Source organism: Pelodiscus sinensis, chromosome 1, assembly GCF_049634645.1.
Source record: "Pelodiscus sinensis isolate JC-2024 chromosome 1, ASM4963464v1, whole genome shotgun sequence".
Taxonomy (NCBI): domain Eukaryota; kingdom Metazoa; phylum Chordata; order Testudines; family Trionychidae; genus Pelodiscus; species Pelodiscus sinensis.
In genome coordinates, this window is record NC_134711.1 from 328,653,147 (window position 1) to 328,724,694 (window position 71,548).

Sequence of the window (71,548 nt, forward strand, 5' to 3'; positions counted from 1 at the left end):
AAAATCATGAGTGGTGTGGAAAGGGCATGTGAAGGAGCTGGCCTGCCCCGCACTGAACAGGGGGGCAGAAAGCCCACCTATTGGGTGGAATATGCTCCTCCCCCGCAGCCCTGCTGGGCATGCTCGCAGTGCAGCCCCGGTATCAAAGGCTGCTGGGCTGCTCAGTTGGGGCTGGCCTCCGGGGAGGGAGGAGCTCCTGCCCAACCTCCAGAGCCACAGCCGGACCTGCTGCGGGAGCAAGAGCTGACGGGACCGCCGCCGTTGCTGCTTCCATCCCCAGGTTGAGCACGCCTGCAACGCCGACTCCAGGGAGCCACCCGCCCCACCACAGTGGACAATTCCTTTGCTGCTGCCCCAGACACCGGACCTGCCAATGTCACAGGCACCGCCAGTCCAGCATCTGCAGCTGGGGTCTCTGTCGGCCACTGGGCAGGGGTAGGAAGCAACCCAGGGCAAGGGGCAGGGAACACCCCAATGGGCTCGGTGCGTTTCGGGGAGAACCCCCCACCGAGCCAGTGGTGGGAACCACCCACCACTAATAGGGCCCTGGGTTGTGGTCTGGTGTACAGGGAGGGCCTGGACCCCCTACCCCATCCACCCAGAGAATGGACTAGGCCACAGGGCCTGCATTGAAAGGGACCAGAACTTGGGGAGAAGAGGGAGGGACTGAGGATCCCGCCGCATGGCAGATAAAGAAAAGTTATTTATTAGTTCCCATTATAGAAGGACTAGAGGACACCAAATGAAATTAATGGGTAGCAGGTTTAAAACGAATAAAAGAAAGTTCTTCTTCATACAGCGTGTAGTCAACCTGTGGAACTCCTTGCCAGAGGAGGCTGTGAAGGCTAGGACTATAACAGAGTTTAAAGAGAAGCTAGATAATTTCATGGAGGCTAGGTCCATAAAAGGCTATTATCCAGGGGATAGAAAAGGTGTCCCTGGCCTCTGTTTGTCAGAGGCTGGAGAAGGATGGCAGGAGACAAATCGCTTGATCATTGTCTTCGGTCCACCCTCTCTGGGGCACCTGGTGTTGGCCACTGTTGGCAGACGGGCTACTGGGCTAGATGGACCCATGGTCTGACCCAGTACGACCGTTCTTATGTTCTAGGGGAATTCTCATGGGGAAAGACCACTTCCAGAGGAGGCATGCATCATTTTGCAGAGAGAGGTCCCTGCCCTGAGTCCGTACAGTTAACCTGGAACTTACTAAAACGTTTGAGGAGCTCAAGTTCTCTGCTCCAATGGCCATACATATTGCAGTTTCTCACACTGAGATCCATCTGTCATCATGGTGAAGAGTCACTTGGTGTGGTTAGAACCTTCTGAGGACTTCCCCGGGCTTGAACAAATGTAAATAATCCAGTGTTACCTGGGAATGTTTCCACCTCACTGTTCAGCCCTCTTTCTAGGTTGTTCATAACTATACATTGTTTACCATGCTCTTTGTTATGATTTGTGCCACCTACTTGATTGAACTTGTCTCCCTTCCCAGGCACCTTGAGCATTTCTGAGACTGATCCTCACTCTGACGACTGCATGGCAGCTCTCAACTTTACCGCCTTTGACTCTTCCACATTCCTCCTAATGGGCATCCCTGGCCTGGAAGCTTCTCACATCTGGATTTCCATTCCTTTCTTTATGTGCTATGTTATCAGCTTGTTGGGAAATCTAATGGTTCTTTTGATGATAGGCAAAGAGCAGACCCTGCACAAGCCGATGTACCTGCTGCTTTGCATGCTGGCATTGGCAGACATTGCCACTTCTACGTTCATCGTGCCGAAGGCCCTGAGCATATTTTGGTTCAGTTGGAAAGGCATTACTATGGCTGGATGCCTCACCCAGATGTTTTTCCTAAACACGGTTTTGGTTACACAATCGGCTGTCCTCGTGGCAATGGCCTTTGATCGCTACGTGGCCATATGTATCCCTCTGAGATACACCATCATCCTCACCAATGCACAAATAGGGAAGGTGGGACTAGTGGGTTTGATAAGAGCTGTTCTCTTCATTCTGCCCATGCCCCTGCTCCTGGGTGGGCAGCCGTTCTGTGCCAGCCACCTTATCCCCCACACCTACTGTGAGAACATGGCTGTGGCAAAACTCTCTTGTGGTGACATCACAGTTATCAGGATACACACTTTGGTGGTAACAATTGTAATCATGGGGTTAGACCTGACACTCATTGCTCTGTCCTATGGTCTGATCCTCAGGGCTGTCTTCAGAATCTCCTCCAAAGAAGCCCACCTAAAATCCCTCAACACCTGTACAGCCCACCTCTGTGTGCTGCTGTTATATTGTACCCCCAGCCTCTTTTCCAACATGGCACACCGGTTTGGTCAGGGCATCGCTCCTCACATTCACATAGTGTTGGCCAATCTCTATCTCCTTGTTCCCTCCATGCTCAATCCCATCATCTATGGGGTAAAAACCAAAGAACTTCGAGACAAAGTCATCAAATACATTTGCAGTCTGTGATCCTATAGGGCCAATGACTTATAACCTCTGTGACAGAAAGGAAAAGCGTAGCTCTTTAATAATCAAGACAAAATACAGGACTATGTAGCACTTTTAAGACTAACAAGATGGTTTATTAGATGGTGAGCCCAAAGGTCATACCACACTAATACCAACCCTGGTACCTTCTCTTGCAACAAACCCCGTTGCCAGCTTTGTCCACATATTCATTCTGCTGATACCATTATTGGACCCAACCAAGTGAGTTATAAGATCAAGAACACATATTCCTGCGCATCCAGAAAGATAATTTATGCTATCCTGTGCCGAAAGTGTCCGTCTGCTTTGTACATTGGACAAACGCCTCAGACACTTCGCCAAAGTATCAATGCCCACAAAACAGATATTAGACAGGACCACAAAGAAAAAACAGTTTCTTGCCATTTCAACCAGAAAGGGCATTGTCTCAACGACTTAATCACCTGCATCCTGCTCCAAAAGCCTTTCAAATCCGCACTTGAAAGGGAATCCTCTGAACTGTCATTCATGCTAAAATTTGACACTCTACGCGTGAGTCTCAACAAAGACCCTGGGTATCTTACCCATTACAAAGATAGCTTCCCCAATTATCACCTCTAATACCATTAGCTCACAGACATTTACCTTCCCCCCACCACACACATCCCCCTTCTGTTCTGAAATTTGATTTGTCCTTTTCATATGTGTTCATTTTTTTAACTGTATCCTTTGGTATATATGGTTGTGACAATTTTCTTCCACTATTTGATCTGAGGAAGTGGGTCTGGCCCACGAAAGCTCATCATCTAATAAACCATCTTGTTAGTCTTTAAAGTGCTACATAGTCCTGTATTTTGTCTCAGCTACAACAGACTAACACGGCTACATTTCTATCACTATTTAATAATCAAGGTTTCTCTGTCACAGCGTGGTTGACCTCAGCATTGTGTGGGCTTAGAGTCTCCTGACAACCTCACTGATCTCTCCGTGGTTGAAATTCTGCTGTGCGCTCGACTTCTTTAACGGTCAGCTGCCAATCCTGCAAACGTAGGCCGTTCTACAGCTCCGAGGCTACCAGAACTTAGTGCTTAACTCAAGGTGTCTTTGCACTGGGCCATGTGCAAACAGCATTTTGGATCCATTTAACAAACCCAACTACACTTTCTGACTAACAAATAGAAAAGAAAGAAACTACAATGATGAACTCCTCATATGTACAGTAATCCAGTGAGCAATATTTACCTAATTTTCTTGTGTCCAATCCTTTAGGACACTTGAAAGATAAAGTATGCCCTGATTCACAATAATTCTGCACACGAAGTCAACAATGGTTACATATATCATCATGAGCTTTCGTGGGCAAATCTCACTTCTTCAGTCGAGTGCTATATAAAAATATGATTGTTGTTTCCCAATTCCTATGTTTTGGTCTACTTTAGGGTATGTTAATGCCTAATATGCCATTTTTTGTTTGAAATAACTTCCCACCCTTAATCAGAAGAGAAACACAAGCATGCACGTTATGATTTTGACCTTGATAGTCATCTCCTAAGTTGGCTGCTGATGTGCATTAGCTCCCTGCTGGGACTTGTAGCTTGTTTGTTTTGTAATGAGATCTGCATTAGGTACAGAAAGAACTTTGTCATTTATGTGAGGTACAGATCAATGTGTGAATAAAAATACTTTCTTTCAAAAAACAGAGTGGACTACTTTTAGGTGAGAGGTAAATGATTTTAGCATTATAAGGACTTGCTAAAGGATAACTTCAAGTGCAACATTGACATTGACAGATGGGAGACACTTGATCAGTATTGCTCAAACTGGAAAGAAGTTTTACATCCACTGAACAGCTGAAGAGGAGAAGAGGCACAGTACAGCGGCCTCACTAGGGAGCCAAGGCTGAACCAATAGGTTCAGAGCCAGGACACTTGACATCAGCCTTACCACAAATAACACAGCAGCCATCTACAATGAGTAGCTGAGGAGAGCAAGGTGAGGACATGGGCTGAGGGCCTAGCACAGGGAGACATCACCAGGGGAGACAGTCACAATGGCTGAACTCAGAAGGGGGGACATGAGTCTAATGAGTGGGCATATGCTAGGGAGAAGAGTCCTGAGACTTAGAACTGTAAGATATACAACAGGTCCCTTAGCTGTGGTATCACCTGAGCTCAGCCAGGGCCTTGGCAGGATGGCTGGGATGTGTGAGGAAAACAAAACAATGTAGAATCATAGAACAATAGAAATGGAAGGGACCTTAAGAGATCATTAAGTCCAGGCTCCTGCCCTTATGGCAGGACCAAGCACCATCTAGACCTCTAAAATATGGAAATTCCACAACCTCCGTAGGCAACTTATTCCAGAGTTTAACCACCCTGACAGATAGGAAGTTTTTCCTAATGTCCAACCTAACCCTCCCTTGCTGCAGTTTAAGCCCATTGCCTCTTGTTCTATCCTCAGAGGTCAGGGAGAACAATTTTTCTCCCTCCTCCTTCTAGCACCTTTTTAGGTACTTGAAAGCTGCTATCATGTCCCCTTTTCTTATCTAAACTAAACAAACAAACAACAACAAAAACCCAATTCTTTCAGTCTTCCCTCATAGGTCATGTTTTCTAGACCTTTCATCCTTTTTGTTGCTTTTCCTTACATCCTACACTCAAATATATTTATGTTGTCACTGTGCCCGCAGAGCTGGGTTCCTTGTTACCTTAATTTTCCCTTTTTTCCCATTTTTTTTCTTATAGGGTGTGTCTAGACTACAGTTTTGTCGACAAAAGTGGACTTTTGTCGACAAAACTATACCTGCGTCTACACTACTGCTGAGTTCTGTCGACATAACGTCGACAGAACTCAGCAGTTTTGTCGACGCTGGTAAACCTCATTTTACGAGGCATAACGCCTTCTGTCGACAGAGTTCTGTCGACAGAAGGTGTTATTGCATGTAAACTGTCCTTTGCGTCTACACTACCATGTCGACAAAGCAGCTTGCTTTGTCAACAGAACAGAATGTAGTCTAGACGCTCTTTGTCGACTGAAGCTTTGTCGACTGTATCTGTCGACAAACCTTCTGTCGACTAAAGCCTGTAGTCTAGACGTACCCATAGTTGCCATGTAAGAAATTATTCCTGGTTTGAAATGAATGTCGTGATTACTGAGTCAGGGAAGTCTCTGATGCGTAGAGAGTATTCCAGAGTATTCCAGAGTGGAGACACACACATCTCTGTCCTAAGCGACCATGTTGAGACTGGATGTTTTGCCACCCAGGAATTATGGACCCACTTGTGTCCACTGTGATGGGGTGAAGTCACAGGAGACCCCTTGGAGGTACTTCCCAGAGTGTTGACATGACCACTGCCACCTGCCTTCCTGCTCTCTGGAGCTTCTCATTGCTCGGTCCTGCTGGGCCTGAATCTCTTCGGGTCCATGGGGAATGCAGTTTAGAGCCCAGCTTCCCAGGATACAACTCCCCAGATGGGATCGGAACCCCACATGGATTATTGAGGTAAACCCCCTTTAGAAAAAGGGGGGATGTGCACACTGATTCCCACCCCAACGTCCCAGACAACAGTTGTTTGCACGGGGGTTGATAGTAAATAAAAGTTCAAGCAGTACGATTTAAGTGGTTATACATGAGAACAGGCAGAGCAGAGTAGGTTCCAAATTCAAAATAACAGAAAACGCTGAGCTAATTCTACACTGAAACCTCAGTACAAACTTATTACAGACTCATTACAAACTCACCCTAAAACTGTTTCTTTTCCAGTTAAGCTTCCAAACCAGAGCTGTTCCTCGCCCTGGAAACTTTGGTTCCTTCCCTATTGTGGGCCAGCCAAAGACCAAATGCCCCTCCTATCCTATTGTTTTTAAAGATTCCCTTATTGCTTGGGAAGTCACCTACCCCGTCCCTACCAACGACTGCTAAGACTTAACGACAAAAGGCTATTTGCATATGATTGCGCAGACATTGAGGCCTCCCAGCAGTGGAATCACCCTTGGTGGCTTTCCATTTACACATTTAAAAACGGAAAGCATTCTAACTGTACACACAAGAACGATACATACATCAAAATAAGACAAGTAGATCCACTGGATTGTGACATGAGGACTGATAGCAATACTCCAGATGTGGCCTCGCCAGTGCCGAATAAAGGGGAATAATCACTTCCCTAGCTCTGCTGGAAATGCTCCTCCTAATGTAACCAATATCATAGAATCCTAGAATCCTAGGGCTGAAAGAAATCTCAGAAGGTCATCGAGTCCAGCCCCCTAACCAAAGCAGGACCAATCGCAACTCAATCATCCCAGACAGGGCTTTGTCAACCAAGACTTAAAAACCTCTAAGGATGGAGATTCCACCACCTCTCTAGGAAACCCGTCCCAGTACTTTACCACTATCCTAGGGAAATAGTTTTTCTTAATATCCAACCTAGACCTCCCCAACTGCAACTTGAGAGCATTACTCTTTTTTCTGCCATCCATCACTACTGAGAACAACCTTTCTCCATCCTCTTTGGAACCTCCTTTCAGGAAGTTGAAGGCTGCTATCAAATCCCCCCTCACTCTTCTCTTCTGCAGACTAAATAAGCCCAAATCCCTCAACCTCTCCTCACAGGTCATGTGCCCCAGTCCCCTAATCATTGTCGTTGCCCTTTGCTATACCCTTTCCAGTGGGTCCACATCCTTTGTATAATAGGGGGCCCAGAACTAGACACAATACTCCAGAAGTGGCCTCACCAATGGCGAATAAAGGGGAATAATCACTTCTCTAGATCTACTGGAAATGCTTCTCCTAATGCACCCCAATATGACATTAGCCTTCTTGGCTACAAGGGCACACTATTGACTCCTATCCAGCTTCTCCTCCACTGTCATCCCCAGGTACTTTTCCGCCAAACTGCTTCTTAGCCAGTCAGTCCCTATCCTGTAACAGTGCTTGGGATTCTTCCGTCTCAAGTGCAGGACTCTACATTTGTCCTTGTAGAACATCATCAGAATTCTTTTGGCCAAATCTCCTATTTGTCTACTTTACTTTGGATCCCATCCCTGTACTCCAATGTATGTACTTCTCCCCCTAGCTTAGTGTCATCTGCAAACTTGATGAGGGTTCGATCCCTCCCTTCACACAAGACATTAATAAAAATGTTAAACAAAGAACGGCCCTAGAAGTGATCCTTGGGGAACTCCACTTGAAACTGACTGCCAACCCGACATCAACTGCCAACCGTTGATCACTACCCATTGGGCCTGATAATTTAGCCAGCTTTCTATCCACCTTACAGTCCATTTATCCAATCCATATTTCCTTCGCTTGCTGGCGATAATATTGTGAGAGACCTTATCAAAAGCTTTGCTAACGTCAAGATATATCACATCCACTGACTTCCCCATGTCCACAGAGCCAGTTACCTCTTCATAGAAGGCAATCTGATTGGTCATATGCCATTAGTGTTCTTGGATAATTGGTCAGCTGCAAGAAGATGGCAACTCAGAGGAGCCAGCAAGACAACACCTGTTGCGGTATACCACCTCATTTCCTCGACCTCCCAATTGTACACCCACTACAGTACATTACACACACACAAACACACACAAAGCCATTGTTAATGGCTAACGTAAACTGTGTGGAAGACTCAAGTTGCCCTGACAATCTCATCCCCTGGTATTGGCGAATCATTTCTTCACTCCCAGGGGAGGCTCTCCAGCGGTTGTTCCCCAGGGTTGGTTTTCTGACCTTCCCGATGCTCGTGGGGCGTTGCCTAGCAGTGCTGCCCGTCTCAGACTACGCAGGGACTTCACAGATCATTTATAAAGCTCGCTTGCCGCAGGAAGGTGTTTTCTTCTCCCTGCAGGTCAGGATTTCAGTGAGTGCCCCTTTCTGCCTTAACGTTATGGTGATCAGATGTTTCAAGGCGCAGTCCTGTATTTAAGCCTTGCTGCAGGTTTCTCTATTTTTTTCTTAAAAATGGACAAATTGTCCCATTTTCTTTCTTTCCCCTGCCCCCAGGACTGGTGGGTTCTCCCGCTGGCCTGATCCATGCTCACCAGCAGCACCCCAGCAATGCCTGGTGGGACCCAGCGGCTGATGTTGGAGGTGAGTGTGCTTGTCCGGTGGGTAGGCAAAGCTGTAATGTGTGGGGACAGACGTTCTCCCTGCTGATCCATCAGTGCAGCCTCCTCTTGGCCAGACGGCTTCCCTCCCTACCCTGTTTCCAGCCGACACCGGGTCTGGATACTGTCACCTCTTCTGCCCACTCATTCGACCTTTACACTCTCCCCCTGACTCTCCTCTCTCTGCTGTGCCCCTTCAGCCCTGCTGGTGCTTCATCTCTCCCCATCAACAAGGTGCGTCCTGCTCCCAGCACTGAGTGGAGACTCAGCCCCAATCCGATCACTCAGCTCCCCAACAGCCTGGCTGGCAGGACGTTTCCTCCCCCGCCACGTCCGGCTGGGCTGGCACCCAGGGGAAGCACAAGACCTTCTGGCCTGGGGCTCTGGCCAAGAGGAGACAAGCCCTGCATGTGTCAAAGCCCTGCTCAGACCTGTCCTGTGGAAGCTTCTCCTCCCACCGGCTGAGCTCTGGAGGGGTGGGAAGAAGCAGTTTCCAGCCTGTTGGTGGCGTACCCCTTCAGGCTCTGCAGCAGGGCTTAGCACCCTCTTCACACATGGCCCCTGTGCTAGGCGCTGCTCCCAGGCAATGCAGAGATGCTCTGCCCCCTAGGCACCCTTCCCTGCAAGGCCATCTCCCTGGCCAACCCCTGGAGTCAGGGTCCCTAGGCTTTGGCACATTGCGTATCCTTCAGCCATAACCTCTTCTTGCCTGTACTAAAGCCCGGGGACAGGAGGTGGCTGGGTTCCATCGGTGGTCAGAAGCACCCTGGAGCCGCCTTTCAATGGACCATTAGGAACAAGTGGCATCTAGTCACAGGGGAGCCTGTGGGAGAGGAGAGGATGGACATAGTGTGCTGTGGCAGTCAAAAAGGCAAATAGGATGCTAGGAATTATTAAGAAAGGGATAGAAAATAAGACCCAGAATATCTTACTGCCCCTGTATAAAACTATGCTACGCCCACATCTTGAGTACTGTGTACAGATGTGGTCTCCTCACCTCAAAAAAAGATATTTTGGCCTTGGAAAGGGTTCAGAAAAGGGCAGCCACAATGATTAGGGGTTTGGAACGGGTCCCACACGAGAAGAGGCTAAAGCGATTAGGACTTTTCAGCTTAGAAAAGAGGAGAATGAGGGGGGATATGATAAAGGTCTATAAAATCATGAGTGGTGCGGAGAGGGTGAATAAAGAAAAGTGATTCATTAGTTCCCATAATATAAGGACTAGAGGACACCAAATGAAATTAATAGGTAGCAGGTTTAAAACTATTAAAAGAAAGTTCTTCTTCAAACAGTGCATAGTCAATCTATGGAACTTCTTGCCAGAGGAGGCCATGAAGGCTGGAACTATAACAGAGTTTAAGGAGAAGCTAGGAGATTAGGTCCATAAAAGGCTATTAGCCAGGGGGAGGAATGGTGTCCTTAGCGTCTGTTTGTGAGAGGCTGGAGATGGATGACTGTCAGCCGACGGTCAGGGCAGTGTGTGTGTTTCCGAGAAAAGGTTTAACGTCCGTGTCTTTACTGCTAGGACCGGGGTCGCAGAGGGTGGCCAGCAGGCCAACAGACGCCCCGTTATATAGGAAGAGCTTATTACACCTTAGATTTTAGCTGCTAGAACACAGGGGTTCCTTCGCAGCGGGCAGCCTAGGAAAGGCTGAAAAGGTGCCCCAACGGATCTTGTCACCTGGGAGTGACACATCCAAATGCCCAAGCTCTTCCTATGTCTGTCCCTTTATGACCGGCTGAAGTTCTTTTAAATTGTGCTTGGTTCTATTACAGCAACTGGAGGAGTCAGGTTAAAGCTTAAACAGTTACAGGTTTATTAAAGAAGCTTATAAATCATATGGTTACAATGGCTATTGCTCTATTTCTTAAATGCTAGCAAATATATATATATATATATATATATATATAGGTCTTAAAAATGATCACAGGAAAAAGGTAAAGATAAAAAATAGAAATAATGGTACCAAGTGACGGCTTAATCTTTAAAGAGCTCTAACACTATGTATATATATACTTAAACAAAGGACCACATCAAGGTACAATTTTTACCCCTTTCTGTGCCTGTCGACTCCAGCGTGTCAGGCCAGGGCCAGTCTCTCAATTCCTAGGAAAGACGAATACGAGGTGGGCGTCCCCTCTGGAACCTCGGGAGATCAAACACCTAACCCGACCAGCAGATAGATGGTAGATGGACACTCAAAGCAAGTGTGCTGCTGGACTCATCTTTATACCTCTGGGGCCCCGTATTCTCTTTCTTATCTTAAGAGGCCAAATTTTACTGGTCTGTTTTGTGCTGCCAGTTCTTACAAGCAGGTTACAAGTTAATTTACACTTGTAAGAGAGGAAGATAGCTAAATTAGGACTGCCAGATGTTCTTGTTGGGCGGGAGATTCCTCCCCCCACCGACAGTTGTGTGTTCGTATCAATATGGGTTAAGTCAAGGGCACGATGTACAGCCTCTTAGTTTGACCACCCTCTTATCTCTGCTTACTGTTGGTCATGGTCACTGAGCCAGCATAAGCATAACTCTGCCCACATATATACACCAGCAACACCATCACAGGACCTAACCAGATCAGCCATACTGTCACTGGTACATTCTCCTGCACATCCACCAATGTAATATATGCCATCATGTGCCAACAATGCCCCACTGCTATATACATCGGCCAAACAGGACAGTCCCTACGTAAAAGAATCAATGGACACAAATCTGATATTAGGAATGGCAACATACAAAAACCTGTAGGGGAACACTTCAATCTTCCTGGACACACAATTGCAGATCTAAAAGTAGCCATCCTGCAGCAAAAAAACTTCAGGACCAGACTTCAAAGAGAAACTGCTGAGCTACAGTTCATCTTTAAGTTTGACACAATCAACTCTGGATTAAACAAAGACTGTGAATGGCTTGCTAACTACAAAAGCAGCTTCTATTCTCTTGGAATTCACACCTCCAGATCAGCTGCTAGAAGTGGGCCTCATCCTCCTTGATTGGATCCACCTGGTCATCTCCAGCCTGATCCTGGCCTGCATATTTATTCCTGCCTCTGGAAATTTCCACTACATGCATCTGACGAAGTGGGTCTTTGCCCACGAAAGCTTATGCTCCTACACTTCAGTTAGTCTATAAGGTGCCACAGGACTCCTCGTCGCTTTTAATGATTCAGAAGCAACTTAGCGAGATTGCCAGTATTTGGGCACATCATACACACTCCAGGATGGTGCTGACCGAATTCTAACCCAACTGAGGGAGGCAAAGCAGTGGTTTTGGTGCTGCCCAGTACGTTAGACTGTGCTGCAGTGGGGAGGACACACGTGGGGCTCTGGAATATTGTAGCAATTGGTGCATTGTTAAATAAACTTGTGCTACGTTGCAGATGGAAACAATCCAGAGGGGCATAACCCTTTAACGAATAGACACTAATTACAATGTAAAAGTAAGCCCTCCTCCACAGTGTACTAGACAACCAAGCCAGAGCCGTGTCTTATATGCAAGAACCTGGTCTTGAATGTCTTTGGTGCCTGAACCAAAGTTAGCAAGGGTTATATGAGGAGGAACAGACAGGCCTTGAAAAAAGCTGATCTTTGCCTGCCAATCAGTGTCTCTGAGTACTACAACCGCTAGCCCTGCTAAAAGCACGTGAAATATGGAAATACATCCCACCGGGACAGCACAATAGCATCCCAACATAGGGCCTGATAAAATAGTTTGAAATAACAAGACCTGAAAGCATAAGATCTGAATTACCACAATGGCTGGTGTGTTGTTAAGTACACTTGTGTTGCATCACATATGGAAACAATTGAGAGGGGCACAATCCTCTAAAGAAGAGACACTCGTTATAAGGCAAAAGTAAAGTAGTACACCTCCCCCCACAGTGAACTAGACAACCAAGACACAACCTTCTCAGGCCCACTCAAATGAAAAGTATGGAACACTACTTGGAATAGCTGTGTAGGGCCCTGTCTAACACAAGGGACAGTGGGACAGATGAAGGATTGATACATTCCACCTCCAGGCCTGGCCCTATCAGGGAATGTGTGCCTTAGGTTCTCTGCTTTGTAGGAGCAGCGAGGAGTCCTGTGGCACCTTATAGACTAACAAAAGTGTAGGAGCATAAGCTTTTGTGGGCAAAGACCCACTTCGTCAGATGCATGGGTTACCTGAGAAGGACAATCCCTCCCGCAAAAAAAAAAGAAATGGGTGGAAAGTTAGGATACAGATATTCAGGCCTGCTTGTGAAGCCCTATTGTTCTTCCCCATGTAGATTCTTATAGACTGTAATCAAGTCACTATTTAACCATCTTTGTTCAACTAAGTTGATGGAGCTCTTTGTGTCTACTAGTGTAAGGCCGATTTCTACTCTTTTACTAATTCTTGTCACTGAGACCTCTTCAATGTATACACATCCATCATGGATCATGACAGCTGAACTGCATTTCAGGAGCAGTCACACCAGTGCCAAACACAGAGTTAAAATAACTTCTTTACCTTTCCTTGAGATTTCCCCGGTTGCCATCCCAGGATCACATGGGCTCTTTTGGGCCACCAGGCCACACTGTGAGCCCATGTTCAGCTAATTATCCTTTTATGTCCCATATTCTGCTCAAAGTTATGCTTCCCATCATGGCTATATTAGAGCGCAAATTGTTTGCCTGGAGTAAGCCAATATAGATTGTGCCGACTCAGTGATCTGTCCTATTTATTAACAATCCCACAATTGTGTCTTCTATACACTTCAGGAGTGACAAAGGTTAGCAGCTGAACTGGTGACACCTCTCTGCTTACACGTATTGGTTAACACCAGTAATCTACATCTCAGAAGAGTAGACGCGTTCCTTGGACCTCTAGTATCTCAGAAAAACTCTGCAGTCTAGACATACTCTGAGAGTGTACTTCCAAAAGAAACAAGGAAATTAACACGGGTGCAGGTCTGTAGACCTGAATATCAGGAGCTGAGTACCTTTCATGTCTATCCTGTGGTTCATAAAGTTATAGATAACCCAACATGATAACGTCTGTTTCCATAGTGAAAACTTGCCCTCTTTGTAATATCGTAATTGTTTTGTGGTTCACTGCTATGATCCATCTTTATGATCTGGACACATGGCCAAGAAACACTGGAGATATTCCACAGAGATTTCAACAACCTACACCCCACCATCAACCTCAGCCTGGACCATTCTACACGAGAGATCCACTTCCTGGACACCACCGTACAAATCAACAATGGAAAATTAGACACCACTCTCTACAGAAAACCCACCGACTCATACAGTTACCTACATGCATCCAGCTCCCATCCAGAACACACCACACGATCCATCGTCTATAGCCAAGCCCTTCGATACAACCGCATCTGCTCTAACCCCATTGACAGAGACCAGAAGCTTCAGGATCTCTACCAAGCATTTATAAATCTCAACTACCCACCCAGAGAAATAAAAAAGCAAATTGAAAGAGCCAGACGAATACCTAGAAACCATCTACTTCAAGACAGACCCAAGAAAACCAACAATAGAACACCACTTGTCATCACCTACAACCCCCAACTTAAACCTGTCCAACACATTATCAATAAACTACAGCCTATATTGGAACAGGATACCATACTCAAAGAGGCTCTGGGAGACAGACCCATAGTCTCCTATAGACAACCACCTAACCTCAAGATGATTCTTACCAACCACCACAGGACATACCACACTAATACCAACCCTGGTACCTTCCCTTGCAACAAACCCCATTGCCAGCTTTGTCCACATATTCATTCTGCTGATACCATTATTGGACCTAACCAAGTGAGTTATAAGATCAAGAACACATATTCCTGCGCATCCAGAAATATAATCTATGCTATCATGTGCCGAAAGTGTCCGTCTGCTATGTACATTGGACAAACATCTCAGACACTTCGCCAAAGGATCAATGCCCATAAAACAGATATCAGACAAGATCACAAAGAGAAAACAGTTTCTTGCCACTTTAACCAGAAAGGACACTCTCTAAATGACTTAGCCACCTGCATTCTGCTACAAAGACCTTTTACATCTGCACTTGAAAGGGAATCCTCTGAACTGTCATTCATGTTAAAATTCGACACTTACCAACAAGGACTTAACAAGTCTTTGAACTTTCTCACCCATTACCAAGACAGTTTCCCCAATTATCACCTGTAATACCATTAACTCACAAACATCCCACTCTCCCTACCTTTAATATCAGCAATTCACAGACACTTACCTTCCTTCCTCCCCCTTCCCACCCCCCCGCATTCCTCTTCTGTTCTGCAATGTGATTTGTTCTTTTCATATTTGTTCACTTTTTTTTAATTGTATCCTTTGGTATATATGGTTGTGACTACTTTCTTCCACTATTTGATCTGAGGAAGTGGGTCTGGCCCACGAAAGCTCATCATCTAATAAACCATCTTGTTAGTCTTTAAAGTGCTACATTGTCCTGCATCTTGTTGACAGTCTTCTCTTTGACAGTGACAGCCTCATATGCTACACAAGAAGGCGTAGGACTCTTTCATTACATCTTTTGGAAAGGAGTTTCTTGGTCTGATGAAGCACTCCTCTCACAAGAGGTGTTCCAGAACTAGTGGGCTTAAGGGAAGGGGAACAAGAATGATCAAGGATCTGGGAATGCCTCTTTTGTCTCATTGCTGCTGCTCTGCCTCTGGCCAAGTTCGGCTTTGAGGGCTGCTTCTCTGGGCTTTGTGGTTCTGTCTGCTGCTGCTCTGCTTCTGTCTTAGCTTGAGCTTCTTAATGTTTCTGCCTCCAGCTCAAACTGAGGTGCTGAGTAAGGTTTTCCAGATTTTTAATGCCCTTATAGGCCAGCGTCACTTAAAACACCTGAAATAGTCCGGTCTGTTTCTCAAGAAACAGTATTTGTATTCACATTCATCTATACATCCAGTAGCAAATGAATGGGTTCTTTCAATAGCTAATGCATATTTCCTTAAAAATGTATAAAGCTACACGCCCTAGCATGAGTTGGATGACCTCAGCAATGAAGCTTTAAGATGACAACTATATTCAAAACCAAGGGCGCATCTACACTGCACTGTTATTTTGGAATAAATAGTGTTATTCCGAAATAACAATAGGAGCATCTACACAGCGATTCCGTTATTTTGAAATAATATTGAACTCACGGGAGGCTTATTCTGACTTCTGTACACCTCATTCCACAAGGAATAATGCCTCTTCCAAAACAGCTACTTCAAAATAGCGGTATTGTGGACGCTCCACTGCTACTATTTGCAAATAGCTCCTCACCAGGGCTATTTTACATAATTTCTCCCCAGTGCTTCCAGGGGCTTTAAATTGCATCCACATTAGGGGAGCCTGTCTCGGGCTAATTTTGAGGCTTCCCTGTAGTGTGGATACTGTATTTCGATATATCGGAGGGGTAGCCAAGTTAGTCTGAATCTGCATAAACAACGAGAAGTCCTGTGGCACCTTGTAGACTAACAGATTTATTGCAGCATAAACTTTCGTGGGCAAAGAACCATGTATCTGATGAAAGCTTATGCTGTAATAAATCTGTCCAACTATAAAGTGCCACAGGACTTCTTGTTGTTCATTTAGAAATAAGCCATTTTGGACTATATCTTCTGGAATAGCTTATTCCAAAATAAGCATTCAGTGTAGACATAATCCACAACTCCCATTCTTGTTCTATTATTCTGATTGAAAATTAGCAGATAGTTGATAGCAAAAATCACAAATGCGTACTTTAAAAATTGCCTAAAAACTGTCCAAAACATATGAAAGGACGCTGACATTTCTAATAAATTATTTCTGATATTTGTAAGCAAAACTCGTGAAGTCATTCTGCCGCTCTACTCTGTGCTAGGTAGGCCTCAGCTGGAGTACTGTGTCCAGTTGTGGGCGCCACATTTTAAGAAAGATGTGGAGAAATTGGAAAGGGTACAGAGAAGAGTGACAAGAATGATTAAAGGTCTAGAGAACATTACCTATGAAGCCAGGCTTCATGAACTGGGCTTGTTTAGTTTGGAAAAAAGAAGATTAAGGGGGGACATGATAGCGGTTTTCAAATATCTAAAAGGGTATCACAAGGAGGAAGGCGAAAATTTGTTCCTCTTGGTTTCTGAGGACAGGACAAGGAGTAATGTGCTTAAAGTGCAGCAGGGGAGGTTTAGATTGGACATTAGGAAAAAATTCCTAACTGTCAGGGTGGTCAAATATTGGAATAAATTGCCAAGGGAGGTGGTGGAATCTCCCTCTCTGGAGATATTTAAGAACAGGTTGGATAGACATCTGTCAGGGATGGTGTAGACGGAGCTTGTTCCTGCTTTGAGGGCGGGGGGCTGGACTCGATGACCTCTTGAGGTCCCTTCCAGTCCTATTATTCTATGATTCTATGATTCTATGATTTCATTCCATGATAAAATACACTGTCCATATTTTGTGTTGAAGTAATTTGTCATTAATTGGCTTATTCCCCCAGCTTCCTGAATGATTGGACATAAGAAAATCAGGCAAATTTTGCTTGCTGGACAACGGTACATATGATAATGATGTTGATCATTGCTGTTTTTCTACTCTTTGGCTATTGAAGGTTTAGATTTCATTCAACAAACTGCTCAAGAATCCTGTTCACAGACGCCACATATAAACTACACGGAAAATTGATGTTGCTGCAGTCCATCAGCTGGTATTCGAATGATCGGGTCTAGTGAAGGCACCTCCATGAGTATCACTAGTCCTGCTCTTCATGAGGAGTAAGCATTTGACAGGAGCATTTGCTCCCATTGACCTCCCGCTGAATGGATAGCCTGAAAACACGATTTAAGATACATCGACTACAACTACATGATTAACATAGCTGGAATTGCATGTCTAAGTTGTCTTTCTCCTTTAGTGTAGACCATACCAGAGAGATTAATGGAAAGCTCCCTTACATCAGGAATTTGTACTTTCTTCAGTTGTTTAGGAGCTACGGAGAGGATGAACGGAAGCATGTAGTAGGCTGGCAGCTCACAGATGACATGACAGCAGTCAGGTGAAAAACAGAAAGAGAGAGCAGTCTTTGGTGATGAAGTATTTAGATATTAGGCACAAGGAATTTGTGGGACTCTGATCTTTCACGAAGAACAGCTCAGTTAAGCTTTAACAGACCACACTCTGCACATGTACCTGCCCAATTTCTCACGAAGCTCTTTGGTTAGGACCCCATAAATGATGGGGTTGAGCATGGGAGGAACAAGGAGATAGATGTTGGCCAGGATGATGTGAACGTGAGGAGCAATGCCCTGACCAAACCGCTGTGTCATCACAGAGAAGAGGCTGGGAATACAATATAACAGCATCACACAGAGATGGGCTGTGCAGGTGCTGAGGGCTTTCTCGTGGGCTTTCTTGGAAGATATTCTGAGGACGGCCCTGATGATCAGACCATAGGAAAGGGCGATGAGACTCTGGTCCAATCCCATATTTATGATCATTATCACCAAACCGTACATCCTGATGACTGTGATGTCCCCACAAGAAAGCTTTGCAACAGCAATGCTCTCACAGTATATTTGGGGGATGAGGCGGTTGGTACAGAACGGCAGCCTGCTCACGAGCAAGGGTAGGGGTAGAATGATAAGAGCAGCTCTAACCAAACCCACTAGCCCTAGCTTCATTATTCGTACATTAGTGAGGATGGTGGGGTATCTCAGAGGCTTACATATGGCAACATAGCGATCGAAGGCCATTGTCACGAGGACAGATGATTGTGTAACCAAAACCATGTTCAGGAAGAACGACTGGGTGAGGCAGCCACTCAGAGTAATGTCTTTCAAATTGAACCAAAATATGCACAGAGCCTTCGGCACCACTAGAGTAGACGTGGCAATGTCCGTGAGCCCCAACATGCAGAGCAGCAGGTACATCGGCTTGTGCAGAGTCTGCTCTTTGCATACAAGAAACAGAATCATGACATTTCCCAGCAGGCTGATAATGTAACACATAGAGAACGGGATGGAGATCCAGAGGTGGGCCGCTTCCAGACCATAAATGCCCATTAGAATGAACACCGAAGGATCAGAGGGGGTGAGGTTGAAATCCCCCATTAAGTTGTCATAGCATGAATCACTCTTCGAAATGTGCAAGGTACCTGCAAAGGACGAGAGGAATGGAGAAGGGGGGATTACATGCTTTCTAACACATTGTATGGTGAATAATGTATAATTATGAACAATACAAAACGGGGGTTGAGCAGTGAGGTGGCAACATTCACAGGTGATGCTTGATTAAGAAGACTATAGTCAACTCCAGAGAAAACCTCAGAGGGAGCTAGAGAAACTGAATGGTCAGAAGGATGGCAGATGAACTTCAAAGTCAGATACTGCAGGAAATTATACTCATTGGAGCAGAAATCTTGAACTCTTCAAACACCGAACTCATTTAACTACACTGAGGACACTGACTTGGGCGTTATGATACCAGCTCTGTGAAACCATGCTCAAAGCGCACAGAAACTCTGCTACAGAAATATGGTGCCATCCAGGAGGGAGAGCGGGGTTGAGAAATCAGACAGAAAATATAATGTAATGTGGCCAGTCAGTGAGACTGTCTCTCTACACTGCACGATTATTTCAAAATAGTTCTTCCAAAATAGCTTATTTTGAAATAGTACGTCTACACTGCAGGAAAGCCTCAACATTAGTCTGAGGCGGCCTTCCCTAATGTAGACATGCTATCTCGATTTAGAGCCTGGTGAGGGGCTATTTCAAAATAGCAGCAGTGGAGTGTCTCCACATGCCTAATTTCGAAATAGCTATTATTCCTGATAGCCTCAAATAAATCATTCCGGCAAAGTCCCTTGAGCAATGAAAGGAGGATGTACACACTGATTGCACCTTTGGGTAACAATTATTTACACTGGGATTGATAATAAATAAAAGTGATTTTATTAAGTACAAGGAACAGGATTTCATAGAATCTCAGAAGACTAGAATGGGAATGACCTCGAGAGATCATTGAATCCAGTCCCCTGCCCTTACATCAGGACCAAGCACCATCTAGACCATCCATGAGAGATGTCTATCCAACCTGATCTTAAATATCTCCAGTGATGGAGATTCCACAACCTCCATAGGCAACTTATTCTAGTCTTCAACCACCCCAACAGTTAGAAAGTTTTTCCTAATGTCCAGCCTAAACCTCTCTTGCTGCAATTGAAGTCCATTGCTTTTTGTCTTTCATCACATGCCAAGGAGAACAATTTTTCTCCCTCCTCCTTGTGGCACCCCTTTAGGTACTTGAAAATTGCTATCGTGTCCCCTCTCAGTTTTCTCTTTTCTAAACTAAACAAGCACAATTATTTTAGTCTTCTCTCATAGGTATTTTCTAGACCTTTAATCATTTTTGTTGCTCTTCTTTGGACCTTCTCCAATTTCTCCACATCTTTCTTGAAATGTGGTGCCCAGAACTGGACACGATCCTCTAACTGAGGCCTAACCAGCGCTGAGTAGAGTGGAAGAATGACTTCTCATGTCTTGCTTACAACACTCCTGTTAATGCACCCCAGAATCATGTTTGCTTTTTTGCAACAGTGTCACACTGTTGATTCATATTTAGCTTGTGGTCCACTATGACCCTTAGATCCCTTTCAGTAGTACTCCTCCCTAGGGCTGTGTCTAGACTGACAAGTTTTTCCGCAAAAGCAGATGATTTTGCAGAACAACTTGCCAGCTGTCTACACTGGCCGCTTAAATTTCCGCAAGAACACTGACGATCTCATGTAAGATCGTCAGTGTTCTTGCGGAAATACTGTGCTGCTCCCATTTGGGCAAAAGCCCTTTTGCACAAATCATTTGCGCAAGAGGGCCAGTATAGACAGCACAGTACTGTTTTGCGCAAAAAAGCCCTGATGGCTAAAATGCGATCAGGGCTTTTTTGCGCAAAAGCGCATCTAGATTGGCACAGATGCTTTTCTGCAAAAAGTGCTTTTGTGGAAAAGCGTCCATGCCAATCTAGATGCTCTTTTCTGAAAATGCTTTTAGCGGAAAACTTTTCCGTTAAAAGCATTTGCAGAAAATCATGCCAGTGTAGACGTAGCCTGTATGTGTGAAACTGATTGTTCCTTCCTAAGCAGAGTACTTTGCATTTGTCCTTATTAAACTTCATCCTATTTACTTCGGACCATTTCTCCAGATCGTTTTGAATTATGTCCCTATCCTCCAAAGCACTTGAAACCCCTTCTAGCTTGGTATCATCTACAAACTTAATATGCGTACTCACTATGCCGTCATCTAAATAGTTGATGAAGATGTTGAAGAGAACCAGTTCTAAAACAGACCCTTGTGGAACCCTGCTTGTTATGCCCTTCCAGCATAACTGTGAGACATTAATAACTATTCTCTGAGAACAATTATCCAGCCAGTTATGCACCCACGTTATAATAGCCCCATCTTGGTTGTGTTTCCCTAGTTTATTGATAAGAAGATCACACAAGACTGTATCAAATGCTTTAGTAAAGGCTTAGGACACTTGGTAGATTTGGTAGATTTAAGTGGTTGCAAGTGAAAATAAGCAGAAGAAAGTAGATTACAAATTTAAAATAACAAATCACATAGCTAATTCTAACACTTATTACAAACTTACCTTAAAACTATTCTTATTCCAGCTAAGCCTGCAAACGAGAGAAAATCTTTCTACCTGGATTCCCTTTTGGCACCAAATTTCGGAAAAGTCTCTTTCAACAGTAAAGCGGAAAAAGGTATGCTATTCACGGACCGCAAATTGCGTATCATTTTCCAATTTAACTCTGCAGTCTAGACATAGCCAAAGAGACTAAAAACTTTGCATTTTAAATTGCCTCCCTTTCAGTCTGGGGTTCTCTGTTTTACATTTTCCCCTTCCTTGGAAAATTACCTGGTCAGCTCCTCCCTGTTAGGGAGGTCGAAGCCACATGACTTCATAAGTCCAACCACTACTAAGACTTAAAGGACCAAAGGAGCCTTTCACAGGTTATCACCCGGATATTGGGGGAAGCACCCTGGATAGCTTTCCTGTGAACATGGAAAACTATAAACCATTCCATTCTCCATTTCTCTAAGTTTACACCCAAGAGCGATACACACTCCAAGACAACATCTACAGATCCAGCAGACTGAGACATTACAATCGATAGGTGACATGAGGCATTTTCTCCTAAGCATCTTTGAGTTATGCATATTGGAGTCCATAAGTCAATTTCTTCAAGCAATAGCACGGAGGGGGGTGGGGTTTGAAACCGTCAGAGCCTCACTGAGACTGAAGAACTCATTGATAAAAGAGGCAATTGAGGCCATGAGCTAAGCATGACACAAGAAGGGTTTGGACAGGTCCATAGAGAGCCTAAAAATACTGTGGAGAGACTAAAAACATATTGGATAGCCTGTGTACTCACATGTCTCAGAGCACAAGATGACCGCTATCTGTTTGCAATAGGGAGACACCTTTCTGAAGCTCAAGTTATACCTCCATCCCCATAATATTGGGTTTCTTTCAGTTTCTTTTGACCACAAAGAGAGGATGCTGGATTAGATGGCTCATACATCTGATCCATGTTGCAATTACTATATTGCCAAGAAGGCAAGTTTCCTCCATGGAAAGACATTCTCAGGCTGGATTCTCCATTCCTTGGAGCTCCACAGAATGGGAATGAAGAACACAAGCCTCTCAGTATTTTGGGGGACAGGCTTGCTCCATTCTTTTAATGAGACACTGACTTGCAGTCACCCAGATTTATCTGAGATGTAAGTCACAGGTCTTACCTAACGGTCTTAAGCAGAGATGCATGTCACCGAGTCAACTCTTCACCCTTCTCATGGCTCGAGTTTGCAGAAAGCACAATATCGGGGGACAGTAAAAAATGGAGAGGACAGGTGACTGATTCAAAGCCATCAGGGTTGTTGATAAAGTGATCTGAAGCCAACAATAGGTGTTCTAGAACAGCCCTAGAGGTATCTGTGTCAAGGAATGAAGAACTCAGGCTGTGCTTAACGTTGGGGGAAACTCATTGGAAGCATAATATTTCTGTAAACAACTTTGGGCCAAGAAGAGATCATTAGCTAACCGTGGGGTCCCAGAGTCACCCTCTGCCAAAAATAGTTAATGTGATTCTGGGGAAATTATTAGGGGAATTTCAAGGAGAGGCAGAAAACGTATTTTATCTTTTTATTTGGCACTGGTGCAGCTGCTCCTGGAATCATTTGCCTAGTTCTAGAACATAAGAACATAAGAACGGCCGTACTGGGTCAGACCAAAGGTCCTTCTAGCCCAGTATCCTGTCTACCGACAGTGGCCAGCACCAGGTGCCCCAGAGAGGGTGGACCGAAGACAATGATCAAGCGATTTGTCTCCTGCCATCCTTCTCCAGCCTCTGACAAACAGAGGCCAGAGACATCAATTCTATCCCCTGGCTAATAGCCTTTTATGGACCTAACCGCCATGAAATTATCTAGCTTCTTTTTAAACTCTGCCAGAGGAGGCTGTGAAGGCTAGAACTATAACAAAGAGTTCCACAGGTTGATTACACACTGTGTGAAGAAGAACTTTCTTTTATTAGCTTTAAAGCTGCTCCCCATTAATTTCATTTGGGCAGTTCTGCTGTCCATAAGGTAAGATGGATGTTTAAACATTGAAGATGCTTCAGAGGAGAGTCACAAGAGTTACTAAAAGATTAGAAAACCTGCCTTAAACTGATGCCTTGGAAGCACCTACAGGTGAAACACTATTTAACAGTAGGCTTTTAGGACTTCCTCACAGAGGTGTAATGGGACCCAAAGGGTGGAAGATGAAATAAAAGAAATTCTGACTGGAAATACCACCAAGAATAATTAATCATTGGGACAATTTATCCAGGGATCTTTGCAGATTCTTCATCACGGAGAATTTTCAAATCCAGGTTCCATGGTCACATAAAAGATCAACTCTCTGGATAATAACTCTTAGGCTGAGAAATTGCACAGGACAGCAGCTATCTAGTGAGAGAGACTAGATAATCACAGTGCTCCCTTCTGTCCTTAGAGTCAACCTCTGAGTTCTGAGGAGTCAGCTAGAAGCATTTTGCCTGCAGTCTCAGATATTTTTTTTTTAATTCATGACTTAGTATAACATTGGCCAGACACCAGAGTAGCATGAGAATTTCTTCCCGGAGGGTCCAAGTTAACTAAGTGTATTTCACACGGTGCAAGGATCTTGCATGGCCGAACATTTTAGGAGAGTTAATTCATTCTTCGAGCCCATTAAATCTCTGCACTGGCTCCATGGCTATCACATCTGACTTGGAAATGGTACCAGAGCATCCTGGGTTTAACGTCTGTGTCACTATCCCCCATTGTTGCAGTGCCTGATGCTCCAAGAGGTGGCAGCTGGACTCAGATCAGCCCTGACATGTCCCACAGGTGCCAGCTACGTAATGTTGAAAACTCTCAGCCTGGAAGTAATTCCTCTCATGGCAGTTCTTGAAGCACAAAACACAGTGGCTACGTCTACACTGGCATGATTTTCCGGAAATGCTTTTAACGGAAAAGTTTTCCGTTAAAAGCATTTTCGGAAAAGCACGTCTAGATTGGCAGGACGCTTTTCCACAAAAGCACTTTTTGCGGAAAAGCGTCCATGGCCAATCTACATGCTTTTTTCTGCAAAAAAGCCCCGATCGCCATTTTTGTGGAAAACAGAACTATGCTGTCTACACTGGCCCTTTCGGGCAAAAGTCTTTCAGAAAAAGAATTTTGCCCGAACGGGAGCAGCATAGTATTTCTGGAAAAGCACTGATTATTTTACATTAGATCGTCAGTGCTTTTCCGGAAAGTCAAGTGGCCAGTGTAGACAGCTGGCAAGTTTTTCCAGAAAATCAGATGATTTTCCAGAAAAACTTGCCAGTGTAGGCACAGCCAGTGTGTACCAGTGCAACGGGAGTGCCAGCCTTTACATTTGTCACTCGGGTGAGAGCTTTCTTACTGGAAAGACACAGTCACTGCTCTCCTTGCCAATGGAGCACACGGGACAGGAGGCACCTTGCCCCCGCCCCCTGCAGAAGAAGAGGAGGGAGCACCGGGGGGAAGTTTAGAGATTGTGAGAGGCAGGAGATTGATGGAGGACCACAGAGAGGGGACCAGCAGACAGTGCGGTGTTAGAGTCAGGAGAGCTGGGGATGGGGAAGAAGGGTACAGAGTATGGTGGCAGATTGAAGCAGCTGAGGACCAAAGTTTGATGGTCCCTCTAGAGTAACACGTGGAACTGGGGTTCCAATGAGTCCTCAGACTCTCTAGGCCGGGCTCCCTCTCTCTCGTGGCCACAGGAGGGCTCCTGAAGAAGTCACTGGGGTGTCATGGCAAGTATATATCAGGCCATATATTGAAGGCCCTGTTGGGAGTTATGAAAGATTTCGGGGATTGGGGTTTGGTCTCCCTTGGATGAAAAGCAGGTCCCATGAATTTTCAGAGTCAATCTGGAGGTCACCCCATGAAGGCCCAATACGAGAGCAAAATCTGGCTACTAGGTGGCCCATTCCTGTTGGGAGCCTACAGCAAATGTAGATACCCAGTGCAGAGGTTTGGGCTGTTTCTCCCAACCATGAAGTGAAGCTGATGGATTTGAAAGCTGGGGAGTCACAGAGGAAAAATGGCATCACCCCAAAATAGGAAGCTACATAGACATGGAGAAGGACACAGTAGCTACGTCAAGACTACAAGCCTCTTTCGAAAGAGAGCGTCTAGACTGCAACTATTTCTTTCGAAAAAACCCTGGAGTCTAGATACACCCAGTAAGAGACAAGGATCACATCTTAAACGATAATTTCCCTAAGCTTTTTCCAGTACATTTAAAGTTCTAATTTGACAAAGCAAATCCCTTAGTGGTGAATTCCTGCCCAAGGTAGCCCTTGGCTTGCATCCTTCAGCCCACTCTGACATCTTAAACTCTAATGCAGAAAGAGGCACTCACCAAAATCCTGCCCAGCGGAGAAAAGGAATTGCTTTATTATGACAGAGCCCTGAGGATCCGTGTATGATCACACGTCTGACACACACTGCATTGGGCAACGACCTTTATACTTCCTCCATGCAGTCCCTGTGCACTCTGAGTTTGGCAGCGTTCCCAGACAATTCCCTCGGCTCCATGAGCAATGGGAAGAGCAGAAAATCAACCCTGAGAAAAACAGTCGCTGAGCCTCCCCAGGAGTGAAAACATGATTCAACAATACCAGGGGCTGACATGGTCAGAGGAAAATCATTCTTGCAGACTATTCAGTCTAGAAAGTGACAACGGCTTCCCCACTCCCCCTTTCATCTGCACTATGTTTTGGAATTGTACCATAAGACCCAGGACAAAAAACTGTTCAAATGATCATAGCAGAAGACAGCTGCTTATGGAAATCCTTCTCCTAGCATTCATTGAATCATACAATGTTAAAATTGGAAAGGACCTCGAGAGGTCCAGGTCCAGTTCCCTGCCATCTTGGCAGGACAAACCACCATCTAGATCATCCCAGATAGATGTTCATCCAACCTGCTCTTAAATATCTCCAGTGATGGAGATTCTACAACCTCCTTAGCCAATGTATTCCAATGCTTAGCCACCCTGACAGTTAGGAACTTTTTCCTAATGTCCAACGAAACCTCCCTTGCTGCAGTTTAAGCCCATTGCTTCTTGGCCTGTCATCAGAGGCCAAGGAGAACAATCTACAGCACATCCTTTATATCTCGTGGAACAAGGTTTACAGGGATACCAGAATAGCAGGTCTGCTATATTTCACAATAGCGGATGTGCCCGAAAAAAGTGGGGTAGCTATTTTGGGATACCTCTGATATCCCGAAATAGCCTTGCAGTGTACATGTACCCCTTGTTATCCTTTATGTATCTTGCTAGTTTGATCTTGTTTTGTGCCTTAGCCTTTCTACTTTTTCATCTGTGTACTTGTGCTATTTGTTTATATGCATCCTTTGTAATGTTACTTAGCTCCACTTTTAGTAGGACTCCTTTTTTATTTTTAGATCATTCAGTATCTCCTGATTAAGCCAGGGTAGTCTCCTAAAATACTTCCTATCTTTCCTACGCAGGGTGATAGTTTGCTTATGTGCCCTTAGTAATGTCTCCTTGAAAAACTGCTGCTGCCGCCTTCATTTTTTCCCTCTGAGAATTGCTTCCAAATGACTCTTACCTACCAATTCGCTGAGTTTTCTAAAGTCCACCTTCTTGAAATCCATGGTCCTTATTTTGCTGATCTGCCTCCCACCAGTTCTTAGAATCGTATCCTGTGTCATTTCATGGTCATTTTCACCCAAGCTGCCATCCACTTTCAACTTCTCAACCAGTTCCTCCCTATTTGTCAACATCAGCTGTATAACAGACTCCCTAAGTAACTTTGTCCCCGTTTTGAAAGAAAGAAAGAAAGAAAGAAAGAAAGAGGCTATGTCTAGACTGGCATGATTTTCTGGAAATGCTTTTAAGGCAAAAGTTTTCTGTTAAAAGCATTTTCAGAACAGAGCGTCTAGATTGGCATGGACGCTTTTCCGCAAAAGCACGTTTTGCAGAAAAGTGTCCGTGGCCAATCTAGACACGCTTTTCCGCAAAAAAGCCCCAATCGCCATTTTCATGATCGGGGCTTTTTTGCGGAAAACAAATCTCAGCTGTCTACACTGGCTCTTTTGCACAAAAGTTTTGCGCAAAAGGGACTTTTGCCCAAACGAGAGCAGCATAGTATTTCCGCAAAAATCACTGATTTCTTTCCTGCTTTTGCGGAAATTCAAGCGGCCAGTGTAGACAGCTGGTTAGTTTTTCTGGAAAAGTGGCTGATTTTCCAGAAAAACTGGCCAGTCTAGACACAGCCAAAGTGCCTCCAATGCATCCCAAAATCTTGCTGGATAAAGTACCCTGCTGAGTCATTTTCTTTACAGAGGTCCAGAGTGTTGAAGTCCCCCATCATCACCAAGTCCTGGCTTTGGATAATTCAGGGTATGTCTACACTACAAAGTTAGTTCGAACTAACGGACGTTAGTTCGAACTAACTTTCATAGGCACTACACTAGAGCTCCGTTAGTTCGAATTTAATTCGAACTAACGGAGCGCTTAGTTCGAACTAGGTAATCCTCATTCCATGAGGATTAAGCCTAGTTCAAACTAGCTAGTTCGAATTAAGGGGTGTGTAGCGAAGGCTAGGATTTCAACATGATTCAAAAAAGAGCTAGACAGACTATGGCTATGAGCCAGGATGGGTAGGAATGGTGTCCCTAGCCTCTGTTTCTCTGGGGGTACGTCTAGACTACAGGCTTTTGTTGACAGATACAGTCAACAAAGCTTCTGTTGACAAAGAGCATCTAGACTATATCGAGTTCTGTCGACAAAGCAAGCTGCTTTGTCGACATGAGAGTGTAAACGCAAAGGACAGTGTAGATGCAATAAAGCCTTCGGTCAACAGAAATCTGTTGACAAAAGGGGTTATTCCTCGTAAAATGAGATTTACAGCCATCGACAAAACTGCTGAGTACTGTCGATGTTATGTCGACAGAACAAAGCGGCACTGTAGACGCAGGTATGATTTTTTCAACAAAAGTCCACTTTTTTGACAAAACCCTGTAGTCTAGACACACCCTGGAAATGAACAACAGGAGAGGGATCACGTGAGGATTACCTGTTGTGTTCCCTCCCTCAGGGGCAACTGGCCTTGGCCACTGTCAGCAGACAGGATACTGGGCTAGATGGACTGTTCGTCTGACCTAGTATGGCTGTTCTTATGGCTGAGCTCTGCCTTTTAGGCTGCTCCTCTGGTCCTTATGTTTCTGCTTTTGCTGCCCTGCCTCCAGCTCAGATTGAGGTGCTTCTTAAGGCTTGCCCCATTTCTACTGCAGAGACAGCCCCATATCACTTCAAAACTCACTTAAGAGTGGTCCACTGTATTTCTTGAAAGACAGCAGTTCAGTCACCCATTGGTCTTCCCAGCAAACGGCAGCGGAAAGATTGCGTTCAATCTCTAGCACAAAGCTGATTACAAATAAAAAAGCTACAAGCCCTCCTAGTGCCGAAATCGGCAGCAAACGGTTGAGAAGACAATCACATTCTAAATCAGCATGGGCGGATTGGGGATGGTGGGAGGGAGGGACGTACGGGGAGCTCGGAGAGAAGATGGGCAAACAGCATCCCACTGGAATCATGGCAGCCTGGGATGGGGAAAAAGCATACAGCTGGGGGTACAGAGTATGATGGGAGATTGAAGCAGCTGAGGAGCAAAGTTGAATGGGTTCTCCCTCAGAGGATACCTGACACTGGGGTTCCACTGAGCCCTCTGGATCACCCATCTAGATTCCCTTCCTCAATGTGCTGCAAGCTACAAACACACTCTCAGTCTGCTACCACCACCAGCATTCACGCCTGACCTCTCACTGCATGAATCTACAATAAAGCAGTTACAGCCGAAATCCCCACCAGCTCCCTGGCCTAGTGCACCATCCCATCCCAGTGGAAATTTGGACCAGCATGATTTTTTCACCCTTCCTTCAATGCGGGGGTACAGTGAGCAATTGTGGTAACTGCACTAATATTTGTACCCCTAGACACTTCACTTACAGGCGCGCAATGTTTAGAATAAAACAAGTTTATTCACCAGCACAAATAGATTTTACATGATCATCGGGGATAGCAAACAAATCAACGTAGCTTACCGAGCAAATAAATGAAAATGAAAACTGTCCTTAGTTATGTTGACTACAAATTGGATGTTTCTTACAATGCAAAGTAGTCTGGCAGATTCACCAGGCAAAAGTTTCATTTGCTTTGCAGCTTAGGTTTCTCAGTTTCCATACACAGGCTTGAAATCCTGTTAGACAGGGAACAGTCCTTCTCCTATGCTGTTATTTCCCCATCCCCTATCAGGTGTTTGCAGGAGTTCTGAACCGTCTAGTATTGTCAAAAACACTAAGGGTGCATCTACACCCTCACCTCAAAATAAGCTATGCAATTTGCACTAAATAAATTGCGCAGCTTATTTTGAGGTAATTTCAGAATGGCTTACTTCAAAATTTGGTGCTGTCTACATAGCACTTATAGAATTATAGAATCAGGTTGGCTACGTCTACACTGGCCCCTCTTCCGGAAGGGGCATGTAAATTTCAGCAGTCGTCGTAGGGAAATCCGCGGGGGATTTAAATATCCCCCGCGGCATTTAAATAAAAATGTCCGCCGCTTTTTTCCGGCTTTTAAAAAAGCCGGAAAAGAGCGTCTAGACTGGCCCCGATCCTCCAGAAAAAGTGCCCTTTTCCGGAGGCTCTTATTCTTACTTCAAAGGGGCCAGTGTAGACGTAGCCGGTATGTCTACACTACCCCCCTAGTTCGAACTAGGGGGGGTAATGTAGTCATACAGAGTTGCAAATGAAGCCTACACGTGGCACGGACTAGCTAGTTCGGATTAGGCTTCCACGGAACGAGGCGTACAGATAGTTCGGATTAGGAAGCCTAATCTGAACTAGATAGTCCGTGCCGCATGTAGCCGCGCGGCACGGGGTCCGACCTAGCCAGCATTTAAAAATGGCGCCGGCCAGCTTTATGCAAATGAAGCCCGGTAAATTCAAATCCCGGGCTTCATTTGCAACTCCATATGACTACATTACCCCCCCTAGTTTGAACTAGGGGGGTAGTGTAGACATACCCTCAGAGAGCTGGAAGAGTGTTCAAGAAGTCATCAAGCAAGGGCTTTGTCAAGCTAAGACTTAAAAACCTCTAGGGATAGAGATTCCACCATCTCCTTAGGTAACCCATCCCAGTGCTTCACCACCCTCCTAGTGAAATAGTTTTTCCTAATTTCCAACCTAGACCTCCCCCACTGTAACTTGAGACCATTGCTCCTTCTTCTGCCATCCATCACTACTTTCTCCAAACAAACTTAAATCCCTCAGTCTCTTCTCATGGGTCATGCGCTCCTGCCCCCTCATCATTTTGGTCACCCTACGCTGGACTCTCTCCAATGCGTCCACATCCTTTCTATAGTGGGGGGTCCAGAACTGGACGCAATACTCCAGATGTGGGCTCATTAGAGCTAAATAAAGGGGAATAATCACTTCTCTGGATCTGCTGGCAATGCTCCTCCTAAAGCAGCTTAATATGTCATTAGCGTTCTTGGCTACAAGGGCTCTCTGTTGACTCATATCCAGCCTCTCAGCCATTGTCATCCCCAGGTCCTTTTCTGCAGAACTGCTACTTAGCCAGTCAGTCCCCAGCTTATAACGATGCTTGGGATTCTTCCGTCCCAAGTGCAGGACTCTATACTTCTCCTTGTTGAACCTTATCTGATTTCTTGTGGCCAATCCTCTGATCTGTCTAGGTCACTCTGGATCCTATCCCTGCCCTCCAGTGTATCTATTTCTTCCCGTACTTTGTGTCATCTGCAAACTTGCTGAAGGTGCAATCCATCCCCTCATCCAGGTAATTAATAAAGATGTTGAACAAAACCAGTCCTCAAACCGATCCTTGGGGCACTCCACTAGAAACCAACCACCAACCTGACATTGAGCCGTTGATCACTACCCATTGGGCTGGACAGTCTAGCCAGCTTTCTATCCATCTTAGAGTCCATTTATCCAATCCATATTCCCTTAATCTGCTGGCAAGAATATTGTGGGAGACCACATCAAAAGCTTTGCTAAAGTCAAGGTAGATCACATCCACTGACTTTCCCCTATCCACAGAGCCAGTTACTTATTTTGAAATAAAGCACTATTCCAACAAGTACCTTAACCCTTGTGGAAAGAGGATTAGAGGGACGCCAGGATAGCACGCCCATTATTTATAAATCTATTTCAAAATAATGGGCATGTTTAAAGACATGGAATTGCTATTGTGGTATACTTCCGGTACCCCGAAATAGCCCTGCTGGCTAGACGTAATCTAAGGGATTTGCCCCATAAAACTGGAACTACTAATGTTCTGGCAATAATTTGGGCAGATAGATAGATAGAAAGATAGATATTAAAAATCAGTTCCTTGTCTCTTACTATGTCCTTCTAGATATCTAGATATCTTCTTATTTTTGGGTGGTGACATTGTTTTCCTTTGCTACTCCCCAGTTTTCAAATTCATCAGCTTCACTTCATTGTTAGTAAGAGCAGCCCAAACCTCTGCACTGGGTATCAGAGGACTCATAACAAGAAAGGGCCACACACTAGCTAGATCCTGCTCCCCCATTCTGCCCACTGTGAGTCACTCCAGATTGACACCTGCCTCCCTGAAAGTAAAATCAGGGCCCTGCATTCTGGAATTTAAACTGCTGTATCCAGCCTCAGAGTGCCACACAAAGTGAGGGTTTCCTTCAGACGCTTCCAGCCCCCTAAGTGTATAATGTTTTCTGTAGCAAGACCCAAAGCCTTGATTAGCCCAACTTGGACCCAGAAGTTAAGCACTAAGGGTATATCTAGATTACATCCCTCTTTCGACAGAGGGATGTAAATTAGGCACTTTGGAATTGCAAATGAAGCTGAGATTTGAATTTCCCATTCTTCATTTGCACAATCATGTAATGGTGCTCTTTTGAAAAAGCGCTATTTCAAAAGTAAAACCGCGGTCTAAATGCGGTTCTTTCGAAAAGGGAAACCTTCTTCGAAAGATCCGCTAAACCTCATTTTTGCCTTCCCTTTGCTTTTAAGCCTTCCCTTTTCTGTATAATCTAGACACAGCCTTAGTGAATCTGGTTCCATTGAGATCCACGGCCAACCTCTCACCAGGGCCAGGAAATCACCCTAAATCCACACACTGGGTTTTAGGTTTACGGTCTGATCTACAATTGATTTTAGCCACCAGAGACTTCTACTGGATTCCTTCTTGGGCCTCTAGGTGAGGGTGGAATTTTTCCAGCTGAGAAGAACTGACAGGAGAGTGATTGATGTCTCAGACTTACAAGCATAACAGTTCAGAACAATTAGGAGAGACAAAATTAAAGAATGGGAGGGCTCTGCTCTCTCGGTGCCCCTACATCTGTGGTTCTGGGGTGGATGAGAAGCACCCAAAGGCATTCTAAATAAAAGCACGATTCTGGCCTGCAGAACACCAGGGGTGTGTCTAGACTACATGGCTCCATCGACAGAGCCATGTAAAGTAGTTTACCCAACATAGTCAAAGAAGAAGGAATTTAAATAATCCCACTTCATTAAAATAAAAATGGCCATCACACTGTGCTGGCAATCAGCTAATCCGGAACAGCACGGCAGACTAGACATGGCGCGGTCGACAAGGGAAGCCTTTATCGACTGCTTCTGTAAACCTCGTTTCACGAGGAATAAGGCAGAGAAGCCCAGAGAAGCAGCCCTGTTCAACATTGCCGTTTCTCTACTCGTAGGCTTAGATTTAATTCAGCAAACAGAGGCCATGTCTAAACTACACAGAAAATTGACGCTGCTGCAGTGAATCAGCTGGGGTTCGAATGAGTGGGTCTAGTGAAGATGCGCTAATTCGAAATGAGAGGGCACCACCAGCAGCATCACTAGTCCTGCTCCTCATGAGGAGTAAGCATTTGATAGGAGAATTTGCTCCCATTGACCTCCCGCTGGATGGACAGCTTGAAAACATGATTTAAAATACATCAACTCCAGCTACATAATTAACATAGCTGGAGTTGAGTGTCTAAGTTGACTTATCCCATAGTGTAGACCATGCCACAGAGATTAATGGAAAGCCCCCTTACATCAGAAATCTGTACTTTCTTCTGGTGGTTTAGGAGCTATGGAGAAGATGAATGGAAGTGTGTAGCAGGTTGGAAAGTAGTCAGGTGAATAACAAAAAGAGTGAATTGAGAAGTCTTTGATGATGGAGTATTTAGATATTAGACACAAGGAATTTCTGGGACTCTGACTTTTCACAAAGGAGAGCTCAGTTAAGCTTTAACAGACCACTGTCTGCAGATGTATTTCTCCACTTTATCACGAAGCTCTTTGGTTAGGACCCCATAAATGATGGGGTTGAGCATGGGAGGAACAAGGAGATAGATGTTGGCCAAGATTATATGAATATGAGGAGCAATGCCATGACCAAAACGTTGTGTCATCACAGAGAAGAGGCTGGGAATACAATATAACAGCATCACACAGAAGTGGGCTGTGCAAGTGCTGAGAGCTTTGTGGTAGGCTTTCTTGGAAGATGTTCTTAGAACGGCCCTGATGATCAGACCATAGGACAGGGCTATGAGACTTTGGTCCAATCCCATATTGATGATCATTATCACCAAACCGTACATCCTGATGACTGTGATGTCCCCACAAGAGAGCTTTGCAACAGCCATGTTCTCACAGTATATTTGGGGGATGTGGCGGTTGGCACAGAACGGCAGCCTGCTCAGGAACAGGGGCATGGGTAGAATCATGAGAGCAGCTCTAACCAAACCCACTAGCCCTAGCTTCACTATTCGTACATTGGTGAGGATGGTGGGGTATCTCAGAGGCTTACATATGGCAACATAGCGATCGAAGGCCATTGTCACGAGGACAGATGATTGTGTAACCAAAACCATGTTCAGGAAAAACGACTGGGTGAGGCAGTCACTCAGAGTAATGTCTTTCAAATTGAACCAAAATATGCACAGAGCCTTCGGCACCACTAGAGTAGACGTGGCGATGTCCGTGAGCCCCAACATGCAGAGCAGCAGGTACATCGGCTTACGCAGGGTCTGCTCTTTGCCTACAAGAAACAAAATCATGACATTTCCCAGCAGGCTGGTAATATAGCACATAGAGAACGGGATGGAAATCCAGAGGTGGGATGCTTCCAGGCCGTAAATGCCCATTAGAATGAACGCTGAAGGATCAGAGGGGGTGATGTTGAAATCCGCCATGAAGTTGTCAGAACATGAATCACTCTTCAAAATGCGCAATGTACCTGCAAGGGCGAGAGGAACGGGGAACGGGGGATTACATGGTTTCTAACACATTGCATGGTGATTAATTTATAATTACGAACAATACAGAAAGGGGGTTGAGCAGTGAGGTGGCAACATTCACAGATGGTGCTTGATTAATGAGACTATAGTCAACTCCAGAGAAATCCTCAGAGGGAGCTAGAAAAACCCTCTGAATGGTCAGAATGATAGCAGGTGAACTTCAAAGTCAGATACTGCAGGAAATTATACTCATTTGGAGCAGAATTCTTGAACTCTTCAAACACCTAACCCTCCTTTAACTATACTGAGGACACTGGCCTGGGCGTTATGATACCAACTCTGTGCAACTGTGCTCAAAATTCACAGAAACTTTGCTATAGAAATATGGTGCCGTCCAGGAGTGGGGTTTTGGGAAATCAGACAGAAACTATAATGTTATGTGGCCAGTCAATGAGATGGTCTCTGCACTGCACGCTTATTTCGAAAAAAGATATTCTTAAATAGTTCTTCCAAAATAACTTATTTCAAAATAGCACATCTACAGGGAAACCTCAGACCATTTCTCCAGTTTGACCCGATCTTTGTGAATTATGACCCTATCCTCCAAAGCACTTGCAACCCCTCCCACCTTGGTATCCTCTGCAAACTTAACAAGCGTACTCTCTATGCCATCATCTAAATAGTTGATGAAGATATTGAACAGAACCGGTTCTAAAACAGACCCCTGTGGAACGCCACTTGTTATGCCCTTCCAGCAAAACTGTGAGACATTAATAACTATTCTCTGAGAACAATTATCCAGCCAGTTATGCACCCACCTTATAGTAGCCCCATCTTGGTTGTGTTTCCCTAGTTTATTGATAAGAAGATCATACAAGACTGTATCAAATGCTTTAGTAAAGGCTTAGGTATACTTGGTAGATTTGGTAGATTTAAGTGATTGCAAGTGAATATAAGCAGAGCAAAGTAGATCACAAATTTAAAATAACAAATCACATAGCTAATTCAAAAAATAGGAATATGTAGCACTTTAAAGACTAACAAGATGGTTTATTAGGTGATGAGCTTTTGTGGGCCAGTCCCACTTCCTCAGATCAAATAGTGGAAGAAAATTGGCATGACCATATATACCAAAGGATACAATCAAATAATGAACACATATGAAAAGGACAAATCAAATTTCAGAACAGAAGTGGGGTGAGGGGGGGAGGTAAATGTCTGTGAGCTAATGATATTAGAGGTGATAATTAGGGAAGCTATCTTTGTAATGGGTAAGATAATTAATATCTTTGTTAAGACCTAGGCATAAAGTGTCAAATTTAAGCATGAGAGTTCAGAGGATTCTCTTTCAAGTCTGGTGTTAAAATGTCTTTGAAGCAGGATGCAGGTAATCAAGTCATTGAGACAATGCCCTTTCTGGTTGAAATGGTAAGAAACTGTTTTTTCTTTGTGATCCTGTCTAATATCTGTTTTGTGGGCATTGATTCTTTGGCGAAGTGTCTGAGATGTTTCTCCAATGTACATAGCAGACGGACACTTTCGGCATATGATGGCATAAATGATGTTTCTGGATGCGCAGGAATATGTGTTCTTGATCTTATAACTCAATTGGTTAGGTCCAATAATGGTATCAGCAGAGTGAATATGTGGACCAAGCTGGCAACGGGGTTTTGTTGCAAGGGAAAGTTCCAGGGTTGGTATTAGTGTGGTATGTCCTGTGGTTTCTTGCCATTTCAACCAGAAAGGGCATCGTCTCAACGACTTGATTACCTACATCCTGCTTCAAAGACATTTTTAACACCAGACTTGAAAGAGAATCCTCTGAACTACCAGGGGGGTGAGTGCTCCTCCACCCAGATCAGGCTCACTGGCAGGTGTCATGGGGCACAGTGCCGGGCAGGACATGCAGCACATGCCTTGGAGAATGTCCCTCCCCCTCAGTCTGAGAGCCCCTCCCGGCTGAGCCTTTTCTGGGCTGGAGTGGAGAGCTGCAATGACCCTGGAGTCTAGATACACCCAGTAAGAGACAAGGAACTCATCTTAAAAAATAAAAATCCCTAAGCTCTTCCCAGTACATTAAATGTTCTAATTTAACAAAGCAAATCCCTTGGGGTACGTCTAAACTACATGCCTCCGTCGACGGAGGCATGTAGATTAGCCAGATCGGCAGAGGGAAATGAAGCCGCGATTAAAATAATCGCGGCTTCATTTAAATTTAAATGGCTGCCCCGCACTGCCGATCAGCTGTTTGTCGGCAGATCGGGGCAGTCTGGACGCGCCGTGTCGACAAAGAAGCCTTTCTTGATCGGCACAGGTATGCCTCGTGAAACCAGGTTTACCTGTGCCGATCAAGAAAGGCTTCTTTGTCGGCGCGGCACGTCCAGACTGCCCCGATCTGCCGACAAACAGCTGATCGGCAGAGCGGGGCAGCCATTTAAATTTAAATGAAGCCGCGATTATTTTAATCGCGGCTTCATTTCCCTCTGCCGATCTGGCTAATCTACATGCCTCTGTCGACAGAGGCATGTAGTCTAGACACACCCTTGGTGGTGAATTCCTGCCCAAGGTAGCCCTTGGCTTGCATCCTTCAGCCCTCTCTGACATTTTAAACTCTATTGCAGAAAGAGGCACTCACCAAAATCCTGTCCAGCGGAGAAAAGGAATTGCTTTATTATGAGAGGAAGGTAGAGCTCTGAGGATCGGCGAATGATCACACATCTGATACATGCTGCGTTTGGCAGCAACCTTTATAATTCCTCCGTACAGTCCCTGTGCACTCTGAGTTTGGCAGCGTTCCCAGATAATTCTCTTGGCTCCATGAGCAATGGGAAGAGCAGAAAATCAACCCTGAGAAAAACAGTCGCTGAGCCCCCTCAGGAGTAAAAACATGATTCAAGAATACCAGGGGCTTAGATGGTCAGAGGAAATTCAGTCTTGCAGACTGTTCAGTCAAGCAAATGATGATGGCTGCCCCACCCCATGTAATGTACTTTCATTTGCACTTTGTTTTGGAATTGTACCATAAGACACAGGACAAAAAACTGTTCAAATGATCGTAGCAGAAGACAGCTGCATATGGACATCCTTCCCCTAGCATTCACACAATCATAGAATGTTAAAACTGGAAAAGACCTTGAGAGGTCACCGAGTCCGGTCCCCTGCCCTCATGGCAGGACAAACCACCATCTATCATTCTGTTAGTACTCAGAATGAGTGAACAACTCCTGCACTGGAGTATAAACCTCAAATTATACGGCTTTGCACTACACAAGGACCTTTACATTTTCAGCTCATTCGTATTATTCACTCTCCCCTCAATGTGGGAAGCACATGCAAAAAGCATCTCTTAACCAAACTGAGATCCCCCTACCACATACACTTCACACAAAGTCCTGCTGGTTTGGATAAAGTAAAATATAAGTTGAAAACCAAGATTTCTGAAGCGCATATAAGGGATGCCAGACACATCAAATCGGATTATTTGGAAAATACTCAAAACTGGCCATGAATCCTCTCATTGCCATCATCACCTCACATTAGCTACCTTCCAGTCGCTTGGCACAGAAGCTGATTTAAAGGGTAGGTTTCAAGCCACAGTTAAAAAGTCTCAGGGGCAGTGTCCACACTCAGGGGTTCTTTCGAAAAAAGTACCCTTTTTTCGAAAGAACTTCCCCTGCATCCAGACTCAAGCCGCATTCTTTCGAAATTATTTCGAAAGAACGCGGCTTTTCTTTCAATGGCGGTAAACCTCGTTTCACGAGGAAGAACGCCTTCCTTCGAAAGTTCCTCTTTCGAAGGAAGGCGTTCTTCAATGTAAAGAGGCCGTCTTCGAAAGAGAGCATCCAGACTCGCTGGGTGCTCTCTTTCGAAAAAGCGGATTTCCTCTATCGAAAGATCCACCTGCTGTCTAGATGCGATCTTTCGAAAGAGGCTCTTTCGAAAGATGCTTTCGAAAGAGCGTCTTTCGAAAGAAGCCTGCAGTCTAGGGTGTAGCTATGTTAGTCTGTAACTTTAAAAACAAGGAGTAGTCCTGTGCCACCTTTGGGTATGTCTACACTATGGGATAAGGTCAAATTCAGATACCCAACTTCAGCTACATTAATTGCATATCTGAATTCGACCTTAGCTGATGGACCTTAACTCGACTTTTGGCACTGTCCACACTGCAGGAAGTCGAAGAGAGAACACTCTCCCTTCAACTTCCCTTACTCAGTTCCTTTCAGTTCGAATTGGTGTGTCTTCATTAGACCCAGTCATTTTAACCTTGAAAGATCGACAGCAGTAGCTTTGATTTTCTCTGTTGTGTAGACAGAAAAAATTGGAAGCGTCTACACAGCAACATTATTTCAGAATAACTAGCGTTATTTCGAAATAACTTAGTCCACATCTACACAGCAGGCAATTATTTTGAAATAGTGTCAAAATACTGTCAAGCTGGAGGACATCTTACTCTGACTCCTGTAATCCTTATTGTATGAGGAGTAAGGGAACTTAGAGGAAGAGAGCTCTGTTTCGAAATAAGTGCTGTGTAGACGCTCCCAATTTTGAAATAAGCTCAATTTGTGGAGCTTATTTCGAGTTAAGCCCTGCTGTGGAGATGCACCCTAAGGGTATGTCTACACTAACCTCCTAGTTCGAACTAGGAGGGTAATGTAGGCATACTGCACTTGCAAATGAAGCCCAAGATTTGAATTTCCCGGGCTTCATTTGCATAAGCCGGGCGCCGCCATTTTTAAATCCCGGCTGGTTCAAACCCCGTGCTGCGTGGCTACACACGGCACGAACTAAGTAGTTCGAACTAGGAAGCCTAGTTCGAACTACCTAGTTCGTGCCGCGTGTAGCCACGCGGCACGTGGTTCGAACGAGCGGGGATTTAAAAATGGCGGCGCCCCGCTTATGCAAATGAAGCCCGGGAAATTCAAATCCCGGGCTTCATTTGCAATTGCGGTATGCCTACATTACCCTCCTATTTCAAAATAGGAGGGTAGTGTAGACATACCCTAAGAGACTAACAAATATATATATTGTATCATGAGCTTTTCCGGGTAAAATCCGGAGTGCACTGGAGTCCTGACACAGGAATACTCAGAGAGGGGAAGATGTGGAAAATTCTTTAGTTATGAAGACTATAGAAAGAGGATTGAGCAGTGAGATGGCAACAATTACTCATGGCCCCGGATTACTCAGACTATAGTGAAGTCCAGAGATTATTTTCATGAATAATGGCATTGCGCAAGAGGGTTTTTCTTGCGCAAGAAGGGGCAGTGTAGATGCTCCTTGTGGCGCAAGAGCCTCTTCTGCAAAAATGGAGGCTCATTAGATATGCAAATGAGACTCAGCGATATTCCATGCTTAGCCTCATTTGCATATTTCTGGCACAAGAACCCGCCAGTGTACACATAGCCTAAGTGTGTGGGTTACCAAGTATGGAGAGAAACAATCCATAGGAGCCAGGTGGAGTGTGAGGGAAAACTTATGAGACCTGTCAATGAATGTTTCTCACTCCTGTGCACTCCGCTCTGTAGCAATGAGTGCTCCTCCTCCGCAATTTTTTTTTTTTTTTGCAGAACTAGAGGGATCTGGGGAAGGGCTACAAGGAAGTGCAATGACACAGGGATACTCAGCGAGGGGAAGAGGTTGAAAAAAAATTGTTCCCATTGCCATAGAAAGCAGATGAATCCCTCATTGCCAGGAGAGGAAACTGTGGCCTTGATTCTCGTGGGAGACAAATGTTGCAGGCACTCAGGTTTATCTGAGACAAACATTACAGGTACTGATAGACAAGGGTAAGTGGAGACACTTTTCTGCCTCCCAGCTTTTGACCCTTTTCCGGCTTTAAGCTTACAGATAAATAATGAAGAGGACCACTCACCACTTTAGCATAATCTGGACTGGGTGCTAAAGTGATTAGAAGCAAACAATATATGTACTAAGATAGCCATGTAGATATCTCCAGAATGGAACAAAGACGGTAGTGATGCTTAAAAGATGGGGGATTCCAATGGACAGGAAGCACAGAGATTCTGAACACAATTTGGAGGGCAAGAAGAGATAATTAGCTAAGTATGAGATCCCAGAAGCACAGCCGCTCTCCGAGTTGCGAACTGTTGAGTTATGACCATTCGCACTTACGACCAAAGCTCCCATGGAGCCGTCGTAAAGACCGTCCCCAAGTTACGAACGCGACCCGTGCTTACAAACAGCACAGTCGCGTGTAATTCAATGGGGTCCGAGTTACGAACAGATCAAGTTATGGCCAAGTGTTTGGGCCGTAACTCATTCGTAACTCGGAGAGAGGCCGTAGAGAATTTATTTTACCTTTGGTTTTGGCACCGATGTGACTGCGCCTGCAATCACATGTCCAGTTTTGCTGCCCATGATGAAATATCGATGTTATTCATTGAAGAGGCTTCAGGAAAGTGTCACAAGCATTAGAAGCATATCAGAAAACTGGCCTTAGCCTGACAGAATCAAGAAACTCAAATCTATGTATTTTATTTTACCAAATATTGCTAGGAGGTAATTTAATAACAGTCAATAAATACCTACAAGGGAGCAAATATTTAACAATAGGCTTTTCAAACTATGAAACAGACGTGTCTCAGGATCCAATGGCTGGAAAATGAAATTAAAGAAATTCTCATGGGAAATAAAGAATAAATTTGTTAGCAGTGAGGGTAATTAACCATTGGAGGAATTTATCAGGGATCTTCATAAATTCCTCATCACTCAGATATTTTAAACCAAGGTTGGATGTTTCCTTAAATAATCAGCTCTAGGAATAATGTTGTGACATTTGCTGATGTGAGGGATGGAATTAGGTACCACCGAGCCATCAGACTAACCCGACTGGGCTTCCTCTCTCCATGAGCTGCTGTGACAAGCTGCGGACACATTTCCAGACCTACCCCTCTACAAGCATTCACACAGGCAATTACCTGCCAGCTCTCTGACCTCCTACTGTGTGAACCAACAAGAGAAAGGATATGACCAAAGTAACCACCGGTTCTCTGGCCCAGGACCTCATAGCTGTGCCATTCTGCCCTGGTCCAAACTCCAACCAGGATGAATTTGATACCCAGACTGCCCCTCCCTCACTATGAGGTGAACAATGCACAGTTGTGGTAACCAAACTCAGGTTTGTTCCCCAAATAAACGCAGTGGGTTTTTTTTACTCCCCACAGGTGTTTACTCTTGTGTAACCACTGATGATGTCACTCCTGCCTTACACAGCTTAGCATGTGGCAAAATCCCTTTTTTCCAAACCTTGGTTCCTAGAACCATTTGTGGGGAAAGTAGAGACTCCCTAAGATGGAGGCCAGAGTTCTGTAGCCTCTTCACACACACTAGGAAGGTCATAGAATCCATGGCTCAGAAATAGGGCAGAAAAAAATTCCTAGAACTGATCATTTAGGGAAACATCCAACCTTGATTTAAAAATTCTCAGTGATGAGGAATTCATGAAGTCCGTTTGCAAATTGTTCCAATGGTCAATTACCGTCAATGCTATGAATCACTTAAGTGACCAGTCCAGATTGTGTTGAACCAGGGCCCTACATCATAGCATAGAATGATCAGTATGATTTCCCCATAGGCTTGTCCTGGATTTTGATATCTGTGACCATTTCTCCCCATGCTGGAACTTTGAGAAACCGCAATCCCCAAATCCCTGCACTCCAACAGGCGTCCTCATTTCAGTGTCTGATACTGAAGTTCATCGCTGTCTGGCTGATCATTTACTTGGTTTGGTCAGTTCCCTCTGAGGAGTTCTCTGAACTTCGCTATAATCAAAATGATCTGGCTACATTTCTCAATGTTGACACTCTATACAACCCATATTTTATTTTCTTCATAGCTATAAATTATTTCCCAGACTATTTGTTATAAAGCATGCCACTATCCACATTGTGCTTCTCCCCCTTTACAGGGCCGGACACAATCCCTTTCCCCAGATGTACTGGACCATCTTGTCACGAAGCTCTTTGGTTTTGACCCCGTAAATGATAGGGTTGAGTATGGAGGGAACAAGGAGATAGACGTTGGCCAAGATGACGTGAATGTGAGAAGCGATGCCCTGACCAAACCGGTGTGTCATGGCCGAGAACAGGCTGGGAATGCAGTATAACAACATCACACAGAGGTGGGCGGTGCACGTGTTGAGGGCTTTCAGGTGGGCTTTCTTGGAGGAGATTCTGAGGATGGCCCTGATGATCAGACCGTAGGACAGGGCAATGAGTGTCAGATCTAACCCAACGACTAAAACCATTACCACCAAACCATGCACTCTGATAAAGCTGATGTCCCCACACGATAGCTTTGCCACAGCCATGTTCTCACAGTATGTTTGGGGGATAATGTGGTTGTCACAGAAGGGCAGCCTGCTCAGGAGCAGGGGCGTTGGCAGAATGATGACAAGAGCTCTTATCAAACCCAGTAGCCCTAGCCTAGCTACTCGTGCATTGGTGAGGATTGTGGTGTATCTCAAAGGGTTACATATAGCATTGTAACGATCGAAGGCCATTGCCACAAGGACAGCGGATTGTGTAACTGTAACTGTGTTAAGGAAGAACATCTGGGTGAGGCAGCCAGCCAGGGTAATACCTTTCCATTTGAACCAAAATATACACAGGGCCTTCGGCACCACTGAGGAAGAGGTGGCGATGTCTACAAACGCCAGCATGCAGAGCAGCAGGTACATTGGCTGGTGCAGGGTCTGCTCTTTGCCCACCATAAAGAGAACCAAGAAGTTTCCCAACAAACCAATGACATAGCACCCACAGAAGGGGATGGAAATCCAGACGTGAGCAGCCTCCAGGCCAGGGATGCCCATGAGGATGAATGTTGAAGGGTCAGAGGTGGTGAGGTTAAAAGCTGCCATGAAGTCATGACCCCGTGGTTTCCTCTCAAAAATCTCAAGGTGCCTGCAGAGGGAGAGAAGCACAATGAAGGGGGTTGCAGGCTTGATAACAAACAATGTGGTAAATAATATAGAGTTATAAACAATATAGAAAGGGGATTAAGCAGTGAGGTTGCAACATTTACTTCCTTATTTAATCACCCTGACAGGTAGGAAGTTTTTCCTAATGTCCAACCTAAACCTCCCTTGCTGCAATTTAAGCCCATTGCTTCTTCTCCTATCATCAGACATGAAGGAGGCAATTTTGCCCCATGGAAATGGACATTATCATGCTTGGCAATCTATACATTTGAGCTCCACCGAATGAGCATGAAGGTCAGAATTTTCTTTGTATTTAGGGTTACAGGCTTCCACCGCTGCTATTTTTCTTCTTCCTTTTGGTCAATTTATTCCTGGCAACCAGGTTTCTCTGAGACATACATTACAGGTGCTAACAGACAACGGGAAACAGAGACACTTGTCTGCATCTCAGCTGTTCACCCTTCTCGGACCTTAAAATTGGGAGATAGTAAATAATGAAGAGGACAGATTGCTGCTTCAGCACAATCTGGACTGGATGCTACGGTGATTGAAAGAAAACAAGATAGGTACTAATATAGCCATGTAGATATCTATGTCATACAACAAAGATGGTAGTGATGCTTTAAAGATGAGAGACTTGAATGGGCGGGAAGCAAAGAGATTCTGAACACAATTTAGGGGGCAAGAAGAGATAATTAGCTAAATATGAAATCCCAGTATGACCTGGTAGCTGAAAGAACAAGCGTGATCATGGAATAATAAAAAGGGGAATCTCAAGAAGTAGAAAATTTATTTTACCTTTGATTTTGGCACCGGTGCAACAGCTTCTGCAATCATGTGTCCAGTTCTGCTGCCCGTAATCAGAGGTCGATGTTTATACATTGAAGAGGCTTCAGAGAGGCAACACAAGCAGTAGTAAGAATCAAAAGTCTCAAATTTCCATAGTTTATTTTAACAAATATTGGTAGGAGGTGATTTGGGAACACCCTGCAAGGACCTACAAGGGAACAAACATTTAGCAATTGGCTTTTCAGACTGACATACAAATGTGTCACAAGTGTCTGAAAAATGAAATTAAGGAAATTCTGATGGGCAATAAAGCATACTTTTTTTTTTAGCAGGGAGGGTAAGTAACCATTGCAAGAATGTACCAGGGTAAATTCCTCATCACTAAGGGTATGTCTACACTACCCTCCTAATTCGAACTAGGAGGGTAATGTAGGCATATCGCACTTGCAAATGAAGCCCGGGATTTGAATTTCCCGGGCTTCATTTGCATAAGCCAGGAGCCGCCATTTTTAAATCCCGGCTCGTTTGAACCCCGTGCCGCACGGCTACACGCGGCACGGACTAGGTAGTTCGGACGAGGAAGCCTAGTCCGAACTACCTAGTCCGTGCCGCGTGTAGCCGTGCGGCACGGGGTTCAAACGAGCCGGGATTTAAAAATGGCGGCGCCCAGTTTATGCAAATGAAGCCCGGGAAATTCAAATCCTGGGCTTCATTTGCAAGTGCGGTATGCCTACATTACCCTCCTAGTTCGAACTAGGAGGGTAGTGTAGACATACCCTGAGATACTTTAAATCAAGGCTGAATGTTTCCTTAAATGATTAGCTCTAGGAATATTTTTGTGACATTTGCTGGAGTGAACGATGGAATAAATGGGGTACCACTGAGCCATCAGACTAAACAGATTGGACTTTCTTTCTCCATGAGCTGCTGTGATGAGCTGCAGACACATTTCCAGACCTACTCCTCTACAAGCATTCACACAGGCAGTTACATGCCAGCTCTCTCACCTGCCACTGCGTTAAAAAAACAGAGAAGGAATACGATCAAACCAAGCACCGGTTCTCTGGTCCAGGACCTCACAGCTGTACTGTCCTGCCATGGTCCAAAGTCCAACAAGGATGAATTTCTTCCCTAGACTTCCCCTCCCTCAGTGTGGGGAGAATAAAGCACAGTTGTGGTAACTAAATTCAGGTTTGTTCTCCAAACAGTGGTTTCCCCCTGCCAGAGGTGTTTACTCTTGTGTGATTATTGCACAGCCACTGTTGACATCACTCCTGCCTTACACAACTTAGTATGTGCCAAAACCCCTTTGTTTCAAATCTTGCTTCCTAGACCCATTTGTGGGGAAAGTGCAGACTCCCTAAGATGGAGGCCAGAGTTCTGTGGCCTGTTCATATGCACGTGTGAGGTCAGAGTCCATGTCCCAGAGGTAGAGCAGTGAGATGGTGTCTCGGATTCCAGAACCTGCCAGGATCTCACCTACGTTTGCATCCACGTGGTGAAAATGACCCCAGGGGCACCTGATCAGTGTAAGCAGCCAGTATGTCAGCCTTCCTGGGATAGCTCTGGAACTAGCAGTCCTGTGAGCCCCCTGTCTCCCGGCTACAGTGGTAATCCCAAGCTGCTACCTGCCAGCAGTAGGCCGTCTCCAGTCTCCCATCTTCCAGGGCTTGTGAGGCTGCCCCCAGAAGCTGCAGACTGGCAGTCCCAAGTTGCTACCTGCTAATATAAGCAATGAAGTCCTGGAGTGGTTCGGACATCAGTTACCAGCAATGTCTGAAACAGTCCTGGGCCACCCCCAACCGTCAGGAATGGGAACAGCAAGTTTCAGGGCTGGCAATACATCCCCCCTCCTGCACACCACCATTCTGAAGGTCCCCCGGCACCAGCAGATGTCCTACAACCCCCTCTCCCTCAAGAGCAGCAGCAACAAACCCAGCACCCCGCCAAATACCAAAGATTTAGTCAGGGGCTTAGTGTGAAGTCATGAGAGGACAAAAAGCTGCACCCATAACTCTCAGTTCTGCCCATGTACATCGTGCTCCTGGCCCCAAAACCACCAGGGCTGTCTGCTTCTTTATGTAGGTCTCCCACCGCTAGACCTTGAAGTCATGCAACATAGTCAGAGTCCTCCCCCAGGATCAAAATCATTCACCACATCCAATTGCAACACCTCAGAAAAACTCCTTCTCAGCCAAGGTTAAACTCATGGTCTGCCTGCACCAGGGAAAAAGGGGAGATCAACCTCACCTGCCTCTCTGGGGACGAAGAGAACCCCAGTAGCAGCTCAGCCAGTGCAGGGAAGGAGGGTGGGGCAGGCCTGGCAGGAGGAAGGGAGAACATGGAGACCGAAAGGAGCCAGCAGGAGTAAGTTTCCTTTCGAACAACACAGAGCTCAAATGCATCGCAGCCTGTTAGAAACACGGACACGCCGCCCTGGGGCTGCTTCTCCGTGTTGGAAATTGCTGCCACTGCTGCGGGACTGCAGTGGGGATACCATAGGGATGAGAGATGGTCCGGTGGTAGAATGGGGTCTGAGACTATCTGCTGTGTATGGCCATGGTTGCCAACTGCTGAAAATGATTTTTATGGAGAGTGTTGAAGAAATGAGAGACAACGGTATGTGCACACAGACAGCATCTTCTTACATATGATAGATATGGTGGAAAAGTGCCAAAGTGAAGAGTATTTGACGTCCCTGTTCATGCATCACAACACCAACGTAATGACAACGTAATGACCATGAAGCCTTGTACGTTTGCAACACCCGTCACTCTCCTGTCAGTCGTTCTTGGCTGAAAGGCTCTCGCCTGTTCCTAGAGTCCACCGGAAGCATGCATTAGAAATCACTGGACGCTGTGCACCAGTGTGAATCATTCCATCTAGTTAAGTCCCTGTGTGTGGATTTCGGGGGAATTCCTGGCCCTGTTGGGTGTTTTGTAGTGATCTCAATGAGACCAGATTCACAGTTAGAGTTCAAGCTGCGATAATCTAGGCTCTGGGTCCTGCTAACGAGAGTGTTATTCTGTCAGGGCACTGAAAGGGTCTGAAGGGAACCCTTTGGTCATTTGGTATTCTGAGGCTGCCTCTAAAAGATGTGAGTAAAAACTCAGAGGCCCTGATTTTGCAGGGGAGACAGTATCTATCTGGAGAGAGCCAGAAGAGACATAATCTGAGATCCGAATGTGTATCCCCCAGAAATTCAGACACCCATCCCTCGTTAGGAAGACGCTTGGGCTGCATTTCCTAACAAGGCAGTGAAAAAGATGAATTTGAAAACTATGCAAAGCCAGAGGAAAAACCTCACCACTCAAAAGAAGGAAGCTGCTGAGGCACATAGAGGGACACGGGAAGAGACAAAGAGTGGGTTTTAAAGACTAATATTTTCCAGAACTCTTTCCTGTACTTTTGTAGATACAGTTTCATTGTTTTGTGATTTTCTGACTATGCAAAAAGGTTCCAGATTCTGCCCTGGTGAATTCCTCCCCCTCCCTCGGACCATAAGCAGTAACTTTCATGAGGAGAGAGTCACTCACCAAAATCCCACACAGAGGAGAAGGGAAATCTCTTCACTGTGACAGGAGGCAGAGCACTGAGAATCAGCTTATGAGTCTCACACGTCTGACACATGCTCTGCTGGACGGAAAACTTTATAATTCCTCTGTACAGTCTCTGCCCCACCTCAGGTTGGCAGCACTCCCAGACAATCCCCTGGTCACCATGAAAAACAGAGAACAAAACCTGGGGGACAACAACTTGAGAGCCTCCCCCAGGAGTGAAGATATCATGAAACAATACCCAGGGACGAGACCGTCAGGGCAAACTGAAAAAAATGTCGGTCATCTAAAGAAGTGGGCTGTGACCACAAAAGCTCATGATACCATCTACGTGTTTTGTTAGTCTATAAAGTACTACCAGACCAGTTTTTATTTTTTAAGTTTATCCTGTACAGACTAACTCGTCTACCCCCTGGAAACTGCAGGGCAAACTGAGTCACGCTTATTAAGTTTACAGATGATACTAAGCTGGGAGGGGTTACAAGTGCTTTGGAGGATAGAGTTATAATTAAAAAAATCTGGACAAATTGAAGAAATGGCCTGAGGTAAATAGGATGGAGTTTAATAAGGAGAAATCCAAAGTGCTCCAGTTATGAAGGAACAATCCATTTCATACATGCAGAATGGGAAGCCCTAATCTCCTCATAGGTCATGTGCTCCAGCCCCCTCATCATTTTGGTTGTCCTCCACTGGACCCTCTTCAATGTGTCCTCATTCTTTATGTAATCGGGGACCCTGAACTGGATGCAACACTCCAGATGTGGCTTCACCAATGCCAAAAAAAGGAGAATAATAACTTCTCTAATCTGCTGACAATGCTCCTCCTAATGCATCCCAATATCCCGATAGTCTAGTTGGCTACAAGGGCGCACTATTGAGTTATATCCAGCTTCTCATACAATGTAATCCCAATGTCCTTTTCTGCTGAACTGCTACTTAGCCAGTCGGTTCCCAGCCTGTGAGAATGCTTGGGTTTCTTCCGTCCCAAGTGAGGGACTCTGCACTTGTCCTTGTTGAAGCTCATCAGATTTCCTTTGGCCCTATCCTCTAATTTGTCTAGGTCACTCTGGACCCTTTCTCTTCCCTCCAACACATCTATCTCTCCCCCTACCTTGGTGTCATCTGCAAACTGGCTGAGGGTATAATCCATCCCCCTCATCCCAGTCATTAATAAAGATGTAGAACAAAACCAGCCCTAGAATCAGTCTTTGGGGTACTCCGCTTGAAACCGACTGCCAACCTGACATCGAGCTCTTGATCACTACCCATTGGACTCAACAATCTTGCCAGCTTTCTATCCATCTTACAGCCTATTTATCCAATCCATATTTCCTTAACTTCCTGGCATGTTAGCATGAAAATCATTTCAGAATGATTTCCCCATAAACTTGTCTTGGACCTTGGTGTATGTTATATTTTCCTTACATTCTTGAACTTTAAGAAACCACAATCCCCACATCCCTGGTCTCAGTTCACAATTAAATTAGAACCATGTAAGGTATGTGTGTAGTTTAAGCTTTGAACTCCAAGAGGTGTCCATATTTCTGTTTCAGATACTGACGTTCATTTGCTATCTGGCTGATCATTCACTAATTTTGGTCAGTTCCCTCTGAGAAATTCTCTGAACATTGATATAATCTAAGCAATCTGGCTTCATCTGTCCATGCTGACACCTCTTCTTACCACCCACTTTCTATGTTTTTCATAGCTATAAATTATTTCCCACACTACTTGTTATAAAGCCTGCAACCACCCTCATTGTGCTTCTCCCTCTTTACAAGGAAGGACACAATCCCCTTCTCCAGATGTACTGGACCATCTTGTCACGAAGATCTTTGGTTTTGACCCCATAAATGATGGGGTTGAGCATGGAGGGGACAAGGAGATAGACATTGGCCAAGATGATGTGAACGTGAGGAGCAATGCCCTGACCAAACCGGTGTGTCATCTCCGAGAACAGGCTGGGAGTGCAGTATAACAACATCACACAGAGGTGGGCAGTGCAGGTGTTGAGAGCTTTCAGGTGGGCTTTCTTGGAGGAGATTCTGAGGACGGCCCTGATGATCAGACCGTAGGACAGGGCAATGAGTGTCAGATCTAATCCGACGACTAAAACCATGATCACCAAACCATGGACTCTGATAAAGCTGATGTCTCCACAAGTCAGCTTTGCCACAGCCATGTTCTCACAGTATGTTTGAGGGATGATGCGGTTGTCACAGAAGGGCAGCCTGCTCAGGAGCAGGGGCGTTGGCAGAATGATGACAAGAGCTCTTATCAAACCTATTAGCCCTAGCTTAGCTACTCGTGCATTGCTGAGGATGATGGTGTATCTCAGAGGGTTACATATGGCAACGTAACGATCGAAGGCCATTGCCACGAGGACAGCGGATTGTGTAACTGTAACTGTGTTAAGGAAGAACATCTGGGTGAGGCAGCCAGCCAGAGTGATGCCATTCAAATTGAACCAAAATATAAACACGGCCTTCGGCACCACTGAGGAAGACATGGCAATGTCTGCGAACGCCAGCATGCAGAGCAGCAGATACATCGGCTGGTGCAGGGTTTGCTCCTTTCCTACAATAAACAGAACCAAGAAATTTCCCAACAAGCCAATGAGGTAGCAGCCACAGAAAGGGATGGAAATCCAGACGTGAGCAGCCTCCAAGCCAGGGATGCCCACGAGGATGAATGTTGAAGGGTCAGAGGCGAGGGTGAGGTTGAAAGCTGCCATGAAGTCGTGACACCGTTGATTCCTCTCAACAATCTCAAGGTGCCTGCGGAGAGAAACATTATGAGGGGTTTTGTAGGCTTGATAACAAACAATGTGATTCATAATGTAGAGTTATAAACAACAGAGAAAGGGGGTTGAGCAGTGATGTGGCAACATTTACCCATGGCTCTGGGTTACTCAGACTATAGTGAAGTCCAGAGAAGTCCTCAGAGGGAGCTAAGCAAACAAGCGAAGGAGCAGAAAGATGGCAAAAGAACATCAGTGACAGTAACTGCAACATATAGAATCATAGAATACAAGAACTGGAAGGGATCTCGAGAGGTTATCGAGTGCAGTGCCCTTCCCTCATGGCAGGACCCAGTACCACCTAGACCCTCTGTGATAGATGTCTGTCTAACCTGCTCTTAAATATCTCCAGAGATGGAGATTTCACAACCTCCCTAGGCAATTTATTCCAGTATTTGACTACCCTGACAGTTAGGAACTTTTTCCTAATGTTCAACCTAAACCTCCCTTGCTGCAGTGTAAGCCCATTGCTTCTTGTTCTATCCTCAGAGGCCAAGATGAACAAGTTTTCTCTCTCCTCTTTGTGACACCCTTTTTGATACCTGAAATAGAGTGCTTTCCCAAAATATCCCTTAGTCCTTGTGGGATGAGGTTTATAGGGATGATGGAATAGTGAGCCCATTATTTCAAAAGCTATTTTGAAATAATGGACTTGTTTAAAAGACATGGAATAGCTATTTCAGGATACCAGAAGTATCTTCCAGGCAACTTATTCCAGGGTTTCACCACCTTAACAGTTAGGAAGTTTTTCCTAATGTCCAACCTCCTTTGCTGCAGTTTAAGCCCATTGCTTCTTGTCCTAACCTCAGAGGCTAAGGAGAACAATTTTTCTCCCTCCTCCTTGTGACACCCTTTTAAATACCTGAAAACTGCTAACATGTCCCACCTCAGTCTTCTCCTTTCCAAACTAAACAAGCCCAATTCTTTCAGTCTTCCTTCATAGGTCATGTTTTCTAGACCTTTAATCATTCTTGTTGCTCTTCTCTGGACCTTCTCCAATTTCTTCACATCTTTCTTGAAATGTGGTGCCCAGAACTGGACACAATACTCCAACTGAGGCCTAATCAGAAAAGTGTAGAGCGGTAGAATGACTTCTCGTGTCTTGCTCACAACACACCTGTTAATGCCTCCCAGAATCATGTTTGCTATTTTAGCAACAGCATCACACTGTTAACTCATATTTAGCTTCTGGTCCACTATGACCCCTAGATCCCTTTTTGCAGTACTCCTCCCTAGACAGTCGCCTCCCATTCTGTATGTATCCTTCCTAAGTGGAGTACTTTGTATTTGTTCTTATTTAATTTCATCCTGTTTAACTCAAACCATTTCTCCAGTTTGTCCAGATCATTTTGAATTATGACCCTCTCCTCCAAAGCAGTTGCAACCCCTGGTAGCATCGTATAATCTGCAAACTTAATAAGCATACTTTATGTAAATATCTAAATCATTGATGAAGATATTGAACAGAACCAGTCCCAAAACAGACCCCTGCAGAACCTCTCTTGTTATGCCTTTCCAGCAGGATTGTGAACTGTTAATAACTACTGTCTGAGAACTGTTATTCAGTCAGTTATGCACCCACCTTATAGTAGTCCCATTTAAATTGTATTTGTCTAGTTTATTGATAAGAATATCATGAGAGACTGTATGAAATACCTTACTAAAGTCTAGGCATACCACGTCCACTGCTTCTCCCTTATCCACAAGACATGTTATCCTATCAAACAAAGCTATCAGATTGGTTTGACATGATCTGTTCTTTAAAAACCCATGCTGGCTGTTCCCTATCACCTTATTATCTTCCAAGTGTTTGCAGATGAATTCCTTAATTACTTGCTCCATTATCTTTCCTGACACAGAAGTTAAACTGACTGATCTGTAGTTTCTTGGGTTGTTTTTATTTCTCTTTTTATAGTTGGGTACTAGATTTGCCCTTTTCCATTCTTCTAGAATCTTTCCCGTCTTCCATGATTTTTCAAGGGTGATAGCTAAAGGCTCAGATACCTCCTCTTTCAGCTCCTTGAGTATTCTAGGTTGCATTTCATCAGGCCCTGATGACTTTCAGACATCTAACTTTTCTAAGTGATTTTTAACTTGTTATTTTTAAATTGTATCTTCTTAACCTACCCCATTTCCACTAGCATTCACTATGTTAGGCATTCCTTCATCAGACTTCTTGGTGAAGACCAAAACAAAGAAGTCATTAATCACCTCTGCCATTTCCAAGTTTCCTGTTATTGTTTCTTCCTCCTCACTGAGCAGTGGGCCTACCCTGTCCTATTAAATCTCATTTTATAAGGAGTAAGGGTAATTTAGAAAGAAGGGTTTTCTTTCAAAATAATCAGGTCTAGACTGCATTTTTTTTCGAAATAGGGTATTTCGAAATAGCGCCCGTATGTGATTATGCAAATGAAGCTTGGGAAATTCAAATCCACGCTTCATTTGCAATTTTGCTCAGTTGCATTTGCATTCCTCTCTCGAACGAGGAATGCAGTGTAGCTCTCCCCTGAGTTTACTAAAATATGCCTTCCTGAAATCCATTGTCTCTGTTTTGCTGTTCTCCCTACTACCATTCCTTAGAATCATGAACTCTATGATTTCATGGTCACTTTCACCCAAGCTGCCTTCCACTTTCAAATTCTGAACCAGTTCCTTTCTATTTGTTAAAATCAAATCTAGAATAGCTTCCCCCTTAGTAGCTTTTTCAATCTTCTGAAATAAAAAGTTGTCTTCAATGCAGTCCAAGAACTTTTTGGATAGTCTGTGCCCCCTGTGTTAGTTTCCCAACATATGTCTGGATAGTTGAAGTTTCCCATCAACACCAAAACCTGCACTTTGGATGATTTTGTTAATTGTTTAAAAAAAGCTTCATCAACCTCTTCCACCTGGGTAGGTGGCCTGTATTAGACCCCTCACATGACATCACCCTTGGTTTTTTACCCCTTTTAGCCTAACCCAGAGACACTCAACAAATGTCTCCTATGTCCATCTCGACCTCAGTCCAAGTGTATACATTTTTAATATATAAGGCAACACCTCCTCCCTTTTTTTCCCGCCTATCCTTCCCAGGTAAACTGTACCCTTCTATACCAATATTCTAATCATGTGTATTACCCCACCAAGTCTCAGTGGGTATGTCTACACTACCACCCTAGTTTGAACCAGGGTGGTAATGTAGGCAACCGGAGTTGCAAATGAAGCCCGGGATTTGAATTTCCCGGGCTTCATTTGCATAAAGCCGGGCGCCGCCATTTTTAAATGTCCGCTAGTGCGGACTCCGTGCCGCGTGTAGCCGTGCGGCACGGAGTCCGCACTAGCGGACATTTAAAAATGGCGGCGCCCGGCTTTATGCAAATGAAGCCCGGGAAATTCAAATCCCGGGCTTCATTTGCAACTCCGGTTGCCTACATTACCACCCTAGTTCGAACTAGGGTGGTAGTGTAGACATACCCAGTGATACCAACAATGTCATAGTTGTATTTATTTATTAGTACTTCTAGTTCTTCCTGCTTATTCCCTGTACTTCTTGCATATACCCCCTCGGAGGAGAATGCCTGAAATCCACAAACTAAGGACAGGGACTTCAGTACTGTGGTAGGCACACTCAAACTTGGGATCTCTGGAGCTTAGTGCACAAACCTCTACAACTTGGGCTATAAAGCCAGCTGGCTCCCAGCTTAGGCTGTGGAGCTTCTTTGTTCTTATCTCTCATTTTAAGTAGTCTAATTGCTACAACAATGGACAGTGAACTACACTAGGTGTGTGGGATACACAAGCATGGAGGGAAATGATCCCCAACACTGGAACCTAGGTGGAGAGTGGGGAAAATCAAACAGAACGCCATGAGACCTGTCAGTGAATGTTTCACACTCCCGTGTGCTCTCCTCTGTAGAAATAAGTGCTCCTCCCAAAAAAAGAACCAGTGGGATCCTGGAATAATAAGAAGGAGAATTTTACCTTTGTTTTTGGCACCGGTGCAGTTGCTCCTGCAATCACGTGTCCAGTTCTGCTGCCCATGGCAAGAGGTTGAGGTTTATACATTGAAGAGGCTTCAGAGAAGCGTCAAAAGCATTAGTAACACACCAAACAACTGCCTTAGCCTGACAGAATCAAAGATCTCAAATCTATGTATTTTATTTTAACAAAGACGGTTAGGAGGGGATTTGGTAACACTCTATAAGTACCTACAAGGGAGCACATATTTAACAATAGGCTTTTCAGACTGCCATACAGAGGTGACACAGGATCCAATAGCTGGAAATGAAATTAAAGAAATTCTGATGGGAAATAAGGCATACACTTTTTAGCAGCTAGAGTAATTAACCATTGGAACAATTTACCAGGGGTCTTCATGAATTCCTCATCAAGGAGATATTTTAAATTAAGGTTGGATATTTCCTTAAATGATCAGCTCGAGGAATATTTTTGTGACATTAGTGGTGTGAACAATGGAATTGGGGTACCACTAACTAGACTGGACTCCCTCCTGTGACAAGCTGCAGACAGATTTCAGGACCCACTCCTCTACAAACATTCACACAGGCAGGTACATGCCAGCCCTCTGACGTGCTACTGCATGAACCAACAAGAGAAACGATACTACCAAAGTAACCACCCGTTCTCTGCTGGCAATTGCTAACACTGCCACAGGACTACAGTGGAGTTAGTCAGGGGAGGAGGGATGATTCAGATGGGGGACGAGGTCTAAGACACTCTGCTGAGGTGTGGTCACGGTTGCCAACTGCTGAACATGATTTTTATGGAGAGTATAGAACAAATGAGAGACAACCCAGCATGGACACAGACAGCATCTTCTTACATGTGATAGAGATGGCAGAAAGGCACCAGAGTGAACAGTATTCAATGTTGCTGTTCATGCATCACAACACCAATGTGATTGTTCTTTTTGGTTTTGAACTATGAAGTTTGCAACACCCGTCACTCTCCTGTTAGTCCTTCTTGGCTGAATGGCTCTCACCTATTCCTACAGTCCACAGCAAGCATCCAGTAGAAGTCACTGGAGGCTCTGGGCCAGTGTAAAACCATCTATTTAAGTCTCTGAGGGTATGTCTACACTACCACCCTAGTTCGAACTAGGGTGGTTAATGTAGGCAACCGAAGTTGCAAATGAAGCCCGGGATTTAAATATCCCGGGCTTCATTTGCATCTTGCCGGGCGCCGCCATTTTTAAAGCCCCAGTAGTTCGGACTCCGTGCCCACGGCTACACGCGGCACGGAGTAGGTAGTTCAAATTAGGCTTTCTAATTCGAACTACCGTTACTCCTCGTGGAACAAGGTGTACTGGTAGTTCGAATTAGAAAGCCTAATTCGAACAACCTACTCCATGCCGCGTGTAGCCGCAGGCACGGCATCCGAACTACCGGGGCTTTAAAAATGGCGGTGCCCGGCAAGATGCAAATGAAGCCCGGGATATTTAAATCCCGGGCTTCATTTGCAACTTCGGTTGCCTACATTAACCACCCTTGTTTGAACTAGGGTGGTAGTGTAGACATACCTTGAGTGTGGATTTAGGGTGAATTCCAGGCCCAGTTGAGAGTTTTGCAATGATCTCAGTGGGACCAGATTCATAGTTTAACTTTCAGCTACAAGATGCAATAATCAAGGCTTTGGGTCCTGCTAACGAGAGTGTTATTCTGTCAGGGCACTGAAACGATCTGAAGGAAACCCTCAGGTTATTTGGTGTTCTGAGCCTGGCTCTAAAAGGTGTGAGTAAAAACTCAGGGACCCTGATTTTGCTCTCCAGGAAGCCCGTATCCATCTGGAGCGACCCAGGAAAGACATAATGTCAATCCAAACCTGACCGGTGTGTGTGGAACATTATTGGATGACCCACAATAATTCATACACCCATCTCAGAGGCTTGGGCTGCACTTCTTATCAGGGCAATGAAGAAGATGAATTTCAAAACTGCACAAAACCTCAACATTCAAAAGAAGGAGGCTACTGAGCCACATAGATGGACACAGTAACAGAGAAAGGGAGGTTCTTAAAATTAATATTTTCCTGAACTGTTTCCTGTACATTTGTCAATACAATTTTACCGCAGAAACCCCTTCGTGTCTCTGACTGTGCAGAAAGGTTCCCGATTCTCCCCTGGTGAATTCCTCCACAAGTTACGGCCACTCTCTGAGACCTTAAGCAGCAATTTGCATGAGGAGAGAGGCACTCACCGAAATCCCACCCAGCAGAAGGGAAATCTCCTCACTGCGACAGGCGGCAGAGCCCTGAGGATCAGTGTATGAGTCTTACACATCTGACACACACTCTGCTGGACGGAAACCTTTATAATTCCTCTGTACAGTCCCTGCCCCATCTCAGGTTGGCAGCATGCCCAGACAATCCCCTCGATGCCATGAAAAGCAGAGAATAAGCCCAGGGAACAACAGCTTGAGAGCCTCCCCCAGGAGTGAAGAAATGATGCAACAGCACCAAGGAACGAGACCATCAGGGCAAATTGAGTTGTGCAAACTATTCAGCCTTGCAATTGACAATGGCTTTTTTTTTATTGTGTGCAATGTACTTCTGTCTGCAGTGTGTTTGGAGATGGGACCACAAGATACAGGATCAAATCTAGATCCAAATGACTGTGTAGGAGAATACGGCTGCACGCCGCCCATACAATTGCAATAGCGATTAGCTTCTAAAAACCCAATGCCTCCCTGTTGATGTCAAATAGCAGGATCCTGAATTCCTGTAAGTCAAAAGGGGTGGAAAATCCGTCTGTTCAATCGGGGTGAACAAAAGTCGATATTGATCTGGCAGGTCACAATTGTTCCGATACTCCATCTAATCTAGCATTCGAGATTGGGCTGACTCCCTGGGCTTTGGGTTCTGCCCTCCTCCCCCACAGCTACCAGACTTAGGGCTACCACAACCCGGGTTGGGATTTCTACCCATTCCCAGCATGGTATGACCTGGGGATTCTGCACCCCCTCATCCAGGGCTCAGGAATATCCAGGTTCAAGACTGCTCAGGCTTGTGGCTTCAGCTACACAGATGTAACTAGAGCTGGGGGCTTCTTCTCCCAGGGCTTCTGCTGTGGCTTGTGAGAACTCATTGGTGCTACCAGACCTGGTGCTTCTTCTTGGAGGGAGGCGCCTATTTTCCCCAGACAGGCCAGGAAGCCCCTGTCTTAATCTGTCCTGTTGTGTAGATGAGCAACTAAAAGGCCCTGTGTGGAGATCTCCATGGGGGATACCCTACCGACCTCCACCTCCCAGAGCCTCCTCTAACTTCAGGAAGGTTCAAGGCTGCTGCCTAGACAGAATAGAAATGAGGGTGAAACTCATGAGACACCCTACGAGAAGTTTGCAACCCCCTCCACAATTCCCTTTGGGGTTGTGACCGCCTGAGTTATAACACCATGAAAGATCTCCACTTGTGAAATTGACCAATTTGAAAATCCTCTGCTTGTGAACTTGACCAAAATGGATTGTGATTCTTCCGCTCTATAATGTGCTGATTAAGCCTCATTTGGAGCATTGTGTCCAGTTCTGGGCACCACATTCCAAGAAAGATGTGGAAAAATTGCAACAAAAATGATGAAAGGTCTAGAAAACATGAGCTATGAGGCAAGGAGGAAGGAAATGGGCTTGTTTAGTTTGGAACAGAGAAGACTGGTTGGGGACATGATAACAGTTTTCAGGTATCTAAAAGGGTGTCACAGGGAGGAGGTGGTAAATTGTTGTCTTTGGCCTTTGAGGTTAGGACAAGAAGCAATGGGCTTAAACTGCAGCAAGGGAGCTAAATAGGGAATTGGACATTAAGAAAAACTTCCTAAGTGTCAGTATGTTTAAACACTAGAAGAAATTGAATAGGGAAGTTGTGGAATCTCTATGAGTGGAGATAATTAAGAGAAGGTTAGATAGACATCTATCAGATCATGCTAAGTCCTGCCATGAGGGCAGGGGGCTGGAGTTGATGATCTCTCAAAGGGTATGTCTGCACTACCCCGCTAGTTTGAACTAGCGGGGTAGTGTAGACATACCCAAAGTCCCTTCTAGTTTGAGTGTTCTATGATTCCTGGATAGGGATATTTACATGGCTGTATTAGTACATATATAGTTTGATTCAAATCACTTAAGCGACCAATCCAAATTTTGTTGAATCACTGACCTACATCGTAGCATTGATTTTTCAGTATGATTTCCCCATACACTCATCCTGGATCTTGATGTTTGTGATCGTTTCCCTCCATGCTTGAACTTTAAGAAACCACAATCCCCAAGTGCCTGTTCTCAGTTCATACAACTAAATTAAAACCTCGTATGGTATTTGTGGAGTACAAACATTGCACTCCAAGGGGCATCCATATTTCGGTTTCTCATACTGAAGTTCATCTGCTATCTGGCTGATCATTTACTTGGTTTGGTCCTTTCCCTCTGAGGAGTTCTCTGAACTTCACTATTATCTAAATGACCAGGTTCCCACAGTCCATGTTGACACCTCTCCATACAACTCACTATTTGCCACACTATTTGTAACAAAACTAGTAACCACCCTCATTGTGCTTCTCTCCCTTTACAGGGATGGACACAGTCTCCTCCTCCAGATGTACTGAACCATCTTGTCACGAAGCTCTTTGGTTTTGACCCCATAAATGATGGGGTTGAGCATGGGAGGGACAAGGAGATAGACGTTGGCCAAGATGATGTGAACGTGAGGAGCGATGCCCTGACCAAAGCGGTGTGTCATGGCGGAGAAGAGGCTGGGAGCACAATATAACAACATCACACAGAGATGGGCAGTGCAGGTGTTGAAGGCTTTTAGGTGGGCTTCCTTGGAGGAAATTCTGAGGACGGCCTTGATGATGAGACCATAGGACAAAGCAATGAGCATTAGATCACACCCCATGGTTACAACCATCATCACCAAACCATGCAACCTGACAACTGTGATGTCCCCACACGATAGCTTTGCCACAGCCATGTTCTCACAGTATGTCTGGGGGATAATGTGGTTGTCACAGAAGGGCAGCCTGCTCAGCAGCAGAGGCATAGGCAGAATGAAGAGAACAGCTCTTATGAAACCCATCAGCCCTAGCTTAGCGATCCGTGCATTGCTGAGGATGATGGTGTATCTCAGAGGGTTACATATGGCAATGTAGCGATCAAAGGCCATTGCCACTAGCACAGCTGATTCCGTAACCACAACTGTGTTAAGGAAGAACGTCTGGGTGAGGCAGCCAGCCAGGGTAATGCCTTTCCAATTGAACCAAAATATACCCAATGCCTTCGGCACCACTGAGGAAGATGTGGCGATGTCTGTCGACGCCAGCATGCAGAGCAGCAGGTACATCGGCTGGTGCAGGGTCTTCTCTTTGACTACAACAAACAAAACCAAGAAGTTTCCCAACAAGCCAATGAGATAGCACCCACAGAAAGGGATGGAAATCCAGATGTGAGCAGCCTCCAGGCCAGGGATGCCCATGAGGATGAATGTTGAAGGGTCAGAGGTGGTGAGGTTAGAAGCTACCATGAAGTTGTGACACCGTAGATTGATCTAAAAAATCTCAAGGTGCCTGCGGAGGGAGAGGAGCACAGTGAGGACGGTTGCAGGCTTGATAAACAATTGATAAATATTGTAGAGTTATAAACAATATAGAATGAGGATTGAGCAGTCAGGTGGCAAGAATTACGCATGGCCCCAGATTAATCAGACGAAAGTGAAGTCCAGAGCAGTCCTCAAAGGGAGCTAAGCAAATAAGGGAAGGGTCAGAAAATTAGCAGATGAACGTCAGTGCCAGTAACTGCAACACATACCCCCATGGAGGAGAATGCCTGAACTCCACAAACACATACAAGGTTCTAACTGAGCTGCATGAAATGAGGACAAGGATTTGGGCATCTTAGTAGGCGGCTGAATGAATCCTTTCTGAAAGTTCCAGTGTAACCGCCATCGGGTAGATTCCAACTAGAGATGTTAAATATCGATTAACTGCATAGTCGAGTAACCTCGTGGATTATTATCGGTTAGTCGACTGTTCTATGGTCCCTAGGGGCAGGGCCAGCAGCCAGTGCACCTCTCTCCTAGGGAGCCCCCTGCCAGTCCGTGCTGCTGCCTCCGTCGTAGATCTCAAAGTTCTCAAATCTATGTATTTTATTTTAACAAGGATGGTTAGGACGTGATTTGATAACAGCCTCTAAGTACAAACAAGGGAACAAATAATTAACAATAGGCTTCTCTGACTACTATACAGAGGTGTCACAGAATCCAATGGCTGGAAAATGAAATTAAGGAAATTCCAATGGGTAATAAGGCATACATTTTTAGCAGCGAGAGTAATTAACCATTGGAGCAGTTTACCAGGAATCATCATAAATTCCTCGTCATTTAGTGTACGTCTACACTTGCTCCCTAGTTCGTGCTAGGGATGCAAATGTAGCAGACTGAAATTGCTAATGAGGCGGAGATTTAAATATCCCGTGCTTCATTAGCATAATTTTGCCCGTGTGTTATTCCGTGCAAAAGCGGATTCAAACCAGGAAGTGCACTCTGGGACGTGTTAGTTTGAATCAAACCCCGCAGTTCGAACTAAGGTTACTCCTCAGAAAATGAGCCAGTGCACCTTTCTCCCAGGGAGCCCCCGGCTACTCCATGCTGCTGCTTCTGCCTCAAAAATGAGGAGTAAAGTCAGTTCAAACTAAGGGGTTTGATTTGAACAAATGCGTCCTGGAGTGCACTTCCTGGTTTGAATCAGCCTTTGAGCAGAATAATGCGCAGGCGAGATTATGCTAATGAAGCGTGGGTTATTTAAATCCCCGCTTCATTAGCAATTTCGGTTGGCTACATTTGCATCCCTAGCCTGAACTAGGGAGCAAGTGTAGACGTACCCTTAGATATTTTAAATCAAGGCTGGATGTTTCCTTAAATGATCAGCTCTAGGACTATTTTGGGACATTTGCTGGTATGAACGATGGGATTGGGGTACCACTGAGCCATCAGACTAACCAGACTGGGTTTCCTTTCTCCGTGTGCTGCTGTGACAAGCTGCAGAGAGATTTTCCAGACCTACCCCTCTACAAGCATTCACACAGGCAGTTACATGCCAGCTCTCTAACCTGCTACTGCATGAACCAGCAAGAAAAGGAATATGACCAAAGTAATCACCAATTCTCTGGTCCAGGACCTCCTTGCTGTATAATCCTGCCCAGGTCCACACTACAACCAGGATGGAATTCTTACCCAGACTGCTCCTCCCACAATGTGGGGACAACAATGCACACAGTTGGAGTAACGAAGTTCAGGTTTGTTCCCCAAACAGTGGTTTCGCTCGCCACAGGTGTTTACTCTTGTGTGATTATTGCAGATCCACTGACAATGTCGCTCCTTCCTTATACAGCTTACCATGCGACAAAAACCCATTGTTTCAAATCTTGGTTCCCAGCCCCATTTGTGAGGAAAGTGCAGACTCCCTAAGTTGGAGGCCAGAGCTCTGTAGCCTCTTCACATGCACTTGTAAGGTCACAGAGTCCATGTCCCAGAGGTAGAGCAGTGAGTCTGTCATGGAGGTGACAGAAGTCTTGGATTCCATGATCTGCCAGGATCTCATGTACTTCAGCACCCAGGAGGTGAAAATGACCCCAGGGGCTCCTGAGCGGCTAAAGAAGCCAATAGGTCAGCCTTCCTGGGATAGCTCTGGACCTAGCAGCCCTGTGAGCCCCCCATCTCCCGTCTCTGGTGGTAATCCCAAGATGCTGCCTGCCAGCACTAGGCCGTCTCCAGTCTCCCTTTTTCCCCATTGCAATGGGGCTTTCCAGGACTTGTGGAGCTGCTCCCCAGAAACAGAAGCATGGCAGTCCCGGGTTCAACCTGCTACTATAAGCAATGCAGACCTGGAGTGGTAGGGGTGTCAGCTACCAGCTATGTCAAGCACAGTCCTGGGCCACCCCCTCCTCTGACAGCACCAGCTGCGTTGGTCCCAGTCCATCCCCCACTGTAGCATGCCAGCAACCTGGAGGTCCCCCAGCCGTCACCCTTCCGAGAGCAGCCGTAACACACCCAGCACCTCCCAGAGCACCAAAGACTTTGTCAGGGTATGGTGTAAAGTCATGGACAGGTCAAAACATTGAGTCCATAACTCTGCCCACCTTCCCATGTGAATCTTGCTCCCTGCCCCACAACCCCTAGGGCTGGGTGCTTGTTTATGTAGGTCCCCCACCCCTAGAACTTGCAGTCCTGCAACATAGTGAGAGCCCTCGCCCGGGGTCACAAGCTTTCACCACATCCAATTGCTAGACTTCATAGAAACACCTTCTCAGCCAAAGGTAAACTCAGGGTCTGCCCGCACCTGGGAAAAGGGGGAGATCAGCCTCACCTGCCTCTCTCGGGACAAAGAGAACCCCAGTAGCAGCTCAGCCAGTGCAGGGAAGGAGGGAGGGGTTGGTCTGGCAGGAGAAAGGGAAGACATGGTGACTGGAAGGAGCCAGCAGGAGTCAATCTTCCCTCAAACAACACAGAGCTCAGACATATTGCAGCCCTATCGAAACACGGGCATGTCGTCCTGAGGTGGCTTCTCCATGTTGGCAACTGCTGGCAGCCACAGGACTGTAGTTGGGTTCCTTGAGGGAGGAGACGGGGTCTGACACTATCTGCTGTGGTGTGGTCAGGGCTGCCAATTGCTGACCATGATTTTTATGGAGAGTATAGAACAAAATGAGGGTATGTCTACACTAGAAAGTTAGTTCGAACTAACGGACGTTAGTTCGAACTAACTTTCCTATGCGCTACACTAGCGCTCCGCTAGTTCGAATTTGAATCGAACTAGCGGAGCGCTTAGTTCGAACTAGGTAAACCTCATTTTACGAGGACTAACGCCTAGTTCGAACTAGCTAGTTCGAACTAAGGGCTGTGTAGCCCTTTAGTTCGAACTAGTGGGAGGCTAGCCCTCCCCAGGTTTCCCTGGTGGCCACTCTGGCCAACACCAGGGAAACTCTATGCCCCCCTCCCGGCCCCGGACCCCTTAAAGGGGCACGGGCTGGCTACGGTGCCCGTGCCAGGTGCAAGCCTGCCAGCACCCAGCTAGCAGACCCTGCACCTGGCACGGCACAGAGCCACCCACCCGATGCCCCCCAGCCCACCCCCTCTTGCCGGGACCAGGCTGGCGGCTCCCAGGAGCTTGCCCTGGACCGCAAGAGGCGGGCACCTTCCTGGGCTAGTGCGGACATCGTGGACCTCGTCCACGATCTCCGCACTAGGCACAGGAAAGTGGCCGTCTAGGGCAGGAGAGCTGCCAGCCTGGCCACCCAGGACCAGGTGTGCATGAAAATCAAGGGGGTCCACTGAGACCCCCGACACTGAGCCCTGAGCTTACAATGGCCGTACTGGGTCAGACCAAAGGTCCATCTAGCCCAGTAGCCTGTCTGCCAACAGCGGCCAACCCTAGGGACCCTGGAGGGGATGGACCGAAGACAATGACCAAGCCATTTGTCTCGTGCCATCCCTCTCCAGCCTTCCACAAACTTTGGGCAGGGATACCACTCCTACCCTCTGGCTAATAGGACTCCATGGACCCAACCTCCATCACTTTATCTCACTTCCCTTTCAACTCTGTTCTAGTTCTAGCCTTCACAGCCTCCTGCAGCAAGGAGTTCCACAGGTTAACTATTTGCTTTGTCAACAACAACAACTTTCTCTTACTAGTTTCAAGCCTGCTACCCATTCCTTTCCTTTGGTGTCCTCTAGTCCTTCTTTATGGGAACTCAGGAAGAACTTTTCTGAATGCACCCTCTCCACCCAACCCCTGCTTTTAGAGACCTCTATCCTGTCCCCCCTCCGTCTCCTCTTTTCTAAGCTGAACAGTCCCAGTCTCTGTAGCCTCTCTTCATATGGGACCTGTTCCCAACCCCTGATCATGTTAGTTGCCCTCCCCTCTCCCAGCCTTTCTCTTCCCCTCTCCCACCTCCTTTTCCCAGTCTCCCCCAGTTTTGTTCAATAAAGACAGAGTCAATGTTGGAAGAAACGTTATCTTTATTTTGTACATCAATAAGAAGGGGGGCTAGGGAAGGGCAAGTGGAAGGAGGTGAGGGAGGAATGGGGTACGAGCCCCCGATGGGGAGGACTGGGCTGGCTCTGCGGGCTTCTGGGGGTGGAAGCTCTCCTGCAGCCCCCCAATTACTCCCTCTCCCCAGATGGCAGCCTGCGGCAAGTGCAGCCGGGCTGATGGCCGAGTGGTGTGATGTGCCCAGTGTGGGCACTCAGGGCACTCCAAGCCAGAACTTCTTTGCTACCGGGGCACCCCTTAGAACTGTGTGTCCGGGGTGGGGGTCGGGACCCTTTAAGCGCAGCCCTCGGCTAGCCTGAGACAGTATCTCCACGCTCTAAGTCCTCCTTTTATGCCCTGCCGGCACTGCTTCCGGCCATCCTTAAGCCCTGTTCAGAGTCCACTCAATGTGGACTTACTAGTTCGAACTAGCAAAACGCTAGTTCGAACTAGTTTTTAGTTCTAGATGCGTTAGTTCGAACTAGCTTAGTTCGAATTAACTAATTCGAACTAAGTTAGTTCGAACTAGCGCTGTAGTGTAGACGTACCCTGAGAGACAACCCAGTGTAGATACAGACAGCGCCTTCTGACGTATGATAAAAATGGCTGAAAAGTGCCACAGTGAACAGTATTCACTGTTGCTGTTCAAGCATCACAACGCCAACGTGATTGTGCTTTTCCCTTTTCATTTTGAACCATGAAGCCTGGTCAGTTTGCAACATCTGCCGTCACTCTCCCATCAGTTGTTCTTGGCTGAAATGTTCTCACCTGTTCCTAGAGTCCACAGGAAGCATCCAATAAAAGTCCCTGGAGGCTCATGGGCAATGTGAATCATTCCATTGATTTAGGGTGAATTCCTGGCACTGTTGGGAGTTTTGCGGTGAGCTCAATGGAGCCAGATTCATACTGTTTAACTTTCAGCTTCAAGCTGCGATAAACAAGGCTTTGGGTCCCGCTAACGAGTTTATTATTCTGTCAGGGCACTGAAAAGGTCTGAAGGAACCCCTTCGGTTGTTTGGCTTTCAGAGGCTGCCTGTAAAGGGCATGAGTAAAAACTCAGGGGCCCTGATTTTGCTCTCCAGGAAGCAGGAAAGGTATAATGTGAGTTTTGAAGCTGATCAATGTATGGACCATTCTCGTATGTCCACCAGAAATTTATACACCCATCCCATAGGCTTGGGCTGCACTTCCTAACAAGGAAGCGAAGAAGAGGAATTTCAAACCTGCACAAAGCCAGAAGAAAAACCTCAACATCCAAAAGAAGGAGGCTACTGAGGCACATAGAGGGACACAGTAAGAGACAAATGGAGGGCCTTACAATTAATATTTTCCTGAACCCTTTCCTGTACATTAGTAGATTCAATTTCACCACAGAAACCCCTCAGCGTCTCTGAATGTGCAAAAAGTTTCAAAATTCTGCCCTGCTGAATTCCTCCCCAAATTCTGGCCATTCCTTGAGACCTTAAGCAGTAATTTGCATGAGGAGAGAGTCACTCACCTAAATGACACCCAGCAGAGAAGGGAAATCTCACTGCGACAGGCGGCAGAGCCCTGAGAATCAGTGTATGAGTCTCACACGTCTGACACATGCTCTGCTGGACGGAAACCTTTATAATTCCTCTGAACAGTCCCTGCCCCATCTCAGGTTGGCAGCACTCCCAGACAATCCCCTGGTCACCATGAAAAACAGAGAATAAACCCTGGGGAACAACAGCTTGAGACCCTCCCCCAGGAGTGAAGAAATGATGCAACAATATCAAGAGACAAGATTGTCATTGCCAATTGAGTTGTTCAGAACATTCAGCCTTGACATTGACAATGGCTTTTTTTTATTGTGTACAATGTACTTCCATCTGCCACATGTCTGGGGATGGGACCACAAGACACAGGACCAAAAGTTGATCCAAATGACTGTGAAGCAGAATACAGCTGCACGTCGCCCATACAACCGTAATATCTATTAGCCTCTGAAAACTCACTGACCCCCTGTTGCTATCAACTAGCAGGATCCTGAATTCCTGTAAGCCAAAGGGTGTGTAAACTCCTTTTGTTCCCAGTATTCTGGCATGAAAGGTATGTAGTCCCCTTACTAAAGGTGCCTCTGCTTATTTTCTGGGAAGACCCTGGGTGCTGCAATCCAGCCTCACGGACTACAATTCCCATGAGCCCTGGGGAAAAACAGAAAGGAAGTGACTCTTGTTGGGGAGACCTGAGTCTCTCCACGTGTGTGGAGGAAGACTCAGCAGTGGAGTCTTCTCTCTGTTTTTGGAGCAGAAAGGGAGCCAGGCTGCAGTGGAGGAGTTTGATCCAGTTCAGGAGCTGTTATGTGGCAGTTACAGACTGGGACAACGAGCCTTTGGAACTGGGATCTACCAGGCTGCTTTGGACTGCCCTAGAGGGGTGGCCCTTTGGCTGTACTTGTGGCTAGAAGCTACTCTGCATCCAGCACACAGAAGGAGACTGTGAATAACGGGCATCTTTGGGAAAATTCTGCCTGGGACAGACCTCAGAGATCAGGGCCGGACGGAGGCATGGGCGAGCCGGGCAGCTGCCCAGGACGCCAACCGATGAGGGGTGCCTGATGGCAGCTGTAAGGGGCGTGTGGCATCCCTTACAGTTGCTATCAGGAGCACACGCCCGGCTCCCGCGGCACCAGCCCCTCAGCACCGGCCAGCAACGCCCTTCCCCCCATGGCTACAGGGCCCTACACGGCCCGGCACGTGCGCCAGCAGCACTGGCCGGGCCAGGCTCGGCAGCGCATGCGCTGTGCACCCCGCGGGGCAGGACTGCACACCCTGGGGGTGCGGGCCCACGCCCAACGGGCGGGCCCGCGCATGCGCCTTGTGCCCGGGGACAGCACCGCGCGCCTGAGCCCAGGGCGACAAAAGGGCTCAGGCCGGCCCTCTCAGAGATACAGACTAACTCTGGGTCCTAAGAGAGGCAGAGAGGCCAACTCGGTGAACCAGAGCTGCTGCCTAGCTTGGACCCACATACACACTAGCTATAGAGAATCTCTATTACAGCTGCAGTTCTTCAAGCGTGCCCACGCAAGCAAGAGTCTGGGACTCTGAGTCCAGGGGTGTGCACACTCTGGGGTGGGATAACTATTGGCAGTGCAAATTGCAGCTTGATAAGTTCCTTTTACGTCTGTGTACTTTGTTAATTGATGTTATTCACTGTTAATTGTTAAATCCTGTTTCTTTAAGTTAAGTAAAGGTTGTTCATTCTAATGCAATCTAAATGTCTATCAGGGATGGTCTAGACGGTACTGGGTCCTGCCATGAGGGCAGGGGACTGGACTCGATGACCTCTCGAGGTCCCTTCCAGTCCTAGTATTCTATGATTCTATGATTAGATGTATATTATTTATGATTTGTAATTGTTGTTCTGGAATTAGATCCAGTTTATTGTTGGAATAAGTTTATTCCTGGAGGTTCCCAAGGCACACCAGTAAGTGTGTACAGGGCCAGCCAGGTGGAGGCACCACCATTATATGTTCTTTACAAGCAAGGGACAGCAGCAAGGGGGTGGATAGGGTTTCCCCAACTAAACAACATCAGCACTGGGGTACTCAGGATCTCCTTTTACATTAAAACCATCAGGCGCCCAGGCACACCTGTGAGTGTGACCTACTCCTGAGTAACCTGGGGAGGAAAAAGGGGGTTACAGGTATTTACCATTATCCATTGCGGTGAACAAAAGTCGATATCGATCTGGCAGGTCACAATTGTTCCAATACTCCATCTGCTGTAGGCATTTTATATTGGGCTGACCCCCTGGGCTTTGGGACTTTGACCTCCTCCCACAAAGCTATCATGCTTAGGGCTACCACAAACCAGGGTTGGGATTTCCACACCTTCCCAGTGCCAGTATGACCCGGGGATTCTGCACCCCTCAGCCAAGACTCAGGGACATCCAGGTTCAAGATTACTCAGGCTTCAGGTCCACAGCTGTACCGGGAGCTTGGGGCTTCTTCTCCCAGGGCCCCTGTTATCGCTTGGGGTGTCTCACTGGCGTTACCACTCCTGGTGCTTTTTCTGGGATGGGGGCACCTATTTTTCCCATATTGGTTGAGAAAACCTGACTTAATCTGTCAAGTTGCATAAACTAGCAACTAGAATCCTTTGTCTGGCAATCTCCATGAGAGATTCCTACAGACCTCCACCTCCCAGAGCCACCTCTCTCTTCAGGAAGCTTGAAGGCTTCTGCCTACGCAGCACTCCATAGAAATGAGGGTGAAACTCTTGGGACCCCCAATGAGAATTTCACAAACCCCTCCACAGTTCCAATGTGTATTGGGACCTCTTGAGTTATATGACCATGAAAGATGAGATGGAAACACGTGAAATTGTGAAACTGACCAATTTGAAAAACCTATGGCTGTGAACTGGACAAAAATGGACCATGAATGTGATAGGAATTCCTACTATAACCTATAGCACTTTAGATCAATACTTAGCAATTCTCCTTTTACTGCTGGTCCCATTGGGTTGTGGGAAATGCCTCACAATGTATGTTTGTTCATTCTTCTTTAAACACATTAGTGTAAGATATGAGAATATCAAACAATTGAAGCATCTCAGATGTTTACATAACATTTAGTAAGGTACTGAGTAATTTACAACATGTTCCCAGAGCCTGATGGGGGAAAACATTTTCAGGAAAACATATCACAGGATGGTTCAGAGGACTGCTTCAAAGTAGCCTGCATTAGCTAACATTTTATACCTTGTACAAAGCAAATAGGATCCCTATTGGATCACCATTTTTTCTCACTTCCAATCAATGTCTCATATCAAAGGCATCTAGACCCAAGTTTTCATTCACTTCTCTTCTTTCATTCTCCCATGAATACTTGCCTGGCCACCCGTCTCGTTGTGATTGTCCGAAACTGACAGACTTTGATCTTGCACCTACAAGCCTGTTTTCCAATGAACCCTTCCATATCTGGTGCTCCATTTTATTCATCCACAGTGGCGGAGTGCACATAGTAGAGTTTCAATGGGCCTGATCGCATTGTGGGATATGGACCTCTCAGCTCCAGGGTAACACAGTCCAGTTCTCAAAAACATACAATTTCAGAGCTCTCACCAATAAGCTGCAGCAGAATGTCCTCAGTTCCTATAGATTCTTTCCCATCTTAGCACTTTCCAATGGATATATTTAGTTTCTCCTTCAGGCTTTCTGAAGCTTACCAATTCAACTCAGCTCAATTCAACTCAGTCATGAATAGAAAAACAGCCTTCAGGCTAGGTCTACACTGCCCCTTTCTTTTCAAGAAAAAATTACGCAAAATGCGCACTGCATTTTGTGTAGCTTTTTCCGATTCTTTTGTCGGAAGAGGCTTTTCTGAAATTTGGCCAAATGTCAGGAAAAAAAACCTCTTTCAAAATTCCCCTTCTTCCTCATGGCATGAGGAATACAGAGGCTTCCGAAGAAGCGCATTTGCTCTTCCACAAAAACTGATTTGGAGGGTAGGGTCATAACTGAAAATGATCTAGACAAACTGGAGAAATGGTCAGAGATAAACAGGACAAAGTTTAACAAGGACAAATGCAAAGTGTTCCATTTAGGAAGGAATAGTCTCCTTCACACATGCAGAATGAGAAGATGCTGTCTAGGAAGGAGTACGGCAGAAAGGGATCTAGCGATCAAAGTGGATCACAAGATAAACAAGAGTCACCAGTGTGACATTGTTACAAAAATGAACAGACATGATTCTGGGATGCATGAATGGGAGTTTTATGAGCAAGCCACAAGAAGTCACTACTATGCATTGATTAGACCTCATGTTGAATATTGTGTCCAGTCCTGGGTGCCATATTTCAAGAAAGATGTGGAGAAATAGGAGAAGGTCCAGAGAGCACTAAAAATGATTAAAGATCTAGAAAACATGAGCTATGGGCTTGTTTAATTTGGAAAAGAGAAGACTGAGAGGGAACATGATAGAGGTTTTCAGGTATTTAAAAGGGTGTCACAAGTAGGGGGGAATTTGTTCTCCTTGGCCTCTGATGATAGCTCAAGAAGCAATGGGCAGCAAGGGAGGTTTAGATTGAACATTAAGAAATTTCCCCATACGCTCATCCTGTGATCGTGATGTTTGTGATCTTAATGTTTGTGATCATTTCCCTCCATGCTTGAAGTTCCCTAAGTGCCTGTTCCCAGTTCGTACCGTTAAATTAGAACCTCGTAAGGTGTTCATGAAGTTCAAGCATTGCACTCTGGGGGTCTCCGATATTTCAGTATCTGATACTAAAATTCCTCTGCTATCTGGCTGATCATTTACGAGGCTTGGTCTGTTCCCCCTGAGGAGTTCTCTGAACTTCTCTATAATCTGAATGATCAGGCTCCGTCTGTCAATGTTGTCAATGTTGACACCACTTTGTACAACCCACTTTCCACATTTTTCATAGCTATACATTATTTCCCACACCCTGCAACCACCCTCATTTTGCATTTCTCCCTTTACAAGGAGGACACCAACCCTTTCTCTCCGGAGGCACTGGCCCATCTTCTCACGAAGCTCTTTGGTTTTGACCCCATAAATGATGGGGTTGAGCATGGAGGGGACAAGGAGATAGACGTTGGCGAAGATGACGTGAATGTAAGGAGCGATGCCCTGACCAAACCAGTGTGTCATCACCGAGAACAGACTGGGAGCACAATATAACAACATCACACAGAGGTGGGCGGTGCAGGTGTTGAGGGCTTTCACGTGGGCTTCCTTGGAGGGGATTCTGAGGACAGCCCTGATGATCAGACTGTAGGACAGGGCAATGAGCATTAGATCTAACCCCATGGTAACAACCATTGTCACCAAACCATGCAATTTGATGACGGCGATGTCCCCACAAGAGAGCTTCGCCACAGTCATGCAATCACAGTAATTTTGGGGGATAATGCGGTTGTCACAGAAGGGCAACCTGCTCAAAATCAGAGGCATAGGCAGAATGATGAGAAGGGCTCTTATCAAACCCACTAGTCCTAGCTTAGCTATTCGTTCATTGCTGAGGAT

General features: G+C 45.6%; 7 protein-coding genes across 7 annotated transcripts in view; 1 reads left to right on the top strand and 6 right to left on the bottom strand.

The window, feature by feature from the left end:
* Window positions 1–1,536: 1,536 nt before the first annotated feature.
* Window positions 1,537–2,475, top strand: LOC102451206 (olfactory receptor 52E2-like). The gene has a single exon (XM_006129905.2). It carries the CDS (start codon window positions 1,537–1,539, stop codon window positions 2,473–2,475), a length of 939 nt encoding a protein of 312 aa, XP_006129967.2.
* Window positions 2,476–17,720: 15,245 nt separating this feature from the next.
* Window positions 17,721–18,674, bottom strand: LOC102461220 (olfactory receptor 52B2-like). The gene has a single exon (XM_006120149.2). It carries the CDS (start codon window positions 18,672–18,674, stop codon window positions 17,721–17,723), a length of 954 nt encoding a protein of 317 aa, XP_006120211.2.
* Window positions 18,675–33,448: 14,774 nt separating this feature from the next.
* Window positions 33,449–34,402, bottom strand: LOC102460987 (olfactory receptor 52B2-like). The gene has a single exon (XM_006120148.2). It carries the CDS (start codon window positions 34,400–34,402, stop codon window positions 33,449–33,451), a length of 954 nt encoding a protein of 317 aa, XP_006120210.2.
* Window positions 34,403–42,368: 7,966 nt separating this feature from the next.
* Window positions 42,369–42,968, bottom strand: LOC102460746 (olfactory receptor 52P1-like). Its single transcript, XM_006120147.2, has one exon. The coding sequence runs from the start codon at window positions 42,966–42,968 to the stop codon at window positions 42,369–42,371; it is 600 nt and encodes a 199-aa protein (XP_006120209.2).
* A 6,537-nt stretch (window positions 42,969–49,505) lies between these two features.
* LOC142829156 (olfactory receptor 52D1-like) lies at window positions 49,506–50,567 on the bottom strand. Its single transcript, XM_075927484.1, has one exon. The coding sequence runs from the start codon at window positions 50,565–50,567 to the stop codon at window positions 49,506–49,508; it is 1,062 nt and encodes a 353-aa protein (XP_075783599.1).
* Window positions 50,568–59,072: 8,505 nt separating this feature from the next.
* On the bottom strand, window positions 59,073–60,029 carry LOC142829164 (olfactory receptor 52E2-like). Its single transcript, XM_075927579.1, has one exon. The coding sequence runs from the start codon at window positions 60,027–60,029 to the stop codon at window positions 59,073–59,075; it is 957 nt and encodes a 318-aa protein (XP_075783694.1).
* A 10,625-nt stretch (window positions 60,030–70,654) lies between these two features.
* LOC142829166 (olfactory receptor 52D1-like) overlaps window positions 70,655–71,548 on the bottom strand; it is a 1,302-nt gene continuing 408 nt past the window's right edge. Inside the window, exon 1 of the mRNA XM_075927682.1 lies at window positions 70,655–71,548. This exon is cut by the window's right edge and continues 408 nt beyond it. Within this exon, the coding sequence (XP_075783797.1) occupies window positions 70,655–71,548 (894 nt within the window).

Excerpts from the sequence above, each read along its gene's own strand:
- LOC142829156 (XM_075927484.1), bottom strand. The coding sequence starts at position 50,567 with ATGAATCACATTGTTTGTTATCAAGCCTACAAAACCCCTCATAATGTT.
- LOC102460746 (XM_006120147.2), bottom strand. The coding sequence starts at position 42,968 with ATGGCCTTCGATCGTTACAATGCTATATGTAACCCTTTGAGATACACC.
- LOC142829164 (XM_075927579.1), bottom strand. The coding sequence starts at position 60,029 with ATGGTAGCTTCTAACCTCACCACCTCTGACCCTTCAACATTCATCCTC.
- LOC102461220 (XM_006120149.2), bottom strand. The coding sequence starts at position 18,674 with ATGGGGGATTTCAACCTCACCCCCTCTGATCCTTCGGTGTTCATTCTA.
- LOC102460987 (XM_006120148.2), bottom strand. The coding sequence starts at position 34,402 with ATGGCGGATTTCAACATCACCCCCTCTGATCCTTCAGCGTTCATTCTA.
- LOC102451206 (XM_006129905.2), top strand. The coding sequence starts at position 1,537 with ATGGCAGCTCTCAACTTTACCGCCTTTGACTCTTCCACATTCCTCCTA.